Source organism: Eleutherodactylus coqui, chromosome 13, assembly GCF_035609145.1.
Source record: "Eleutherodactylus coqui strain aEleCoq1 chromosome 13, aEleCoq1.hap1, whole genome shotgun sequence".
Lineage (NCBI taxonomy): Eukaryota > Metazoa > Chordata > Amphibia > Anura > Eleutherodactylidae > Eleutherodactylus > Eleutherodactylus coqui.
Window position 1 is genome coordinate 32858329 of NC_089849.1, and position 72089 is coordinate 32930417.

At 45.5% G+C, this 72089-nt stretch overlaps 2 protein-coding genes across 3 annotated transcripts; both read left to right on the top strand.

Moving 5' to 3' along the window:
* Positions 1 to 1212: 1212 nt before the first annotated feature.
* On the top strand, positions 1213 to 35650 carry ZNF652 (zinc finger protein 652). Of its 2 annotated transcripts, XM_066587357.1 has the most exons (7): positions 1213 to 1472; positions 19010 to 20133; positions 23531 to 23557; positions 29795 to 29942; positions 31997 to 32112; positions 32269 to 32413; positions 33993 to 35650. In XM_066587357.1, the coding sequence occupies exons 2-7, from the start codon at positions 19156 to 19158 to the stop codon at positions 34505 to 34507; spliced, it is 1929 nt and encodes a 642-aa protein (XP_066443454.1). In that variant the 5' UTR covers positions 1213 to 1472; positions 19010 to 19155; the 3' UTR covers positions 34508 to 35650. The 2 variants fall into 2 exon arrangements, with proteins under 2 accessions (XP_066443454.1, XP_066443455.1); XM_066587358.1 differs by lacking the exon at positions 23531 to 23557 and having other exon boundaries at positions 1214 to 1472.
* A 16802-nt stretch (positions 35651 to 52452) lies between these two features.
* On the top strand, positions 52453 to 66547 carry PHOSPHO1 (phosphoethanolamine/phosphocholine phosphatase 1). The gene is made up of 2 exons (XM_066588057.1): positions 52453 to 52588; positions 61455 to 66547. Exon 2 carries the CDS (start codon positions 61464 to 61466, stop codon positions 62205 to 62207), a length of 744 nt encoding a protein of 247 aa, XP_066444154.1. The 5' UTR covers positions 52453 to 52588; positions 61455 to 61463; the 3' UTR covers positions 62208 to 66547.
* The last annotated feature ends 5542 nt before the right edge of the window (positions 66548 to 72089 follow it).

The following is a 72089-nucleotide window of genomic DNA, read 5'->3' on the forward strand; positions in this document are numbered from 1 at the left end:
TTTCCACTTTTACAGAGCAGAAACCCTTTTTTCTGAAAATTTTTTTTTTTTTTGCAATCTCTGCATTCAAAGCCCAATAACTGTTTAATTTTTTCCATGGGCGGAGCTCTGCGAGGGTTTGCTATTTTGCGCGACGAACTGTAGTTTTTATTGGTACCTTTATTCTTTTTTGTGTAGGCGAAATGAACAAAACAAGCATTTTGGCTCAGTTTTTTACGTTTTTTTTTACATTCTTTATGTCTCTGTAGGGGATTTGAACCAGTAAAATCGCTATGATAATACACTGCAATACTTCTGTTCTATAATGCATTATCGCTCACAGTAGTGCCAGGCCCAGACGTCATGTTATAAGGTACCATTAAAAGAAAATAAAAAACTAGCCCTTGAAGCGCGAGACTCAAAAAAAAATTAAAACAAAAAATGGCTGGTCCTTAAATGGGTTGTCCAGGGTTAGAAAAACATGGCTGCTTTGTTCCAAACACAGCACCACCCTTGACCATAGGTTGTGTCAGGTATTGCAGCTCAGATCCCATTCACTTCAATGGAGTTGCAATACTACATACAAAGCTATGGACAAGGGTGGTGTTGTGCTTGGAAGAAGGCAGACATGTTTTTTTTTTTAATCACAGGCAACCCCTTGAAGGGGTAGAATGGCAAAAAGTAGGGAGCCAGCACTAAAGTGTATAGAGTTCCCAGTACGCTTTGATTTCTACAGTCCTTGTTCCTGAGGCAGAGTTGTCCCACAAAGAGTTAACAGGACACAATCCTGCCTGTCAAGAACTGAAGCCACGCCTATTTTTAACGCATGCGTGCTTCGGGTCACAAGTGACAAAGGTGCCTATACGTCCCTGCATCCATTGTGTCTTGTTCACTTTTCTACGCATGCGCTAAAAAGGTTAAAAAAATACACTTGGTTGAGGCACGCACGTCTTCACTCCCTATAAGGTTTTAGGCCCTGCGGCCATTTTGTTGAAGACCATCAAATCCTAAAGTGAAACGCTTAGTCGTGCTACAACAAAATGGACCCACACAGTAGCGACAAGATTTTTAAACTGTCTTTTACCCGTCGGTTTCTAATCGCTAAAAAGCGATCCGCTCATTGCTGAGCACATGCGCTCCTCCACGCGCATGCGCGAACAGAAAGGGGGCACGTCACGACGCGCGTTCGCGAGCGGCGCATGCGTGCTAGCTAACGAACTCCGGCGCAAGTGTCTTTGGCTTCGTCCTACGCCGAGGGCATGCGCACTGGACGACACCCTCCTCCCGCCGCGCTTGCGTAGACGGTTTCCGTCTGGTTCCTAGCCAAGCCAGGCGCGCCCCCGACACGGAGCGGGCAGCGGCCACGTAGCTGCGCGACACCGGGAGCGCGCACAGAGGGGGGCGCTCGGTGTTGTGACGTGAACGGCGGAGGAGGAGGAGGACAGGAAGGAAGCTTCCCGGGAACCATGGACCGAGACACTCCGGGAGGGAGGGTGAGTGTGAGAGAGAGAGGGAAGGAGCCGGGCGGGAAATACAGGCCTAGTGCCTTCTGTGAGGTAACCGCTCAGGCCTCGGCCTACTGAGGGGCCCGGCCGCAGGAAGTGACTGAGGCCAGCCCCGACCGTTAGGGGCCCTCAGGCCTGTCATGTGAGGGGCCCTGGGAGGGGGGGTTAGTATCTGCCCCAGAGGGCAGCTCTCCATCATATCACCGTAGATGGAGCCTCCTCAGTATCCGCCGCCATCGTTATCGCTCCGCAGCGTCCAGCGCTTTTGTTTTCACCATCGATCGCGTGACGAGAGCGCCCGTACGAGTCCACCGCAGAAATGTGCGCCGCTTTTAGGCGTCGAGAATGACGCCGCAGCCGTCTTAATGGCGTCCGCGAAGACGCTACAATAAAAAGTTTACTTTTTCCGTAACCGCCGGGTCCGCGCTTACTGCAGGGATCGTCGTCATGGCGTTCGTGGCGTCACTTCTGGGATGCAGAACGCTTACGTCTCGCTCACACGGCCGTGTTTACAGTCCGCACGGAATACGGGCCGCGTAGAACACCGCCGTTTTGCATTGGTGTATTTTGAGCTTTTTTTTTTAATATGTAAAAAAAATGGCGCGTACCGTTTTATAGACCAATTCGCTCATTTATTGGAACGTTTAAAAAAAAAATGTACACGTTTTTACGCATTAAACCAGGAGGCGGGGTAAAAGGAGAAAAAAAACAAATTCTATTTTATTTTTATTTTTTTCGTGCGTGCAGTGAATACGGGCAAAAAATATATACGAAGTGCGCCTGATATACACAGCTTTTTCACGGACAAAAGCTGCATCCGCCCGTGTGAACGAGCCCCTGAGGCCTCCGTCCGCGCCGTCGTACGGTCATCCATAAAGCGCGCACGTTTATACTCCAATAGAATGGATGAAAACGTTGAGTTTAACGGACCCGTGGGCTATAAGGGGTTAAGTGTAGGCAAACGGCGCAGACGCTGGACTGTTAAGACGCCGCCGGGCGCTTTTTTTCCTTTCCTTTGGGATTGAAAAGTGTCGCCTGATACGCTTTTTCATCCCACCAAAAAAAGTATGGAAACGGCTTGTTTTATCATTGCAGTAATAGGAAAACGCACGGAGACGCAGGGCTGCGCCATTCCATGCGCTTAACCGCTACTTTTTTTTTTTGATCAAATACCTTAGCGGAAAAAAAAGTGTTGAACATTAAAAACTTTATTAAGAAAAAAAAAAAACAGTAAAAAAAAAAGTATATTGTCTGAATCAGCGCCAATTTCTTTGACGCTCGCTATACGGTTGCTTTTAAAAACGGATGTTATAATGTGTTCAATGTGTTTTTTAAAAAAATTTTTTTATACACGTTCGCTAGGAGATAGTGGGGAAAAGTGACGACAATTGGGTCATTTTGTGTGTTTTGTTTTTTTTTTTACTCAGTAAATGTGGATGCAACACGGACTTGAAAAAAAACGTTTGAAATGAAACTGATGCTTTTGTTTGCGCGGACCAAAATTGCTAACACCCGTGTGAATGGGCCTTCAGAGATCGCTGCCAGCGCCGCTGTGCTGCTTGTGCGTCATATGGAAGGGGATTCGTACATCTCTACTTGTATAGGAAGCGTCTACTTAGTTTTTTTTTGGGGGGGGGGGACTACAACCCCCAGCATGCTCTTGCAGCTCCCCACATTCAGCTGTTGGGGCATGCCGGATCCTGCAGTTCCCCCAACAGACCGCTAGTGTGGGGGAAATGATTATTAGAAGGCTTTACTTGTAGGCACTGCAGCTTCATCCTAATGAAGGATTGTCACCACTAAATGCTGCTAATCGAATGTTAATGTGCGGATTATCGGTCATTATCTCTTCTCTTCGCCGTATACGAGGCCTTTAATTATACTCTTAATAGTAATTGTCACCTCTTACTGCAGATGAGAAATGCCAATGTCGTTATACCTGTACAGCGCCGGCACGGATTACACCGTTCGTAAACTATAATGATTGTTTTACAGGTTATTCACTGGTCATGTGACCAAACAAGGGACAGGAGCGCAGTTAGGTTGGTTGTCAGGAGGTAAAGGGAGTTGGTTACTAGAGAGCTCCTTTTAAAATGTGCTCTGTGAAAGACGTACATCTTCGGCCGCAAAATGGTTTAGCTAACCAATATTTCTTACGCCTTCATTCATATATATATATATATATATATATATATATATATATATATATATCTATATCTCACACACATATACGGTGGTACCTTGGCTTACGAGTGCCTCAGCTTGCAAGATTTTTGACTTACGAGCAGGCTCTCTCCCGAATTTTTGCTCTCAAGTCAAGAAGCTCGTAAGCTTATGGTAGGGGCGGTCTAATTCTCGCCTACCACCGGCGTTCCGGCCGTCACGATGACCTGCGACGCTGCTGCGTTCTCCTTCACGCCGACAGAGCAGTTCTTCCTGGAAGCGGGGCTTGAATACACCGCGTCCAGCAAGCTAATGCTCTGATTGGTTAATCCAGCGCCGCATCGCCCAATGAAAGCTGGTGCTGGGTTAACCAATTGCAGCCATTCAATGATTTCATTCAATGGCTGTGATTGGTTAACCCAACGCCGGCTTTCATTGGCTGACACGGCGCTGGATTAACCAATCGGAGCATTAGCTTGCTGGAGGCCGCATATTCAAGCCCCGCTTCCAGGAAGAAATGCAATGTCGGCATGAAGGAGAACACAACAGGCTGCAGCAGCTACGGAGACCAGCGGGAGGACCGGAACGCTGGCGGAAGGTGAGTATTGATGTTTGTTTTTTGACGTGTAGTGTAGTTGGGGCGTAGGGAGGTCCGGAACGCACAAGATGGCACACAGCATGTCTTACTTTTGGCGGTTCAGCAAGTATTTCATGCTTTTGCACACAAGCGTTTGTAAAAACACTGAGGTTTTTATGCAGCATTTGACTGCGTGCAGAGCGGTTTATCTGTGCTTTTGCCTGCCTGTTTTTGCACAGTAACAACGCAGGCAGGCAAACTAATTATGTTGTCAGCGATATATTCACTATCTCACAATGTGACAATTTTTTTTTACCCTCCCTGGTGGCAAAGCAACATGCATGAGGAATACAGTAAAACACTGTGGTGTACCGCGTTTTTCTTTGCGCACCCCACTCATTTCAATGGGCGATGTAGTGCATGAAAAACGCGTTACAGCGTTCAAAAATAGAACATCCACCGTTGGATTTGGCGCACACTAAAACATTGTGCTAAAACACGTCTGAGAGAACCCATTGAAACGAATGGAAGCTTAGTGCTGTGCTTGAAATCTGCGTTGAAAACGCACGTAAATCGCGGCAAAAAAACCCACCTGAGTAAGAGTGGCCAATGTCTGCCATTTAAATGAATGGAGTGCGTTAAGAAAAGCGGTAAATACGCAATTATCTGTGTGATACTATGTTTTTGCTACGCCACCGGGAGCTGGGAGAAAGTTATGCAGTGAGAACACAGCACTTCTAGACGCTCCATGTGAGCCTGAGGCCGCTCTCACACATGATATTAAGTTAAACGCCACATTTTACCGAGATTTTGTCCAGCATTCTTGAATGAATGTCACAGCGCTTTTTAACGCCCCCCATTATGGTGATGGGGTACATTAAATGTGAAAACACTGAAAAATAAAACAGACAGCGTTCGAAAATTGCGGCGGTCGAGTGCAGGTCCAAGAAGCCCCATTAAAATCAATGGGAGCGTTGTACAGCGGTTAGGGCAGCGCCCGGGACACCACACTATTCGCTGTAAAAAGCGGTGTATGAGAGGCGTTACTGCGGCTGCAGGTGTGGGAAAATAACGTACAGAAGTACTTACGTATCCTCGGCGCTCCTGCGCTGCAGTTCCACGGTTGTCCCAATTGACTGCAGAAGTCAGGTGACTGTTGTCTGCAAATCGGAGGTTGCGGCGTGACTGTTCCGAAAGTCCTTCCATCGAGGTGCCCAGGATATGAGCTCTGATGCCAGAAGAATGGTGACACTGCGGGCTGTAATTGGAACCTGACTTCTAAAGTCAGCAGAGACCGGTACAACCGAGGGGCTGCAGCGCAGGATCGTCGGGGCCACAGGCGGTAAGTACTGCTTATTTGTTGGTTTCACCTGTACACCTGCAATTCATTTTTAAAAAGTAACCAGAAGCCCCTTGAAAGGCAGTTTCCCATTAATGATATTGATGTCCTATTCACAGAATAGGTGACGAATGTCCGATTGCTGGGGGTCCAACGGCTGGACCCCCGGTGATCTCATTGAGGATTTGAGGAGCATAGATCTTGGGAACGGAGCAGCGGTGTGTAGACACGACCACCAGGACTTGCACTGCTATGAAACTGATGGAGAAAGATTGCCAGGATCATCAATCTCCCTCCGTCCCATAGAAGTGAATGGAGTGGTGGTCACACAGGTTCACCGCTGCATTCTCATGGAGGATTTGGAGCATGCAGATCTCAGTATCGCCAGACCCCCTTCTGCTAGCTAACATTTATTCCCTATCTAGTGGTTAGGTAAAAAGTGTCTTTAGTGGGAAAAGCACTTTAATGCATGAGGCCGACTTCACACAGTGCAGATTTGGTGTATTCAGCGTCCCATTACTTTCAGTGGGATTCTGCATCATCATTCATGCAGGCCGGATCTGAAACCCTTGTCACCGGGAAAGAAAGAATTGTTGATACGGATTCCCCGTCGGGACGTCCACACGCAGATTAGCTTTATTGATCGTGGCATCTATTAATGCAGATCTGCGGCAGAAGTCCTAGGCTCGGCCTCACATTTCTGCCGCATGTTACTGTATGCCCATGTGAACGAGACCGATATATACGCAGCCTGATGTCACCCTTTTACCTCTAGCTATTACACATGAACCATTTATACAGGAGTATGAAATTCGTCTTCCCGACTCCAGCATCCGGGTACAAGGCGTATTCATACACAGCGAATTCTGGGCCTGTACAGTCACTGTCAGGGTGGTTAATCTGCCCGCACAATACAGGCTCAGGCGCTGGCATTTACATGTTTGCACTGCAGTCACTGCTGGAATAACAGGTGAGGCGCCGCATATTTATTCACACTTCTGTCCTCTACTTATTTATGATGCTGCTGAACAATCATCCGGATAAATCCGTCCTTCATACTCTGCTCTTTGTTTTCTGGCTACAGTGCCGCTACTAGATGCGAAGGAGAGATAACACCGGGGCTTGTACTGTCTGCAGGAGTGAAGGAGAGATAATACCCTACCCGGGCTCGTACTGTCTGCAGGAGTCACAGCAGAATAGGGGAAACCATTGGAAGCAACTACCCGACCTTCCCTGCTTTCCAGCAAGATGTTTATCTTACACATAGCCTTCAGCTCGCTCAATGCATTAAAGGGAACCTGTCGCTGAGGGCGGCATAAAGAGTGACACTTGCTGATTTCAGTCATCTGTCCTTTGTTAATGTGCAGCACTTTTGGAGAACCTACATCTTGTTCGCGTGCGATACTTTTCCCAGCCCCATTGAAAACAATAGGCGAGGCAATGCCCAAAGATAGGACATGCTGCTAAATATATATATACATTTTTTTTCTCTCCACAATGCAGGTGAAAAATCACTTATGTGCATGACCCCAATTAAAAGAATGTGTCCTAAGTGTGGCCATACACTTTACATAGCAGTTGGCCTTACACTCAAGGTCCAATGCTATTCCCCCTGACCTTCCAAATAGATGTGTCCTCGGCTCGGCCAGGTATTAATGTGTTCTTACTATGTGCTTATCATTCAGATTCTTGCTGAATCGCACAAATCTGAGCGATAATATTGCTGTATTAATGCTGCCAGCGAATGAATGCCGAATGATAATTTGCTCGATTGACATTCGTTCAGTATATGCAGACATAAAAAAAAATCAAACAGCGACCGGCCCGTGTATTTAAAAAAGGGGGAAAAAAAGCAGCCGATCATCTGTTAACGACTGCTTGTTTACTGTGAATGGAGGCGAGCGTCATTCACTCGCTGAGCGATGGTCACTCCTGTCTGAAAGAACAGGAACAATTGTTGCTGGAACAACTGTCAGGCATTCTAGCGCCCAACAGTCGTCCCGTGTAGAAGGACCCTAAGCTGATGCCATTCACCTTGGGTTGCAGCTTGTCTTTCTGGTAACAGAATGAGTAGACACATTAGGCCATGTGCATATAGCTTTCACCTGAGAAACTCTAGTGCAACTAACTTTGGGTAACACATGGAGACCCCGTCTGTGTGCCGTCCAATAGTCATGCTAGAAAAAAAGGTTTGATACAGTGTTAGCCAGTAGAGCAATATGTGATTGTTCCCAGAGAGAAAAACCACGTAATCTTGTGGATATGATACCTTTTAATGGCTTGCAAAAATACATGATGTTATAGCGAGCTTTCGGGGATATCTCACCCCCTTCGTCAGGCTAATGAATGAAACTAGTTTGGATGGCACATAATTATAACATCCAGATGCAGAGGGGAGGGGGACACATTCCTTTCGATCTAAATAAATGTTCACACAGAAATTTGGGACTGTTTTGCACTCAAAACTTAAACCAGACAAACTGAGCTAAGCCATAAATCCTAAATCGGTCCACTGAGCTCAGGATAGTTTTATGTCTTATCTCTCCTTCAACCTGCACATGGAAGGAGATGCAGCACCGCCTAGTGAATGGCAATATTATTACACGTCAAGTTCTGAATTTTTATGAAGTTTTAAAGAAGGGAGAAAAAAAAAATTGTTTGGGAAGACGACATCCCTCTTGACCTCCTTCAGACCTTTCATATTTTCCACTTATGCAAGAATCCTTGGCTGAGGTTCATTCCATTCTTGAGGGTATCAAACATTGCCATAAATTTGTACTCTCAAATTCTTCTGTGATGCTGCGACTTGAAATTGCCTAACTCTCATCTGCTCCATACTTTGTCCCTGACCACAAAAGTGTTTTCCACAGGTAGTTCAGTCTTTCCCTCTCCAATTGAGTGGCGATGGGATCTCATCCTGGCTCTCAATTAGAGAGGGACATTGAGACGAGTGCTATTCTTGTCTGTGACACGGAGGGTTTTTTTTTTCCCTGCTAGTTGGCCTGAATATACTGCCATAGGATTGGGCCCATGGTCTGTTGGTTCAGCTGACATTCAACTAATGTGTGTGTGTCCACCTTAAATGGGTTTTGTGGGCACAGATGGACATTCTGAAAATGCTGCAACTTACTAGCACCAACCTCCCTCTCACAGAGTGCCAGGGAGAGAGCCGGCTGGAGCCGACAGAGGACCATCCAGCACTCTGAGCTGCACATGAGCGATACAGCGCAGCTTCCTCTCCTGTCCTTTCCACTGTTTTTTTTTTTTTCTTCTATCTTCCATGTCTTCTCTGGTCGCACCACTTCATGCCCAGTTTATCGGTCCTTTCTTTCTTTAGGTCGCATCACTTTTTGGATCTCCTGGAGTCTGCTAACTGTGATTCCTAGCCTCCATGCATGCATAGGATCCAAAAGGGGCTGCGCAGGGCTGGAGAATTATTAGCATTATCTCTGCCCGTTCAGGATATTGGTAGTGATTAGCCATGCTGTGACTGGAAGAGAACAAGCCAATGATGGAACAGAGTCTTGATATCAGCAGGGGCGGGGGTCACGCGATGGGCACAGTTTGGGGCGTGAATGTATATAGCTAATCCTACAACAATGGCATGTCTTTTAAAACGGGCAAAAGTAGTTGGGTCAGGGAACCCCCTTTTTAACATGGGCTGTTAATACATTTTGTACTCGCATGTAAATTTAAAGGGGCATTCCCATCACAAAAGGGGGTCTCGGCAGCCGAAGCCCACTGATCCGCAAGTTATTCCTTAGGCTTCCTATACAAATCTCGCACTCTTTTCTCGGTCGTGTGAAAGCAGCCCTAATCTATTGATAAGGGATAACCTGGTGTGTTGGGAATACCCCTTTAAAGAGTACAATATCTATGAACAGCCCCCCTTAAAGGGGTTTTCCCAGAACCAACTACTTTTGCCCATTTTAAAATGTATGCCATTTGCTATATAAATTCATACCTCCAGGGCTGCAATATTGGGATGAGGCCCGGGGTGCCAGCGGTCGTACCTCAGCGATCAGTAAGTTATCTACTAGTATGTTAATAGGGAATAACTTGCTGTGGTGGTCACCCCCCACTAACCAAAGGCCCATTTAGACACAACGATTATCGCTCAAAAACCATGTTTTTAGCGATAATCGTTGTGAGTAACTGCACTGACATCGTGCAGTTTTCGCTCTCCCGTCGCTCATCGTCTTTGAGCGTGCTGAAAGACAACAATGAGCCTTATCAGGGATTCACAGCGGGATACAGCTGATACTATTGTTTCAGCTGCATCCCACTCCCTGATGACAGGCTGGGTATGAAGAACAGAGCGGTCCAGTTCTCCATACCCGGCACGAAGCGGTATAACTCTTGAACTCATCTTGAGCGATCATCTTGCATTGTAAATGACACAACGATGATCGCTCAAAAGTCTTTTGAGTGACATCTTTTGAGCAATTATCGTTGTCTAAATGGGCCTTAGGAGGTATGTGAGATAACATGATCATGATGGCAGGGATTTTTTTGGGTTCTCTGTTGTTTAGTTATCTCCCTGGCCTGAAATGGCTGATAACCGGAAACAATAGATTGTATTCCACCATGTAAAAGCCCGTTTACACCAGCAGATGATTACCTACTACCCCCCCTTATCGCCGCTATACCCCGGCTTTGTTCTGTATGCTGCCTGTTTGGGTAACTTTTGCTCAGAGCTGAAGTTTTGTGGTAGAACGACTGGTTTTGCGTTGGGAATAAATAGAATCGTCTACAAAAGCCGAGCGCGTTCTGCATTTACTATCGGTCTCTCCGCTGTGCGTCTGTGACGAGTTATCTTGTTTGTAACCCCAGAGATACGTCGCCGCCTCCCTCCCTTCCTTCCAGCAGGTAGTTTTACCTCGTCTTCTGGGTCTTATTACACACGATGCCAAGGAAAATATAAGACTAGACGTCTGCATGATCGGGCTTCACTTCACACTAATCACCAGATATGAAGCTTTGCACCTATGCAAATGTAGCATTGGAAATATGAAGGTGAGTTCACCTCCATCAGGGCTGCAGCTTCACGAGTTGTGAACCGTGCCAGCGGACGACAAGTCATCTGTATTATTGGGGCTCGTTTCTTGCATGAGGTCAGAAAAAAAGGTTCTGCTTTCTTGTTTTTTTTTCTTTCTTTCTACTCCTCCAGAAACAGCGCCACCCTTGTCCATGGGCAGTTCCTGGTATTGCAGCTCTGCCTCAGATGCTACAGATGTAAGGGAGTAGCCCTCTTTTCTGATCTCGTATACCCCCTTTAATAATAGACCTGGATGATACAAATCGGGTTTTTTTGGCATGGAGCTCAGTAAGGGACACAGATTGGTTGGGTCCGATGTAGAAATGTGATACGACTGATGTATATTCCAGGGCTTGTTACCAGATCGCTGAACAGATTGGCTTTTGGAGTGTTTTGTTCATCTGCGAACTAAAGGTAATTATCAAAATGCCGTTCAAGATCTGTTCATGTTTTCATTAACCCCTTAAGGACGCGGAACTTGTCTTATTTTCAGTTTTTGTTTTTTCCTTCCCACATTCCAAATATTATTACCTTTTTTTTCCCCCACCTGGATGTCAGAGGGCTTGTTTTTTGCAGGACGAGTTGTATTTTTCAATTGTGCTATTTAATCTACTGAAAAACTTAAAGGGGTGGTCTCGCGAAAGCAAGTGGGTCTATACACTTCTGTATGGCCATATTAATGCACTTTGTAATATACATCGTGCATTAAATATGAGCCATACAGAAGTTATTCACTTACCTGCTCCGTTGCTAGCGTCCCCGTCGCCATGGTTCCGTCTAATTTCGGTGTCTTCTTGCCTTTTTAGATGCGCTTGCGCAGATCCGTCTTCTCCCTTCGGCTCCGCTCGGCAGTATCGGCATTTTGGCTCCGCCCCCTTGTACGCATCATCGCGTAGCTCCGCCCCATGAAGTGTGCCGGTTCCAGCCTCCTGATTGGCTGGAATCGGCACATGACGGGGGCGGAGCTACGCGATGACGCGAAAAAGGGGCGGAGCCAAAACGCCGATGCTTCCAAGACCAGCCGAAGGGAGAAGATGCATCTGCGCAAGCGCGTCTAAAAAAGCAAGAAGACACCGAAGTTAGACGGAACCATGGCAACGGGGACGCTAGCAACGGAGCAGGTAAGTGAATAACTTCTGTATGGCTCATATTTAATGCACGATGTATATTACAAAGTGCATTAATATGGCCATACAGAAGTGTATAACCCCACTTGCTTTCGCGAGACCACCCCTTTAAACAGTGGAATGGATAAAAAAAAATGCAATTCCACCATCTTTGGGGAGTCTTGTTTTTACAGTGTACACACCATCAATAATGACATCAGTACGATTACGGCGATACTAAATGTAGTTTCTTTTACTTTACTAATTAAAAAAAAAGCCTTTAAAAAAACGCCGTGTTCTGATTGCCATAATTGTCTTTCTGTTGTGCGAGGGCTTGTTTGCGAGACAAGCCGTGATTTCTGTTGGTACCATTGTGGAGTACATGCGACTTTTACATCGCTTTTTATGTTTGTTTTTTTTTTTTCTTGGAGACTGGGTGAACCAAAAAAAAGTAATCCTGTTGTTGTGTTTTTTGTTTTAGTTTTTTTTTTCTGATGACGTTCACCATGCGGGATACATTATTTAGAAAAGTTGGATTTTTGCGGACATGGTGGTACCAAATATGTTCGTACTCTGGCTTATTATAAGAAGGGCTTTTTAACTTTTAGTATCCTTTTACTTTTTGCAATAATGCTTTTTTTTTCCACTTAATTTTGTTTTAGGAGGGGACCTGGACTTGCAATTGTTTGATTGCTTATACCATATACTTCAATGCATGCAGTATATGGTATTTCTGCCAGCATTCTGTTAGGACAGGCCAGTCCTCAGAAGCAGAAATGCATTGCAGCTTTGAGAGTCTTCAGAAGGTCCTGGACTTCTATTACAACTGAATGGTACCTTGCCCAGCGTGTATAGAGTAGGACTGGCTCCGCATCTGGCTCCATGTAAACCCCCGCCTTGAGGGCATACATGTACGTCCTTGAGGGTGAAGGGAGACCCATAAGGGTGGAGTAAAGTAAAAAAAAAAAAAAAAAACAGAATTCCTCCATCTTTTGGTGCGTCTCGTTTCTACGGCGCACAAACTGCAACAAAAATGACCTGATAACTTTATTCTCTGGGTTAGTACGATTACTACAATGCCAAACATATAGAGGTTTTTTTTTGTTGTTGTTGTACTACTTATTTTTTTTCAAAGAGGTTTAATTTTTTAAAATTATTTTCTGCCTCCATCTTCTGAGCGCCATAAATTGTTTTCATTTTTCCGTCGGCCTAGTTGTGCAGGGGCTCTTTTTTTTTTTGTGTGGGAGTCCTGAATTTTGTGTTGGTACCATTTTGGAATACATACGCTTATTGATCGCTTTTTATTGCATTTTTTTTCTTGGAGACAAGGTGACCAAGAAAGCAAAGCTATCAGGAACACGAACATACAGTGAAAAAGTCTTCTTCTTTATTATTCTTAGTGCTTTACATAATCAGGTGCACGGAGTATACATTTCAGCTCAACAGAGCCTTGCTCACCTTTGAGGTGAGCAAGGCTCTGTTGAGCTGACACGCGTACTCCGTCTCCAACGAAAGATTGTTCTGATTGGCTGAGCCCACTCGGCCAATCACAGCCAGCACTGGATGCGTTCAATCACAGCCATTCATTCTTTGGCTGTGATTGGACGCATCCAGCGCTGGCTCTGATTGGCTCAGCCAGCTGTTGCTCAGCTGCGCTTAGCCAATCAGCCGACTTCACCAACAAGGTGAGTATTGATTTCTTTCATCAGCAGCCTTTTGCTGCATTTTCAGCTGTGCTCAAAACGCAGGCATAACGCATGGCAGCGCTGCTGAAACTGGGCAGAATCTGCAGTAAACGCAGCGTTAAAAAAACGCTGCGTTTACTGCATTTTCAGTAGCGTTACCACGTGTTTTGACAGCAGTTTTCAGCACAGCTGAAACCATAGCCATGGAAGCTTGATTGCGGTTGATTTTTCAATCCAAGGAAGATGAAGTCTTGAACTGCTTCCATTTCTTCATTGTCGATTTTGATTTTTCCTGTACCGTTACCGGCTGTTGTCATGATCTTGATATTCGAATATAGGCCGATTCTTCACTTCCTTCTTTAACTTTAAGGGCTCCTTCGCACAAATGTATTGTTAACGTGTATTCTGCATGTGAGTTTTGCGTGCGGAATACATTGGCAGACTAGCACAATCGCACATATTGCACGAAATGCGCGCAAAATAAAGATCGCAACATGCTCTTATCTTGGCACGCATACACGCCAGGATAGTGCATGGTGATCAGCGGCCCACAGCAAGTGCGCAATGTCATTGGGCACACAGCAAATTACAGTAGTGTGCAGCCGCCCTTAGTATCGGTAGTTCAAGACCTTTCTGTCAGTAAGGTTGTATCCTCTACATATCTGAGATTGTTGATGTTTCTTCCACCGATCTTGACTCCGATGTTGGATTAGTCTAAATTGCCTTGCCTCAAGATCGCCTCTGCATACAGGTTTAACAACGCAGTGGATGAAATGCAGCTAATTCTGTACCTGTCTGTGTCGCCCCGTTAGAGGTCTTGCTCGCAGTCTCTTGGTTTGCATTTAACGACTGTATGAGTTGCCCCCGATGTCCCGGGACTCCCATTTATCTTAGGCCTCGCCACAGCTTGACGTGTGGAGTGCAATGGAAGGCTTTGCTGTGATCTGTAAAGCCTTCTGGTATTCCCGGGCCCTTTCTACAATCCACCTGAGATTTGCAATTTGGTCTCTTGTTCCTCTTTCTTTGCAAAAACCAGCATGTGTATCAGGGAGTTCCCGTTCCTCTATGGCCGTAATGCATTTTTGTATAATCTCTGTAGGGTTTTGTTTGCGTGCAATATTAGGGCTATCTTGTGGGTGGTTTGACCATTCTCTCGGGTCACCTTTTTTTGGAAAACGGCACGAAAACTGACCTTGCCCAATCATTTGGCCACGATTTGGTTTCCTAAATCCTGCGACAGAGTGCTTTTAGCGTCTGGACAGGCGGGGGCTTGAGCACCTCAGTGGGCATGCCATCCATTCCAGGTTCTTGTTTACATGGGGCAATAATCGGAAACTACCGTTCTTACAGTCGTGTTCTTTTAGGAGATGATTGGTCCTTGTAAAAGGCCTTTCAGTTGCAGCTTTTGGCGCTTTTAGTGTTGCGGCTATGTTGGCTTTGTATGAAACATCCCCTGCCAAAGTGCAGCCTGAAGTGGTCCTGTCACCCACTGACCATATCTTCACTAAGGCCTATCCACACTTCTGCACCATTCATTTTAACCTTTGAAGTCCAGAACTTTGACCCGGCCTTGCTGCGGGTTTCCGGATTCAAACCATCATATGTATGCATGATGCTCCGAGTTCAGGTCCAACGTCCCGCGGTCAGTCCGGCGCACGCTTCCGAACTCCATAAACGGATGGTGCAGAAGACCTAATGGAAGGGCCCTTACTGAACGGACGCGGGAGGATTCTTGTGCTGCTGCTCAGGAAACTGCTAATTATTTGTTATGGAGAATGTATTTAATTTTGTAGCCCCGATTCGCCTCGCTGCGGATCCTATAAGACTCCAGTGATTCGTGAGCGTCTGTAGATGTATTTGTAGATCTCCTCGGTCTTGGCAGAGGCAACAAAGGCATTTACTTGGATGTTCTTGTAAATGTTCCACCTGCGCTGCTTTCTGCCGTCACACAAAAGGCCCCATTGTCCGTGTGACACCCCTGCGAGTGCTTGGGGAGAATTGTACATCTCCGAGGCATATCTTCACTTTCTACATTAACGCGCAAAGTTTCAGGAAGCGTCTATTCCAGATCACGGAGTTCTGCGTTGGCGGGAATGTGCGAATAACCAGACTTTGGTTGGACGAGGGAACAGGTTTGTTACCGTGTGTGTATTAGATGCCGGATACCCGGGACGGTTGGTACGGAAGTGCTTTCTAAGCAGGGACATGTTTGCTACTGTATTCGTGGCCTAGTTAGGTAATCGCTCTAGGGGTGGGCGAGATCCTGGAGAGCATTACACTGGCTCTTACAGTCTGCAGTCGGCGGCTTTACACGTTTTATTACAGCAGAGTAAGAAAAAAAACTGTCAGAAAAAAGATCAAACTAAAAAGTTTTATGCGTTGGTGACCTGGCACGTTGCCCTGTTGTACCTCATTGTGCCTCTGATTTTGTACCGCTTTTTATTTTTAGTATGTTCTATTAAACACCATTATGTGCTTTATGACAAAGTATTCTCCCATGCTTTCAATGGAGAATTTTCCCATTATACGGCGCTGTATGAAGGCGACATATGGCAGCACATGGGCTGCGTACTATACTGTAATATGGAGTCACAGAGACTGTCTGCCCCCTTTAGTCCTGGTCACACAGAATTTCTTCTGCATTTGATTCCAACACAGATTTTGCGCCAAAAACGTGTCCTTTTACCATCCATGAGTTCAATAGAAATTTACACTATGGTTCGCAGGAGTGGATGTTGCTGCGCTCGGGATCAAAATGTGTGGTGCAGGCAAAATAGTTCACATCAATTGATGATTTTTCACTAGAAAACGCACACGCTGATTCGCCATTGATACAACATGGCACGGCATGCTGCACATTGGCCGGGCTCACATGACCGTATGGTGAAACACTGCGTATAAAGCATGTGGAGCTGATTGGGATCGCCTGTGCCTGCGCATGACCGTGTATCTCGCGCACGCTGTTGTGAATCGGCTTCCTGGTTTATTTTTATTTTTTTCAACTTTTATCTCCTGTTTCCTAGCAATGTTGGGTAAAAACGCCATACATACCCAATGTCATTACGTATGTGCACCCGTAGAGAACCATCGGCCTCTGTTGTACGCAATAGAACATACTACGTTCTTTTTTTTTTACATGCGTATTATGTGCAATATATGAATGCTGGAGTGAATGAATCAATGAAAGTCAATGTATTTACTCTATTCACAGCGTGTTACGTGTATGTAATACACAGTTAAATTGCACAAGTGTGAGCCCGGCCTTAAGGAAACAATGTAACTCACGGTTTCCCAGCTGCAGAGCATTGTTCCCATCCTGACTGGTTGTATGCGATGGGAAATACCCCTTAATACCTAGATCTCTTCTCTGGTGTCCCCTATAAGGGGTATTTGTGGCTGCATGCGGGTTAAAGGGCCACAGTTTCCCTAACATATTCACTTACTACCATTGTGCCAAGTGATCTGTCACTTCTTGCCACCAACCGCCTGTAGATCCAGGGCCATGCAGTTGCATAGCCACGACAGCAGGGATCTCGGCTGCGGGTTTATGACATGGTAGTTAGAGGTGGGATCCTTTGCATCGGACTCCGCTGTGTGAGAACGAAGCCTTCAGTGTCAGATCAGATGAGACGACGTATCCGGAATAAAGCACGTGTCTCTAGTTCTGCTAGTGATTTAGGCCAGAACGGCTCTCGTCCCTCCATGCGCCGTACAGAAGGCTTTTATACGCGGCTCCTATTATTAGCAGTGCAGGTGGGACAACAGAAGCCGGCCTTGTTCATACAGCTGCATTTATCGCCTGGCGGAGGGATGCGCGCCCTGCTAGCGATTGGCTCGTGCCTCCCGAATGTCTCGTCTCCGTGGACTGATATTGAGTTTCTGTGAAGAATGGCAGCTGCTTTTGTGATTATATCAGCTTTTCTGCAGACTGTAGACTCCCCGGACTACAACTGCACCGCAGCAGATATCAGGACATATATGCAGGGTGATCGATCATCACGATACGGGTACACCGAGGGGGTTTACAGGGTGCTGCCTGGCCATATGTAGATAGAATTGCACAAGGTTAGCAGATGGTTTTAAGCATTTTCAGCTTTACCTTTTAAAGAGAACATGTCACCAGGTTCATGCTGCCTGAACGAACGGGTAGTCGGAACCCGGGACATCTATTTACACCGCGCCATTGTATGTTTTATTCTGAAACCGTGTGGCGTTTTAAGAGTAAATGGGCTTTGACGTTTGACTTGGAACAGCGCTCAGAGTTACGTTAAAGGGATTGTTGGTAAGGTAAAAAAAATTTGAAATGTAACTTAAAATATATATTCACTGGTTCGATTCTTTGCCACTCCAGTCGGTGACCACTGCAGCCGTTCAGTGGCCTCAGCGGTGTGCTGCCGTACATTATTGGGTCTATGGGCTTGTCGGCCAATAAACAAGCAAAGGTGGAAGCACCAGAGCAGTGGTATTGGAGTGGCAAGGAGTCAAACAGGTGAGTGTAGTTTCTATTTTTTGGGTAATCTTCATGTATATAAAGATTTGTTTTTTTTGTTAACATTCAATGCATTTAGAAAAAAATACTTATTAGAAAGTTTCTTTAAAGGTGTTGTACCAAGATTACAAGTTATCCCCCATCCACAGCATAAGGGGATAACTTGCTGGAACGGTGGAGGGACCAATAGCTGAGGCTCTTGCCGATCTCGAACGGGGGTCCAGTGTCCCCCCGTAATCTTCACAGTGAGGAGGAGACTAAATGGAGCGCTGCTTGAGCAAGCGCATGAATGCTCTGTTTAGTTCTAGCTCTTTATTATTTCCATCAGACATATTGAAATGAATGGAGCGCCGACCACACGCTCGGCTAGTGCTCAACTCATTCAAACGTCATTGCGGGGGGAAAAGCCACCCTTACACTGGCGCGGGTAAAGGAAGACACAGGACCCCGGTTCAGGAAATCTGTGAGGGCTCTCACCCTTGAGACCCCTGCTGATCAGCAAGTTATCACCTATCTAAACAGGGTGCCCAAGCGCGGGGCCCGCTGGTGATGACATCACCAGCTTGTTCGCTCGGGCAAACGAGAATTGTGAGAGTCTTGCCCCGTGTAAATGGGGCATAACTGGCATATACTCTCCTCACTCTGTCCTACTCGGTCCTCTGCTGCAGTTGTTTGTATACAGGCACTGCAGTCAATGACTTAAGCCCCATATACACGCAATGATTATCGCTCAAAATACGGCCAAACGATGGCTTTTGGGCGATGGCTATTGCGTGTAAATGCGCGTCTATTGTGCACTTACCGTGCAGTGTTTGTTCATCGCTGACTTCAACTCAGCATAAAATCCTCATCCCTGATAAGAGGGACTGCATGCTGTGTTCTCCGCGGGCAGTGCTGATAGCATTGTATGCAGCCAGCAACCCATGGCAGAACAAAGCAGATGTATTTAGAGAGCAGACCACCCACTGTTCTCAAAATGCATTCAAATGAAGCTAATTAACTAATGCAAAATGATTGCTCAAAACTGTCAGTTTTTGACAAATTTTGAGCGATCATCTTTACGAATAAATGGGGCTTTAGCCCTCAACTATGTAAATATAATCTATTAAATCGCTTTTGTTTTCGCAGGTAAGCCTTTCAATGGATCTTAAGATGTAACGTGCTGCTGTATCCCTGGAATACTAAAAAAGAAAAAGAAAGAAAAAAAAAAAACTACTCCGTGTCTTATGAACATCTTTCCATAGACTTTACAGTAATTCTCTGAACATTGAGAAATGTTGCGTCCTTCAAACCTTCAGCCTGACCCAATGGGTCAAGCAGCCAACTCCTGCCAAAAATTGCTGGACGGTCGCCCTCCTGACGTTTCCGGGATGGGATTGGATGACCCCCTGCGAGTTAGCGTTCCTCCTCCTTTTTACCATACTACAAACCAAGAACTTGATCTTTCAAATAAGCAATTCAAAAGAGAGGCAACTGGACCTTATCCTGTTATGATGGACACTAAAGTAGGTAAACCACATCTTCTCGAACCCGAGCAGCAACCCTTTTTTATGGACAGTAAACCAGCCAACGAGATTCGACCTGTTAAGGGCGAAAGACAAAATTCTGGAGAATCGGAGGATGACGACGACGATGATGACGATGACGACGATGATGATGACGACGAAGAGGAGGAAGAAGATGAGGATGATGTGAATTACAAGAGAGAGCAGATCATCGTTGAGGTGAACCTTAATAACCAGACCTTAAATGTCTCCAAAGGAGATAAAGGTGTGGGCAAGGATCCTTCACACATGAAGACAAGCAGTGATGAGGACGGAGGTGACTCTGGAGACGACGACCAGGACAGCAACGAGGATGATGAAAATGAATCTCATCCTGCCGGTGATCAGACCAATATGGAACATGTAAACCAGGACCAAAAAATGGAGAACTCCAACATGGTGGCCGGTGACTGTGCCGCACTGGCCAACAATCCCAATAATGAACAGGTTACAAGTGGCGAAGCTCCCAAACGGAAGAAGAAATCGCCGAAAGAACCTAAGTCTCCCATTGACAAAGGAAAGGGTGAGGAGAAGGAGACCCTTACTTGTGACAAATGTCCACGTGTATTCAACACGCGATGGTATCTGGAAAAGCACATGAATGTTACGCATCGGAGGATGCAGATTTGTGATAAGTGTGGTAAAAAGTTTGTCTTAGAGAGCGAGTTGTCCCTCCATCTTCAAACTGACTGTGAGAAGAACATTCAGGTATGTCCCAACCGAACATAAGTAATTACGTGACTGACACTTGTGCCGTACTTTACTTTTTTAGGGTTTCTTCACACTTTTTTGAGTCTTTTCTTCTGAACTTTTAAAAGTCATCTAGTAATTATAGAGCAGGGGGAGCTATGGTGGTAAGTCAGAATCAACTGGAAGTTGTGATGAAACTCGTCCAAGTGGCTTCTTCTGTCCTGGTAGGAAATGTTCCCAGCTCTTCTCGGTATAAACGGCTCAAGAACTTGCCTATTGTTCTGTTGAAGCTACTTGGAAAAGTGGTAAAACTTCAAGTTACAAGTCCAGTTGATTTTTTTTTAAATTTCATTTTGCATCACTGATATGTCCAGAATGATAGAAAACCTTCATGGCCCCATTCATCATTGTATTTTAGGTCAACCTCTCATGTAGGCTGTGAAAGGAGTCGTTTTGTAGTCTGAGCCATTATTCCTGTTGGCACAGTTTGCAAAAAAGGCTCAGCCACTAGATCCTCTTTCTTCACTGCTCGTATTAGTTTTGCGGTATGACAACTGAGGTTTTCCTACTTACTCGTATTGAAGCCTGCTAACCACTGTGAGGACTTGTACACACTAGTATGATGAGTGTTGGTCTCCATCATTTCCAGTTTTAAAGGTGATCTCCAGGTTTAAAAAAAAAAAATGGCTGCTGTCTTCCAAAGAACAGCGCCACATCTGTCCATGTGTAGGGCATCAAGGCTCAGTCCAATTTATTTCCGTGGAGCTGAGATGCAATACCCAACTCAACCCATGGACAAGAGTGGTGCTGTTTCTGGGAGAAAGCGGCCATGTTTTGTGTTTTAATCCTTGGAAACCTCTTTAAAGGGAATGTTCATATTTGAAGTCGAAGAGGAAGAAGTACTGACCTAAATGTGTTATAGCAAAACTGCATTGAACAAGCACAATGCCAGTGTGTGTGTGTAGTCATACCCATCGGTGTTAAAGTATATGTCAGCCATTTTACAGCTCAAATATAAGAATAACCTGCAAAAGTTAAGTAACTTTGTAAGTACATTATACACTCCAGAGCTGCATTTACGATTCTGCAGTGCTTATTGCTCTGATTTCGCAGCCTTCCTTGCTGTTTTCAGTTATTTCCATTTGAGGAAGTATTCTCTTTACACTGGGTACTGCTCAATCTCATGGGCTATCAAATTATAGATCACAAGGGCCAGCTTGTTGGCTGTTTACAGTGGCAACCAGCAGTACTGTGAATGCACCTCTGGAGTATAACGCATACTGAAGAATTAAAAGAATCCTGTCACCCACCATAAACTAAATTATGGTGCTCAGAGCAGTTCCCAAGACACTGGGAGTGTACTATTACTACTTCCTAGCTTCCTGCTGTCACCTGTTGAAGCCAGTGCGTGGACAGTGCAGCAGACTTTCCTCTGTAGGCTGTGTGCGCACATATATAGTTTTCTATAGGACTGCACTCGCACAGCCTGCAGAGATTAGTCTGCTGCACTGTTTATGCTTTGACTTCAACAGGTGAGCACGCAGGAGTTGGTACGTATAAAAAGTACATCTTCAGAACCTGTTCTAGGAGTACCATAACTTTATGGTGCTCATAGGGGTGACAGGCTCCCTTTAAATAAGTTGTTTGAAGATGCAGTCGTAAGGCCCATTTACACGCAAAGATAATCTTTTGAAGGATTGAAAGTTTTAGCGATCATTTTGCATAAAGTGTTAATGGACACTAATGCCCATTGACACTTTATCATCTTCATTTGCATGTAAATGGGCCTCCAGGAGCTGTGTGTAGAGCCCAGCATGTGGGTTGGGCTCTGCACACAGCTGCATTGTTCTTCTTGGGGCTGCCCGCAGAATACAATGTACTCTCCCAGCACCCATGGAGAACACAGCATGTGGTCTATTGAGAGAGACTTTATCTCTCTGTGGCTGAACAATTGATTTTAAGCTCACCTTAAAATCATCATTCAGATGAAAAATGCACAATGGCCGCGTTTACACGGAGTGACTATCGCTCATTTGCAGTCGTTTGAACGAATTTTGAGCGATAATTGTTGTGTGTAAATGAGCCTTAATGCCCTGTGTACAGGACCCCACCCTCCTCCCCATCCCAATACGAGGAGCAGCCAATCATGAACACTGCCACTTCATCCATCTCTGTGACTTATGGAGGCAGCAAAGCTGTGTGTGATGCTTCTCTTCGGCAATTACATACAGATGCATAGAGTGGCAGCATGCATACTCTGCATTCATACAGGGGACTCGGGATCCCCATTTTCGTGATTGGTGGGGATCTTAGTAGTCAGACCTCCACCGATCTGATATTTAGCCCCTGCCCTCTATCCTGTTTATAACTCAGGACAAACCCTTTAAGTAACACAATGTATTTGCAAAGTTACTCCACTTTTATGCAGAGTAAACCTACATATAGGGTGCATCCACAGCAAATCGGTGACGGATGAACAAACCCATAAACTGTAAAATGGAATTCAAAGCTGTGACATACACTTGAAGCAGAAAATTGCTCGCTCTTGTTGCTGCACTATAGTTTAAACCTTAAAGGCGTTATATGGGATTAGAATAACATGGCGCAATCTCTGGAGGAAAGCGGCCACCACTCTCCAGATATCTGGTATTGTAGTTGAGCTGCATTGAGGTGAATGAGCTACAGTACCGCAGCAGCCTGTGGACATGTGTGGAGCTGTTTCTCCAAATCCTATACATCCCCTTTAAATAGATGCAGTGCCCCCAGACCATTGTATGGATGTGAATGTCTTTACTCAGGACTGAATTACTGCGCTAGGTTACTTTGTGTCTCTGCAATTTCGAATTCCTGGAGAAACCACTTTTAAAATGTACATTTTTGTGACTGCTCATTTTAGTCCTGTGGTCTCCAACCTGTGGCTTTTCAGGTATTGCAGAGGTCGGAGAACAGTGATCTAGATGAAGACAAGCTGATTCCTATTAAAGGTGGGTTATCCAGGAAGGGAAATACTTATCCATATTAGTCCGAGTCCAGTGAGGCCGGCACCTCCACTTCCAGCCTGGTTCCAACAATCGGTCCCTCAAGGTGATCAAAACGCACGGGTTTGGCTCCATTCAGTAACTAAGCCAGCACACTTCTTTCTCACAGTTAGTGCAGAGATCGGGCCTGGCTTAGTGATTGAAAGGAGTTGACTCTGTGCCTCATGACCCGGTGTTGGAAGTTGAGGTGTCAGCACCGATGGACATGGACTGTATTTTCCTCCCTTGAAAGCCCCTTTTAAGGAGTGTTGTAAGGAAGATGATTCTAGTAGCGTGGTCACAAATCACATATGTGATCATGTATATGTGGCACAGACGTTGTTTATGTTTTGGTCATTCCCACGGCCGCATATGTAAAACTTCTTTCCTTCAAACAGGGTTGCTGTAATATGGCCAAAAGGATGGTGAGTAATGGCGCCTGGAGACGGCTGTGGATGGCCTCTGGGCTATTCATTTGCAATTACTCTTGTTGAATGTTATTTCCCATGATCCTATGTAGCTTGTATGAGATGCACTTCTGTACGTGTCAACAGGAGGTTTTCTAGGCAATATGATGTCTCACTGTCTGAATTAATTCTTCCTACTTTTTGTGTAACTCCATTTTATCCCTCAATGATAGCACAGCTTTCTTTTTACCACTGACGGTATTAAGGGGCAGGTTTACTTTAAGAAGGACTTTCTGAAAGTAGCCAGAGAACTTTAAGACCCTCTAGTTTTGTGGCAAAATTCTGTTCTGGGATGGGGGATTACCTGCTGCTGATCTTCTCTGCTGTCCATCTTTTCTGCCAGTTACAGGCGCAGTTTGCGACCATTAGTGATGGCCGCAGCAATTTTCTAACTAGCTAATGCACTCTGTGCACTGCAGGTAATATACCAGGTTGTACCAGATTTTCAAGTTACCCCCTATCCACAGGATAGGGGAAATATTGCTAATTGGTGGGGGTCTCACTGTTGAGACCCCCACTGATCTCAAGAACAGGGGTTGGTGTTACTGCACTCCCCTCAGTGAGGAGGAAATATCAGTGGCACCTGCTCAGATATTTCCGTAAGCCCCATTGAAATGAATGGAACGTTGACCGCCCGTGTTCGGCGAACACTTTATTCAGAGAGATGTCGCTGCGGGGAAGAAGCGACTCCTGCAGTGACAGGATAGTGGGACATGAGTCTCATTCATGAGATCAGTGGATAGGGGATAACTTGAAACTCTGGTACACCTTCTAAGTTGCTTTAAAAACCACTAAGGCTGGGTTCACACAGGGCAGATTTGCCGCGGTTTTGCTGCGTTTTTTCCGTTGCGGTTTTGCCGCAGAAGAATTGCTTCTGCGTCAAAACCGCTTCGAAGGTTAATTTGGGCTTGCGGATTTTCGTGCACAAAAATCCGCAAGCGTTTTTTCCGCAGCGCTTCTTTACTTTTGTCGCGTATTTGGTGGGGTTTTGGCTGCATCCATAGAGGTCTATGGACAAAAAAGCGCTGCGGAAATGACCAAAGAATGAACATGCTGCATCTTTTAAAACCACGACGCAGTTGCATTTCCGCACTGCGGCTGTGCGAAAAAAAATCCGTCCTGTGAGAACAGCTTTTTGGCAAATCTCATGTTTGCTGCATTGCACTGCAAACGCCACTGTTTTGCCGCAGTGCGGATATGCAACGGCAATCCGCGGCAAAACCGCAGCAAATCTGCCCTGTGTGAACCCAGGCTAAGACTGCTTTAAAATAATAAAAGTAGGAATTCTCCTGCTTCTCTATTGCCTCCTGGGTTCCCTGTCCTGTACACTTTCTTGGTCCCTGCTGGCATGGATTTGTGACTGCTGCACTAGACTGGGACCAGCAAGTAGACTGTCAGGAACTCCAAGAAGAGTTGGGACGAGAGCGGCAGAGTGCGCTAACATGAGGATTACTGCATTTTATTATTTTAAAGCCATAAGTCATAAACATTGCGTAATGAAGTTCTTGTCCCCTTGAGGGACTAAAAGATAGCCTCAAAAAAAAGTTCCACAAAGCTTAATTTGAAAGGAAAAAAAAATTGAATTACAATAACATTTTCCGTCCCACCCCATCACCCCCCCCCCAAAACAAAAGTACTAAAAAGCAATCTAAAAGTCACATGTGCCCAATAAAAACTACAATTCTTTCTGCAAGAAATAAGACCTCATTTGCGATCCGTTTTACACCAAACAATTTATCATTTGAACAAGCGAGCGATGTCCGAGCTCACCTGCAGGCAGATGTCCGAGCTCACCTGCAGCAGATAAATCATTGGCTCGATTAATCGTTCTTTCGTTAGCTGCATTTACACTGAACGATTATTAGCCATTTTCGCTCGTTTCAACGATTTTTGAGTAATCGTTCTGTGTAAAAGGCCCATTAGTTGCGCTGCTGGAAAAATAAAATAGTTCGGGGTCTTACAATGCGGCGATGCCGATTCAGTTGTTTCTCATAAAAACGTGTTTTTAGTTTGCAAAAGTAGTAAAAGAAAAAAAAAAACTATATAAATCTTGGCATCGCAGTAATCGTGCTGATCCAGACAAGAAAATGATCGTGTTCTTCCTACAAAATGATGAACACCGTGAAAACAAAACTCAAAAACATTGGCAGAACTTCTGTGGAGTTTTTCGATCACTTTGCTGCCATAAACAAAATAACTCGGCCCACAAACAAACCCTCATACGGCCGTATCGGCGAGTTATGGCTCTTGCAATGTGATGATAAATATTGCTTGGACCTCCGAGGGGCTTTCTGGGCACAAAATGGAAATTCTGAAATAGAGGAGCGAAAGCCAAGCAGCGGCAGCCTGTACCTTTTTTTTTTTTCCCGCTCTGGTCTCTCTTCTTCATTCCATGCAGCCGCCGATCTTCCGCTGTGTTTACATGCATCACTTTCACAGCAACAGACTATTACTACAACTCCCAGCATGCATAGAGCTTGTATCCCAAACCAGCACCCAAAACTGTCAGGTACTACAACTTACTAGCACCAACCTCCCTGCCAGAGCAGACAGACAAGACGTTTCAGTACTCTGACCTGCGTGAGAGCAATGCACCGCAGTACTTCTGCCCCTCTTCTCCCATCATGCACTGCTCACAGGATGTTGGAGGCTACGGATGGGGACGAAGTGGTAAATGCAGACAAGATGCCAGAGGAAGAAGAGAGATTTTTTTGGGCAGAGGGTCACATGACATAGAAAATGAGGACAGTAGCCAGTGAACCTATTACAGAACGACTTATTGTGGGGATGTACATTAGATTTTATATTATTAGTCTGGGCCCAGAATACTCCCCTAAGGCACAAAATAGGCTGTTCACTAAGGGGTTAATTGTGGCTCCCAAGCAAGTAACTGTTTTCAAGGGACCGCTATGGCAGCAATTTATCTCCCTCAGAAGAGGCGTCTGAAATCCAATATGCCCAATTCTTTCATCCCTGGAAATCTGCCGTTAGGAGAGTTGGGACACCCCATACACACAAAATGTTGGTCTGGTGTGTACAGGGACCTCAGAGGTATTGGTGGTGTTTAAGAAGACGTACCAAGTACCGAATACATCTCGGAGATCATCAATAGAAAACCTTAAGCTAGTTTTAGTATCTGCTGAGAAGATATTTATGTAACTGCATAGTCCCTGAGAAAGTGCTTAGATACACGGCAGACGCGGACCATTAGCTTATTCCAGCGGGATCTTGGTAATTGGATGCTTGTTAGCGAGGTTGCTGTACTCTCTAAGAGCGCACGTATTACTGTGTAGATAAATCGTATACAGTATATAAGAAAGGGAGAGCAAAACGGATCCGCTGCTATCACAGCTCAACTAAATTAGTTCAATGGGGTTTTCTGGGACTGTAATACTGATGGTCTGTGCATAGAATAGGTGATCAATATCTGATCAATAGAGATCTGCTTTTGGGACCCCAGCGATCAGCTGTTTGAAGAAGCTATAGCACTCGGATGATTGCTGCGGCTTCTTCACTGCAAACCAAGTACAGTGCTGTACATTGTATAGCGGCTCTGCCTGATATAGCGGCTCAGTCCCATTCACTTGAGAGTGGCTCAGTCCTATTTAGGTCAGAAGACCCATGAACATGATGTCACTGACCTAAGAGGGCGCCGTGATCGTTTAAGTACTGTGGTGTCTTCAAACGGCTGATAGGTGGGAGTCCCGAGCTGCTCACCTCACCACTCGGACATTGATGGGCTATCATGAGGAAAGGTCATCCATATCAGAGACCTGGAAAATCCTTTCAAATGTAAAGCACTGCAAATTATGCCGTCACTGTGGTAATATAAAAAAAAAAATCACAGCGGCCATATATTTACCAGTGTACTGATACAGCAGGGCAGGTAGAAGCACCACATCCCTCAGCATGCAGACAGCTAAAATATTAGATGGAGGAGCAATACATTGGTGCAAGGTACTGAGGAACAACTGGCCGCATACCTTTCTTAGGGCTTATGTCCACGGGCTATGCCTAAAATGCCACGGGTCGCCCGTGGCGGTTTACACATCACAGCTCATATGCTTTGCCGGCAGAAACTGCTTATGTGCTGAGTATGCACTACGCATGCCTGGGAATCCGGCGTCTCGGACATGCGCAGTGTGATTTTTTTTTTTTTTTTTTTTTTTTTAATTTTTTTATTTTTTATTTTTTTTATATATAATTTTTTAAATCCACTTCCCCGCTCTGAATAGAGCCTGCGTAGGAACAGCATTTCATATAGAGCCCGTAGAATGGGGCTGCGTTTGATACACAGAGAAATAGAGCATGCAGCGTTTGATACACACGCTGATGAGCATGGAAGAATGAAAGTCCATTGGCTTTCATTGCCTCCATTCATCGAGTATCACGTGTGTACACCGCACGCGGAATACGCAGTGAGAAAATGCCCGTGGACATTAGCTCCTATACTGAGGGGGGCGGCTACTTAGTACTATACCTGTACACAGATACAGCTTACAAAGGGTGTCCGGCCAAATGGTACATGTAGTGCACCATGCAGGCTTACAGCTTATTATCTCCATATTTCAGTCCAGCTGGCATACTTAATAGGTTTTGAGGCTGCATGGTGCACTACATGTACTATGTGGCCGGGCACCTTTTGTATGCTGTATCTGTGTGCAGGTATTGTGCCAAAAAGCTGCCCCCCAAGGAAGGTGCGTTACCGGTTGTTCTTCAGTACTTTGCACCTGTGTAAAGGCCCATTTACACTGGACGATTATCGCTAAAACTTCGCGAATCGGCGATCGTTTTAGCGATAATCGGTGCGTGTAAATGGGCGCGGGGCACCCGCATTTCAGGCACTTTTAGGTGATCGTTAAAATCAAGCTCACCTAAAAATCATCGCTCACTTTTATCATTAGTTCTCCATGGTTAGTGCTGATAGCATTGTTTCCCGTGGACAACAAAGGATCTGCGTGCAGATAATAGCCTCGGGCGATCCTTAAGCGATTATCTGCTCGTGTAAATGGGCCTTAATACTCTTCAATTTGGCACTTTAGCTGTCTGCATGCTGAGGGATGTGGTGCCTCTACCTGCCCTCCTGTATCAGTACATTGGTAAGTATATGGCTGCTTTCTGTGATTTTTCTGTATGTTCCCTTTTTTCAGTGATTATTACACTGTTAATAAAGAGGATTCTGTTACTATGGGTTGCTGTACTAGATGTGCCGCCCGTAGACAGCAATGGTGCTAAAGAATTCAAATTTCCTTCTGAATCAGTCAGCAGAAAATCATTTCCGTATTCATTTATTCTTTTAATTGAGAATTATTGGAACATCAAAATTACAAAGATATTGAATTATTTAAATATGTTGAATTGTGTGTGGAATGCCTGCAGTACACCAAAATGTCCTGCAGATGGCGCCTCTGAGCTTTACAAGCCCTAGCTCTCCAGCTATTCTGACTACGTGTCCCAGCCTGTGAGGAAAGCTGCAAACTGACATGAAAGAGGGATCCGGGCATCAGTAGAAAGTCTATGAGCCAGTCTTTGGCTAGCGAGCAGTGACCTCAGATGAGGCCTTCTGATGCTTCATTCTAGCGATTGGTCGGGGTCTCAGCACATAGACCCCCACTGAACAAAACGCTTTACATGTCAAATCTATTTTAAAAGTATAGTTAAACTTTAAAAGTGTTCCCTGCCTGTACCTCTTACCAGCATGTCTAAGGCTGCCTGTCCATAATCCGGCCGCGGGTAACGCAGTGACCGCTTTCCATAGCGCAGCTGCGGCGTCCGCTAGCAGAGAATCATAGCAATTCTCCACTCTCTGGATTCAAATCGCGACATGCCCTGATTTGCTGTAATTCTCCGCAGTTAGCCTTTCTGTCAGATAGGCTCACCGCAGAGAACTGACAGCGCCCCCTCCCCGCGGCGGAATATCGCTGGGGCCTTAGTGTTAGACCAATGGGGGTTACAAATGGAGCGCTCTGTCAAATTCATAACCATAAAGCAATTTAAAGGGAAGCTTCACAATTAAGATCCTGAATTCTAGACGTCCCTTGCTTCTAGGAGGGTGAAGACTGTTAAATATAAATATCTAGATGTTGGTGAGGTTCTTGGATACAAAGGAGTAAGAAAAAAGGACTCTTTCCTTGCAACATGTTTATAAGCCGATCCTGCAGCTACAGTCATTCACTTCTCCCTGCTTCTCCATAGTGCATCACATGTAACAAGACATTTAAGAAGCTCTGGTCCCTCCACGAGCACATCAAGATCGTCCATGGCTATGCCGAAAAGAAATTCTCCTGTGAGATCTGCGAGAAGAAATTCTACACAATGGCACATGTCCGCAAGCATCTTGTCGGTAGGTTTGACAGAAATCACCACCTCCGTATATTAAAACAAGTAGAAAGTTTTTCTTTATTAGCCTGCAGTTTAGATTTGTATCACTAGGTGGCGATCACTACTACAGCAGATAAAGATGCAGTTGAGAGATGCCACATGCTTCAGAACTCAGAGCAGATGCCAACATGTGCCACGTTGCACAGCTTGTAGTCTGCCATTGGATATTAGGTGTGACTGTTATAGTCCGCAGAAGTTATTTTGATGGACCTAACACCAGTTTTAGCCTCGGAGCAAACGGAAAAAGAATGATCACTGCAACAGGATTACTGTACTTCTTAAAAGGCATCTTTCGCCACCTTTGAGCTCCATAAACTACATTATGGGTCTTAAAGGTAAGGGGATTGTGTGTCCGATGAACTGCATTTTATACAGGCGGCCTGTTCCAACGGCAACACAGCTCTAGAACAGGGCGCCCGGTAACTATACAAAACTGCTCCACAGACACCCAATTCCCAAAGTTTATGGGGCTCAACGGTGATGACTGATTCCCTTTAAATTTAAACATGTCTTCATCTAACAGTGCCATTATATACTAAGTGTAAATATACAGATGCAGCAAAGTTTAGCTTGACTCTAGTGCTAAATATGGCGGCATTAAACCTTAATTTGACATTTTTTCCCCTGACTTTTGTTGTTTGCTGCCGTTTCATATTTTACATGTTACGAGTCAAGTTAGATGTTAAATCTCTAATGTGAAAGAATACAAAATTCACTTGAAGTGGTATTTCCATCTTGGTTGTTTTATAGCATATCTACAAGGTTTGTCAGGGTTTCTCAATCCTAGTTGTTATGCTTTGCCAATTGGTCATGACTCTCCTAAATGGAGAAAACTTATGGCCATTTCTTAAGCACTGATAACCATTACATCACCTGTATAATACTTAGGAAATCCTGAAAACATTTTTTGAGGTGCTTGAAGACAGGAGTTGAGAAACACTGGAGTATGCCATAGATACCTGATAGGTGCTGGTCCCACCTCTGGAACCTGCAACGGTTTTGGGATCTGAGGTTCCGACTCCCCTCGCATCAGGTCTTCCTTTTGAATGCAGATGTGATCAGAATTACAGATTCAGGGGAGCGTTTGCTGTTCTATGCTCTCTCCAGAACTCCCATTAATCTCTATGCAAAGTATGGAATAGCATCGTAAGCTCAGCTGTTTACATAAACCCGGGAACCTGTGCATTCATACAAAGCCTGGATGCACAGGCCAGAGGCTAACTCACGGGAAAGGGGTGGTGTACATTCTCTGTCAAGATTGGTGCAGGTTCCAGAGGTGAGACCTGCTTATGTCAGACATTTATGACCTATCCTGTGATTGTGTCATAAATTTCTAAAAGGGAAATGCTGCTTTAAGAAAAGTCATCAAATGTTCTTTATTTTCATTATGTAAATCACAAATATGGAGTATTGTATATGTTCTCTCGTCATCTTCGGCAGGTTGGATCCTGCTATTGGGGTTAAATGGGTTTTACAGAGCATAAAAGTTAAATGGGCTTAAAATAAAGAAAAATTGAATACTTTCCTATCCCAGCAGTTTCCCATCCTACGGTGCAGCCCTAGTGCGTGCCGCACAGAACTTGGTAGAAGTGGCAAGCTGGATCATGCTATTGTGCACCTGGCCACTCAGCCAGTCTCGCAGGCTTCAGAAGTGATTCTTCCATGGCCGCTACTGACTGGTCGAGCAGTCACGTTCATAATGTACATCACGTGATCGCCCACCACTACTTCCGGGTTCCTTGCGGTGGCCATTGGGGCTGCAGTGCTGGATGGGGCGCCGGGAGGAGTGAGTGTTCAATTTTCCTTCATTCTAAGCCCATTTAACTTTTATGTCCTGGAAGACCCCTTTAAGACCTGAAGCTGTTCTCACTGCACCATCCACCATGCAGTTTGTGTGGTGAACCAGCAATTTGACTAGTAGATTTTCTCCAAATTCAGCTGTACTTCTACATTTTTTACACACTTGAATCTGTCAGGATTCGTCCTCTTTATCACGTTTTTCTTCTTTGCATACAGCTCACACGAAGGACATGCCATTCACCTGTGAAACGTGTGGAAAGTCGTTCAAGAGGAGTATGTCTTTGAAGGTTCACTCACTTCAACACTCTGGAGAGAAGCCGTTCCGATGTGAGGTGAGATAGACGTCACTTCTAACTGTACCATCCGTCAAAGCTTCTATCCACTAGAAGCATACTGTCGTTTGCAAACAAAACCCCCTCCTTGTATTAGAAGCTATTAGCACTTCCTTATGCTGAACCTCTGAACCAGCAGCTCTCTTCTTTTCCCAGAACTGTGATGAGCGGTTCCAGTACAAGTACCAGTTGCGTTCACACATGAGCATCCATATTGGACACAAGCAATTCATGTGCCAGTGGTGTGGTAAAGACTTCAACATGAAGCAGTATTTCGATGAGCACATGAAGACGCACACTGGTATGTAACCCCTTATGTATCCTCTGTTTGTGTTATGTATATGTAGTTATCTATATTGGTGTATTGGGGGTATATGAATCTATTGAGCTTATCGTCTCCCTGCTGTCAGTGCTGGTCGAGCGAAAGCTGCAGCTCCAACCCCTATGTAATAGCTGGCACAGGTCTAATTAAAATCAATGACAGCTGCACCTGCAGTAACAAGCATTGGCCACTACAGTGGTCGGCGCCATCTACTTCCTCTCTGTACCCTGTGTGTAGTGGTGCTGGTAGCGGGTTCCTGATCAGTGGATTGGCCAGGGTCCTCAGCGGTGGACCCCAGTCAATCAATCACCTATTGATGTCCTATCCTGAGGATAGGTCATGACCTTGATCGGTGTGTGCGAGCACATAATCACCGTTCTGTTAAATTGACTATCACAATGGCTGCCCAGCAGCCAAGTAGAAACGCTAGGCTTTCCCCATCAGTCCCACAGAGTTGAATGCTGCAGCAGCTTGCATGCTCAATTGCCACTTTATATAAGCTCTTCTTTACTGTGAGGGGTGTTGTAAGGAGGAAAGTGGGGCACTGGATCCCTGTCCTCGGGATTGGTCGGGTTCCCAGCTGTGAAACCCGTACGATCACAGTTTGATCATCCATTGTATGAATATAGGTAATAATTTAATTCTTGGAATAACCCTTTTAAAGGTGGTTGTTCTCTTTTTTAAATATTCCTCTGTTCCCGCGATGACCCGGGTGAAGTCTACACAAATCTGACTCTTCTCAGACTGCTGTGCATGTTCTCTTCCATAGACTTCAATGGGAGAGCACGCACATGGCATTTGAAAAGTCAGCTTTTTAGACTGTGTGGACGTCACCGGGGGATTTGTGGAAACGGGACAACTATGAGACTATGAAAAAATAAATTGCATCCCCGGCTCCCTGTCGCCTTTCTGAACAGCACCATTGCTTAGGTGACCGGTTACCTTTAAAGAATTGTTGCACTTTCAGCAAACTTTTGAGATGCCTCTATGCAAAGTGCAGCTACTCTTCAAGAAATAAGATTCTGGTAGTATGGAGCCACCACTAGGGGTGCTTAATGTGACTTGTATGGTTCTGTTATGTTGCTAGGATTAAAGGGCTCTCCCCACCACAAGAAGTTACTCCTTATCCACACGATGGGGGATAACTTACTGATTAGTGCGAGTCCAACTTCTGGGACCCTCACTGATTCAGATAATTCAGTCCCAGTATGTCCCATCGTGTGGACAGTGGAGGACGCTCATGCACACCTCTTCTCCTTTCACTTTAATGGGACCACCATAGATGGCAGTGTTCAAGCACCCCACAGTCTCCAGAGGTCCCAATCAAATGAATGGAACGAAGGTGCACATGCATATTTTCTGCTGCCCACAATAGGATGCACCAGGGCTGCATTCTCGGGGGTGGGGATTCCAGTGGTCAGGCCGCCAACAATCAGCAAGTTATCCGCTATCCTATGAGTAGGGGATAACTTGCTATGGTGGGAATAATACTTTACAAAAATACTAATTTAATAAAAAGGATGACTTTTCCAATAACTGGAGATTTATTTTCTTGCAGGAGAGAAACCCTTTATCTGTGAAATCTGTGGCAAGAGCTTCACCAGCCGCCCCAACATGAAGCGCCACCGTAGGACCCACACGGGAGAAAAGCCTTATCCATGTGACGTGTGCGGTATGCGCTTCCGGTTCTCCAACATGCTAAAGGCTCACAAAGAGAAGTGCTTCAGGGTCACCAGTCCAGTGGGTGTCCCACCAGCCTTGCAGATTGCTCTTAACAACCCTTCACAAATTGTCACCAACCTCCAAACAGCCCATGTGCCACCCAGCAGTCCAACGCCACCTCTTAACCTTAACGCCTTGAGCTCCCTGCCTCCTCGACCCATCCCACATCCATTTTCCCACCTTCATCTGCACCCGCACTCCCATCCACATCACTTGGCGGTACCGCCCGTTCCACACCTTCCTCCACCCCCGGCTCTCTTTAAAAGCGAGGCGTTGAACCACCGTGGACAGACCGAAGATAGTTTCCTACGGCACCTGGCAGAGAAGACCAGCGCTACCCAACATCATTAATGCCAGTGGCAAGACTCCAGGTAGCAGTGCCAGGCTAACCAGGGGTTGATACCCCATCATAGAGCCTATTGGACAGAACTTGGCTAGGCTTCGGCTACATGCGTGGTCCTTGTGTACTGCTGGGAGTGCTGTCACAAAAAACAAGAATGGAGCGCTGCCCTGTTTTTGGGAAAGGACTATAGCGTAGAGCAGTGTTGTCCCAGTGGGGGTGGCTGACTCGCTCATCACAGCTCAAGCATTATTTTTAACCTATGAATTGTCATGACCGCACCTACGTCTTGACCCCCACAGAGGTGACACCACAAGAGCATATGAGGGGCTTTCAGGCGCTTGACATGCCAAGGCTTAAACGAGTTACAAAATTTAACCATGGCCAAGATGAAATGGCCAAGATGGATGGAATCCAAACTTCTCTGGGAAGGAGAAGGACGAACTTTAGGGTATTTTCTTTCCCTATTGTATACTAATGTCTAAAACTGACAATTTCCTTAAAAGCATTAAAAAATAAATTTTTTTTTTTGCTCCCTTCACTCTTCATGTTACAAACCCCAAAAAGGTACGCCGTCTCGGCTGAAAAAGGTTAGCCGGCGTTCCCATATGTATTATTTTACTACCAAGATTATTTTAGAGGATTTTTTTTTTGTATAGGCTGAACCTAGTCTAATGTATTTCAACAAAAAATGTGTAATTTTTATTTTGTGTAGTTGCGCCCATCCCCCACCCCTCTTTTATTTTTATTTTATTTTTTTTCCTAATCTTAAAAAAATATAAGGAATTTCATACGCCTCCCCCATATTTTTTTTTCTGGCACTTGGTAATATCGTCCCGACTTGTAAAAGTGGTGTGCATATAGGAATTTTTTTTTTTTTTTAACCTTTAAAGGTGCGCTTCAGTTTGCTTGGTTCTTTATAGTAAGTTTTTTTATACCTATGAATTTCGACATTTTCCCAAGTTCTACCACTTTTTCTAAATTATTTTTTTTTTCATTTGTTTTCTTTGTTCTGGTTGGCCTTATGCCAGTAACGCATCACGCATTCATTAACTGTGCACCTACACGGGCAAAAGTGGATCCGCACCTTTAAAGTTTATCCCCTTTTAGTCAATGTTATAAATCAACCGTTTTCTAATAAAATCCTTCCTTTACACTTGTCTTCGATGACCACTGAGAACATATGTTTTAAGTAAATAAAACTCTAATGTACCGAGCACTTTAATGGGGAGAACACAGCATCTCCTGGCTGTTACATAAGTGGACGGGTCCCTAGATATGACGTTGTAGTTATACGACTTATCAGGACAGGTTGATGAGCTTCTGCCTTTCACGATATTGACTTAGTTTATTATAACTAACAGAAAAACTGGCCTTGCTTCTGATGGCAACCAATCACAGCGCAGCGTTCATCTTTATAGAATGGTCTAACCCCTTCATGATTGCAAAATGTAAATGAGGAGCCTTATGGAGCAGACTTGAGACTGAGCTTGTTCCACACACTCCTACAATGGCTGCAATTGGTGCTAGCTTTTTTTTGCGGCCGTTTAACCAAGGCAATTCTAACCATGGCATCCAAGCCATTAGCAAGAGGAAGAGGCCCTCCATTACTTAAGTCGCACCCTCTTAATCAATCGCGTCATATTGTGGAGGACCCCAGGGCTGCCGTGTATTAACCCTTTGCAATCCAATTTGGGATTCAGGATTTCCTAGGGGGCTTTCTCTTCCTGCCATTATACAATGGCACCATCTGCTGGCTAGAGCCAGCACTGCGGTATGGGACATCCTGTAGAGGCTGCTGACAGCAGAGCGCCTAGTAATCTACAGTAAGGATACCCTGCCGGACGTCTTCGGAGCTGTACAGCCTTCAATCAGAATGTCTTTAGACGTCAGACAGTGGATTGGAAAGGGTTAAAGAGCTTGTACAAAAATATAACGTTATCCCCTATCCACAAGATAGGGGATATCTTTACGCTCTATGGTGGTTATGATGGCTGGGAGCCATTCCAAAGAATCGGAGCCGCAACACTCCTTGTGTGAATGAAGCTGCAGTTGCACTTTTGCTCCGCCGCGCCTTTTTATTTAAATGGCTGCACCAAAAATAACTGAGTGCTTGTACTCCAGTTTCTGTTGCACTCACGTTGACATGGGTGGAGCCTCAGCATGCACGTGCGACTGATGCATCATTCATGTGAAGACCGTCGGGACCCCCGTTCTTGCAATAGATGAGTCCCAGCAGTTGAACCCTACCAATCATAAAGTTACCCCTTATCCTGTGGATAGGGTATAACTTGTGGTTTTGGTACAACCCCTTTAATGCTTAATAAGCAACATGCAAAAGTACAATATGCTGCAATAAAGTAGTACAAGCGATCGCATGTTCAAGGTCCCTGGTAGGACTAAAAAAAGTTTAACATTTTTCAAAATATTTTTTTTCAAAAACAGTTTATTGCTGTTTCTGAATGATTAAAATACCAAATATTCATCCCACCCGGTGAACATCATAAAAAAAAAAGCAATGCCAGAATTGTGAGTTTTCTCAGCACCCCAACTCCCCAAAAAGTGAATGCAAAGATGTATGCACCGCAAAATGGTACCAATGAAAACTACAAGTCGCCCCGTAAGAAACAAAAGCCAGAATGGCGTCAGCAACGCGCTCCACTCCCCGCAGCCTACCTGAGCCTGCTCAGATCACTAAGCAGTTACTCGAGAAGAGCGATGCTCGCTCGAGTAACTGCCTTACCGAGTAGGCTCGCTCATCTCTAATTATAAGACCTGTTAAATGGTGCTCTGGAATAATGCAGTTCATACCGCAAAAAAATGAAGTCCTTATATGGCGCTGTCTACGGATATACATATATAGTCATAGCGCATGAAAAGACTAAAACTGGCCGGTCTTGAAGGGGTTATGAGCTAAAAGCTGAGTTCTGATTGGTCTCTATGAGCAGCAAGCACAATAGTGATAAATGTGGCCAAAGTGGAAGTAGTGACCAAGAACGAAATGGAGAAGGAGGGGGAAAAAAAGCTATGACTTGGGGGATGTAGAAGACCCCCAGGGGGAGGGGGTTCGAGTGTCTGGGACGTGATATGAACTGGATTATGTGAATATCTCTTCTAAAATATTAGTTATCAGGTAATATTGCAGCGTTGATAATAAAGGGCTTAATAGTGGAAACCGAGCGTAATTTTTACTCGTTCACTTGTCAAAAATGTTTTTTTAAACCACATCCAGCTTCTAATGTTATCGCAAATCGCTATCCAGGAAGGACGTTGCCTCTTGTTTTCTTAGTCGAAAGTTTTTCAGGTCCATACAAGCCACTGTACAGGGCGATTCAGAAGTCAGGGCCATCCAGAATCTTATCAGTACAAAGATACAAATGGGTAACGTTGAAGAACGCTTTTTAGCACTATGGTGGTATCTGTCAGCCGCCCTGGTGGCAGCCATCTTGGATTCAACCCCAAAAATTTCAATGGAAAGATACGTGATTTAAGGGTAGAATTTCGTCAGAAATTGAGTTGGTCGTCTTTTTTTTTTTTTTCAATACCGGAAACCCTTTTTGAGTTCTGGACAGTCATGTTTACTATTAGCTTAATTCAACATAATGTTATATGGAAAACAATAATCGTTTGTCTCTTCAGGTACCAGAAGCTGCTGTTGGCAATCCAGGACAGAAGTAAGATCATCCTGATGGTCAATAACGGACGTTAACGAGAATTGGCCGAGACTTTCAATCAAAACCGCCCTGGAGGATACCTGGGGTTGGAAACGCTGCTCCCACGACTGGTTATCTGTTTGTCCTGGACACCATCAGTCTCCCTGAACTTCCTGATAGTTCATGCCTTCGCTGACCTGACTGAAAGCCTCGGCCACCTCACGAGAACTTCTGATACCAATCGCCAGGATGATCTCCATTCTGTCCTGGATTGCTAATGGCATCTTCTGGTACCTGGAAAAGATGCAAATAATGCTTTCCATACCACATAATTCAACATAATTCGAATTGTGGATGTCGTCATGTTGAGCATTATTAAAGTTGACTGCAGATATTGAAAAAATGACTGCGCCTATACATTTCCCACATAATGCTACCCTTAAACCGTGTATCACATGACCCCCTTTCTATTGAAGTTTCTTCGGCTCGATCCAAGATGCTTTCCACCACTATGGCTGACAGACCTACGATGGTGTCAAAAAGCGTCCTCTTCAGCGATCTATGGCTACCTACACAAAGACTGGCACGCTCCCCAGTGTGCGCCTTTACGTCATTGGGAGGTGATTTTCTGTCAAACTCCTCCCAACACTTCTGTGAAGTAGCGATCCTCCGGCTCGGCTGTCAGGCGCATTAGAGGATCGCCAAGTGTTTCCCATTGTTTTCAATGGGAAACCCCGCATCGCACTCACGGGTTTTAATGTCCCATTGGGCGATGCGTTCCAAGGAATGCAAAAAGATAGGACATCGCTCAGGCATATGACTCTACCCAGAAGAATGGGGTTCATATTGGCACAAGATTTGTGAGTCTTGCAACCACAAATCTTGAACGAGATTCTCAGCCATAAATTGCCAACTTTTCGGTCAGAAGATATTCCGTGTGGCCGTGACTTTTGAATCACCTTGTATATTAACTTGGTGTGAAAAGCGCCTCCTAGTGGAAGACCTATAGTAAATTTTCAGAAAATTGTGATTGGGGCTACACCATTATTGCTTTGTATAGAAGTGGATGCCAGTGTCTATGGGCTCGTTCTGCCCTCCTCTTGTCAAAATAAGAGCAGATCCCAACAGTTGAAAAGAGAGAAAAAGTCCTCCGTTCCTTGCTATGCTTTTGGCACGGCTTGCGTTAACAGTACAAGGACCTCTAGTACAGACTCCGGGGACGTATTACATGCTGTCTCGGCTCTCGGCTGTCCTTCAACTTAAATATTAAGCAAAATAATTTTGTGTAGCTGGTTGGACGGCTCGGCGACTGCTTTTAACGAAAAAGTTAAAGCAGAAAGACCTTCACAGAATACAATGGGTGTCCAAAGTAAACCGGTCCTTATAACAATGGTAGATCAGTGGAGATCCGCCATCCGGAACCTCAACCGATCAGCTGTTCACTGGCCCGGGGTGTTTGTGCACTGAGCTCATTTCTGTAGGAAGCAGAGAACATGGTTTTGAAGTGAATGGAAATTTTTAATGTAATACCAAGCCTGACCACTGTAGTGGGAATGGAGCTGTCTGATTCCTGCAGAAATCTGCTTAGCACATAAGTGCACAGTCTCAGAAAATAGAAGATCTACTATTGCTAACCAGTCCTAAGAATAGGCTATCATTATTTTACACCTGCACAACTCTGAAGCCAGTGCCCTCCAGAGTCCCCACACTGGGCAGTTCAATATTATTGCTACAAGTAAATACATTGGGACCGATCCATCTTTTGTACGCCAAATTTCTGACTTCTTGCAGGTTTACGTTGAGCCCCATCACTTTTCTAAAAGTGGGCGGGGCCTAGCATAATGTACTCGGTTGTATAGCTAATAAAATACGTGTCACTTGGACGCCGGAACATAGTTTACTTAGACCAGTATATATGAGTAAATGTGCCCCATTTTTTGGTTTGTTTAAAAAAAAAAAAAAAAAGCCACTGTGTGATGACTAATGTATTAAAGGGGCGTCCAGTTACCTTTAGAAAATTTAAGGGCGGGTGCATGTGTGTGAAAACAGCAAATACAGCAGTACTTACCCGGCCCTGGCGATCGAGCGTTGCAACTCTACGATTGTTCTGGTCCCTGACAATGGAGTCAGGTGACTGCTGCCTGCCAATCAGAGGCTGCACCATGAAAAATGTCAGGTGGATGGCCACAAATTGAGCAGGTCTCATTGTAGTCAATGGGGTCCTTTTTGATGCCTTTCGGTTGTGTCATACGACAGTTCTGTCTGCCCCATAGAAATGAATAGAGAGGTGGTACTACTCCAGTTATTTCTATGGGGCAGGCTGAGATGGCCGAGTGTAACGTTTGGCAATGTGTCTGCGCCATTGTGTGGAATGGAGCTGCTGCAGATGGAAAATCAGTAAAAATGACACCTTGAAGCGCCGATGTGAGCCCTAAAGCATTTGTGTGTACAGGATTGGGTGGGGAAGGGGTGGGCGCTATCTTTATTAGAGAACCCCTTCTAACTTCTACTCTTTCATTTCTGCTCTTGATTTACAAAGTGTTCACCTTGTGAAACCCGCCCGATCGGTTACAATTAGAGATGAGCGAACGTACTCGGTAAGGCCGATTTCGCAATCGAGCACCGCGATTTTCGAGTACTTCACTACTCAGGTGAAAAGATTCGGGGGGCGCCGTGGGTGAGCGGGGGGTTGCAGAGGGGAGTGGGGGAGAGAGCGAGAGCTCCCTCCTGTTCCGCGCTGCTACCCCCCGCTCCACCACGCCCCGCCCCCCGGCGACCCCCGAATCTTTTCACCCGAGTAGTGAAGTACTCAAAAGTCGCGGTGCTCGATTGCGAAATCGGCCTTACCGAGTACGTTCGCTCATCTCTAGTTACAATGTTTCTTTTCACAACTCATTTTTCACTGTTTGTTACATTTTTAAAGGGAACCAGTCATCATGTTTTTACAATGCAGTCCGCGATAAACAGCAGCGCTGCTAATGAGATATCCTTACTGCTATTTGGTTCTGTAATCCGTGCCCCGCCGGTACTTTTACAATCTGTTTTTGAAGTTTTCCTCCGCTGTATTCTAATGAGCTGAAAAGTTAGGTTTTGCACAAAAAAAAAAGTGAATTTTTCTTTTTCTTCTTCTCTCCCCCTCCCCTCAGCGCCACGCAAGGTACGCTCCTGTTCTTAATTAACGGGGTTTCTCTCTCTTGCTGTAATCCTGTGCAGGCGCACCTCCGATATCCTTTAGGCTTTATTCACACAAGCGTATATCAGCCGCGCTTTCACTCCTGGCTGATATATGCTGCCCATCTGATGCGTTGGTTTACAATGCATCAGCTCAGATTGGCGTATTCCCACCCCCTCCCATTGCAAAGGGCAGAGAAAAGGAGGGAATAGGGTGGGAGTTTAGCAGATGCGCTGCTAAACTCCCTCCCACCTCCCTTCTCCGGCAGCTGTCATAGGCTCCCATAAGGAGTCTATGGCAGCCGCCACCATATTCCGTTTAGGAATAGTTGCTGAACCATCAAAGCGCCCGGCCGAAATGCGCCATCTTGGCCAGCCGGGCACTTTTAGCGCGTCTGCTAAACGCCTGCTGCCTTACCTTCTTCCCGGGCCATCTGAACATGCGCACAAATGGCAGATTTGTGTGCCTGTTGATGCGATTTTTCAGTCGCGCTGTGGCTGTGACAAAGCCGACCGAAAATGGCTACGCTCGTGTGAAAGACTCCTTACTGTGACTTCAGCGGCATGCTGTGCATGCGCCTTGAGGGACCTTTAATCCTACTACGTCTGAGTTTAGATGACAGCGTACCTATCCTCAAGGCGCATGTGCAGTACTCCGCTGAGATCAGTGTGCATGCTAATAAAGAACAGGGACGTGCCTGGGGCGGCGCTGAGGGGAAAATCTGATTCCAACTCATTTCAATACAGCGCCAGAGAATTTCAAAGCAGAAAAATAATTTATTAGCCTATTTAAGGGTACAATTATACGATTATAATCGATCGCTCTTGTGGATTAACCCATTCAAGTGAACGGGTTAATCCCGCGGGGATGAAGGAATGCCCTGTCACAGCTGTGGCAGAGGTCCGCATTGCTATCCCATTGCTTTCAGTGGGGCCGGCGCTGCTGCAGCCACATTGAAAGCAATAGAACGAAGGCCACCTCCATGGTGATGATTTTCGGGGAAGGGCTTGAAATATAAGCCCTACCTTGACAATTAGCCCTAGATGTAAAAAAAAAAAAAAAAGTTAAAAATAAATTAACTCGCCTAGAAGAGCCGTCCAGCTCTTCTCTCCGGCCCGACCGTCGCTTCTGTGTTCTGGAGGCTGAGAATTGAAAAATCCTGCCCCCAGAAAGCGCTGCCTCTGATTGGCTGAGCGATGTGACCAATCAGAGCCAGCGCCCAGCCGTCATTGAATGACAGCTGAGCACTGCCTGTGATTGGCTGAGTGCTGTGACCAATCGCAGGCAGCGCTCAGCTGTCATTTGATGACGGCTTGGTGGTGCCTCTGATTGGTCACAGTGCTCAGCCAATCAGAGGCAGCGCCTTCTGGGGTGTGGAATTTTAAATCCCCGGCCTCTAGAAGACAACTTCCTGGGCCGGCAAGAAGAGTCGGCCGGCTCTTCTAGGTGAGTTAATTTTATTTTTTCTTTTAATTTTACAGCTAGGGACGATTTTCGTGGAAGGACTTATATTTCAAGCCCTTCCCTGAAAATCATCATCATGGTGGTGGCCTTTGTTGCATTGCTTGCAATGGGGCTGCAGCAGCGCCAGCCCCATTGAAAACAATGGGTGATATCGCAGATTTTCTTAGCCGTGCAAGGCTTAGTGAAAACATCGCATATGAGAATGAAACCATTGAATCATTGTTTTCATTATCATGCGTTTTCACTCACCCTCGCATCACAGAAAAATCTATCGCCGGTGGGTGTGAGCCCTGAGGCTATGATCAGAAGAGCATTTACGACTTTGGTCCGTGTAAAAGTCCGATTTCCATTTGTTTTGCACCAGTTTTTGGGCATGTTAAAATATCCATAAAGGTACAGGCTACTCACTTCATAGGTAGACAATGGGCCTAGGGAAGAAATTGTATCTCTGCAAAGACCCATGTGCTTTGTCCTCTCCCTGTGCAGCCTATTACACACACAGACTGCATCCAGAACACTAAGCTTAACCATAGCCAGCTAACGGTAAGATATTGCCACAACGTAACCGGAAAGAGAGTAGATGGGAGGAATAAGGGAAGGGAGACTAATGGATGTGCCCATCCTATGGCGGCCAGCACTATGGCAGGTGGCTGTTTTTAGGAGCAACGAGGAAGAAAAGGGCAGCAATATGACGCTTCACGGGGGTATAAGAGCAACTGTGGAATATGGATGGGAAAATCCTTATACTCTGGCCTACCAGAGGAGGCTGATGTAGAGGGCCACAGCAATACCGATCCAGGGGCAAAAGTGATCTTCCAGCATCCCTTGAGGCGCTGTTGGGTGGAGCTGCTTGGTCCGGCGCTAATATAACCAAAGGGAATCAATTCAAGATGAATTTGCTTAACAGGCAAATACCTTCTGGCTGTAAAGCGTAAAGACAAATACGGGACGTGAAGCGAAGTGAGCTTCATGATCTTGCAGAAAATGTTCAAAACCACCGCTGTCAGCAATTATACATAGATGTACGCGGCTGAGTGCGGTGTGATGGACGGCATGTAGCATCATTTTTATATAGCGCCAACATAGTCCGCAGCGCTTACAAGACCAGAGTTAACAAAACCCCCGGTTACATAGTAATCAATTGATGGATACAGTAGGGGTGAGGGTCCTGCTCCAACGAGCTTACATACTACAAGTAATGGGGTGATACAGAAGGTAAAGGGGCTGGAGATGTGCACGGTATGGCGAGGTGGAGAGTGAGGGGTGATATACACATAGACAATAGTCATATAGCCGTATAGTGGCTGAATTGGTATGACTGCAGGGGGAGGTTGATTACAGCTATCAGGGATTGCAGTCGGTAGGTCAGGGAGCGTGTTATCAGCTCCACACAAGTAGAAGAAGAGGTCACAGCACACAAGGAGCCTCCGAGAGCCTTTTATAGGCCAAGGGTGACAAGGCTGTTCATCTAATCACCACAACTCTCATCATTTGTATATGCACTGAGATACAACTGCATGCCGAGTTTTGCAACACAACAACTTCTCGGTCCGGATTGTTTTTGGCGCTGAGTGTATTTCATTGCATTAGTTTATTCATGACCTTTTTTTAAATGCCACCAATAAATAAATGCATTGTTTTGCTGATTCGTCTTAAACTGATTCCCTTCAGCTATTTCGGCACTAGAACAAGCAGTTCCATACACACAACCCTCCTGTGCTGCGGCAGGGACCTCCCTGGACCGGTTTTCCTGTATAGTCGGCTGGAATTGACTTGGCCACACGGTAAATATAAATTCCAGATTTTTCTTGGACACCATAAATGAAAACGAAGATGATTCAAGATTTGCTCAGGATAAATATGTATCAGGCGGCTCACCAACCCCACACCCTGCAAATTGCTGGTTTCAAAAAGTAGAAAATGGGCAGCGGAGCTCTCTGTTCAGTACTTTTCCAGCTGGTGTCACATTGAATGTCCTGTTGCTCCAGCAGGGCGCATCCAAACCAGGGTCAGATATATCATTTGCGCAATCTGGGGCTCAGCAAGTACGGTCCAACGTCATGTTACATTACTTCCACATTGACAGAGGCTTCAACCGCACCCCATTGACTGTTATTGAGTTCCGTAGTGTTGACAAGGGAAATATCTCCGCATGCAGCACTGTTACCCCATCCAAACTAATGAAACCTGACACACCCCATTGTACGCCAGTGGGGATTGTTGCGGGCCGCGCTGTAGTCTGTTGTACAATGCTGTCTGCAAAGCAGCAAATGGAGCCCATTGACTTCAATAGGTTCCTGTACATTTCAGTTGCCGATCGTCCAGTCATTCAGGGGACTGTAACTGTGAACGACTGGACGATCACGTTTTACACATAACAACTTGGAAACAAACCAACCATGATTGTTAGGCCTGCATAAAATGAACGACGAACAAAAAGTGGCAATGAGAGAGTGCTTGGTGGCTGATTGGTGTCCTACAGTATTAACACACCTAAATCCGGCACACGAATGATCATCTGCCTGTGTAAAAGTGCCGTAAAGGGGGTTTCTGTTTCTACACTATTGGTAACCCGCCCTCAGGATAGGTCACCAATATTTGATCAGTGTGTGGCTGCGCCAGATCCCTGCTGCTCAGCTGATTGTAGAGGTCTTGGTGCTCAGATGAGCGCTGTTGTCTTTTTTTCAGGCCGGTGATGTCCCGCTTATCGGTCACATGGCTTGTGAGCAACTCGATCTCATTCAACTGAAGACCGAGGTGCACTTCCAAGTACAGCCACTATATAATATACAGTGCTGTGTCCAAATGACAATGATGATCACCCAAGCAGGGATCTTGAATAGCAGACTCCCAGCTATCAACTATTGATGACCTATCCTGAGGACAGATCATCAATAGTGTAGTCCAAGAAAACCCCTTTAGCCCTTTCCAATCTAATTTCCCTGCCACCCGCACACTCCCCATTATTTTGAGAGGAAAAGCGCATTGTGGATTCCTTGAAAATACCCAACAGAAACACATAAAAATGATCCGTCATAATGATTTTATTAGCAATTTTTTGAAAATGAAACGTTTTGATTTATATTGTGAGTATTTCACATTGGGAAAGTCATTTGTAATAACCCTGTAAATATGGGTATATTGCTATAACATACATCATTATAAGCCTCTGTTTATTTCTAAAAGACAGGCAGACATAGATATCATTAGAGGAATTGGAATGTCTTATGTCAATGAGAAATGAACAGAGTATGCAGAACAGAGCTCCGATGTTGGAGCTCTGTTCTGCATAGTGTAATATACATATGCAAAACAGCCCCCAACATCAGAGCTCTGTTCCACCTTGGATTAGAAACGCGTCTAACTTTTGCCCGACATTTGAGTTATGCGGGTGAATCTGAATGTCGATTGAGGTCTGACTGATTGGAAAAGTCCACCTGTACCCCAGCCTGTAACTCTTCAGTTGCTACCTGCAAAACTACAACTCCCATCATAGGGTGAGGTTCAGTTTTACAGAGAGCCACAAGTTGGAGGCAACTGCACTTAAGTATCTTTACATGGTCCCTGGGATGGCGGTTGTACCATCACTGGTGTTCCTTCGCACTGGAGTGATACTCATTCAGTGAATCGAAGTGGAGATCTCTTCCGGCCACCCGCCTCTATCCCTGCAGCCGGGCCGTCGCTCAAGCATTCAGTGACTCCTGTTTACACGGAGCGAGAAGCCGCTCAGTAGTCGTTCCGTTACAGTGAGTTAAATCGGAACGACTAGTGACTGCTGAGCGACTTCTCCCCCAGAGCCCTGTGGGGCCGCGTGTAGATGGGCCAACAGTCACTCATAATTGTTCATTTGAATGTTTTTTGGGGCGACTGTTTTTCTAATACTATACGGCTAAGCTCCGCTCTGTCCCGCCCACTTCCATTGCTGGCTATGGACAAGGGGCGGGAGCCTAGCTTCGCCCCTCCCACTGCAAGCTGCTGGGAGGGGAGGAGAGAAGCAGAGAGCCGATGAGTGGGAGGGGCAGCATATATCGGCCGGGCGTGAAAAACCGCCTGATATACGCACGTCTGAATAAGCCCTCAGGCTGCAGCGTATTACACATGAAAAAAATGCGCGCACAATACGCAGTGCGTAGAACTCATTGATTTCAATGCGTTTGTTTAAATGCATGTAATTTGCGCGCACATTCGTTTGTACAAAAAAAAAATATGCGCCTTGCTCTATTTTCCTGCGCATTTGCAGAAAATCAACAGATCTTGAACTAATTAACTTAATGGCCTTTTCAGTGAATGGGGGGGGGGGGGGGGGCGTGCTTGCGTGTTTTTTGTGAGCGCAAATGCGCAGGATTTGGGTGCGCAAAAAGTACAGTAAAACAAGCAGTTGCTCAAATATGCAACACAAATGTGTGCGCAAGTATACCGGCTTCACCCGAGCGTAAGCGTATTTGTGTTCACATTTGCACGACTTTTTTGCGCTATTACCAAGGCTTTTTGCACGCCTGTTGGCATTTATCCCTATTCTTTATCTGCCGGCAGGGCATGTTTTCTGTGCGCGCAGGACACAAACAACACTGATTGCGACGGCTAATTAGTCCGAGTTCCAGGTGTGTTCTTTTCCCAGCGGAATTACGAAGCGTAATACACATCTCCTTGCATGCTGCGAGCACATTTGCGCACCCCCCATTGAGATCGGGCTTACAAGGCTGTAATTCACTGCATGCTGCCCGCAAGAGCCACGCACGGCATGCAGCAAGTACGCAATGACAGTGTGTACTTTCCGTGTGCCGCCAATCGCCATGCACTATCTTGGCATGTATGTGCGCAAAGAGCAAGCTGTGATTTTCTTACATGTTTTTTTGCACAGTTCATGTGAGCGGCACGGCGTGAGTGTACTGCGTATTATGTGCGCAAAATACGCGCGGGTAATGCGCTATCATCATACGGTCGTGTGAGCCTGCCCTGACTACTACGGGGACCTTTGGTGCGCAAATATGCAGAAAGATCAAGCATGTTCTATCTTTTTTTTAATGCGCGCGCCAAAATACGGAAATGTGAACAACACCCATTATCATCGGTGGATTCTATTCTCTGCGTATCGCACGAGTTAAACCGTCCGTGTGATTTTGGCCGTAGAGAGTCTCCACATTCTCTGCACAGGCTATGTGGAGCGCACTTAGGCTCACGAAGGAGCAACCTGCCCTCCGCGGCGGGCTTGGTTGTATTATAATTAGAGACGACATAATGACTACCAGCTCTGCGTCCGACCAGAGATGGAACTAAAATAACTCCTGCGGTCGTGGAGCTGCGGGCCGTTGGCCACCGCAGGGCGCTCTCTCATTAGCCAGCTAGTGGTTCTGGGTACAAACCTCTTCACAGCGCCCCTTGTGATCTCCGAGGACGAGCGGCTCCTTATGGTTTGGCATCGTATGCTCAATGCTATAATTTACCCGGCTGATTCCATACGAGCACAAATAGCTACAAAGCAGCAGGTTTAAAAAGTATTCACACCCTGCTTGAAGTCTTGCAAAGCTGGCAGCGCCCCCCAGGCAGAGTCTGAACAGGTTTGCAAAGATGAAAAGGCAAAAATTGCAGTGTGCAGCCCCTCCACGAAGGCTCGAGGCTGGAAGTGTCGCCAAAATGCCTTCGTTTCGAGGGGGTGAATACTTACGCATTCTATAAAGTTGGTGTTTAATGATCGGCATGAACGGAAAACATCTGGTTAACTTTATGCAGATCCGCAATAAGCAGAAGAAAGTCGGAATGACAGGGGTAAAACTTTTTGTTGCCACTTTTTAGCGCCTGTCACATTAAATACCGCTGTTTGGAAGCACTATGACGCCTCAGGTATGAAAATGCTTATAATCTGGTATCTGCTAATCCAGAATTTCCAGTCCAGTGATTGTTTCCAGCAGAGAACGGCCATATGATGCGAGATTTCACAAGAGCGGATAGAACTCATGAACATTCCTCTGCTTCATCGTAAACGCCGCGGGCTTCTCGCAAACAGTTTACAACAACATGAGGTTCTAAGAACCGCATCCCGACGCTGTGATATGATGCGACGCACCTACGACTCTATGCCTGTCCGATAATCCGGAAAATGATTATTATTAAAGCGCCATTTATTTAGCTCTCTCTCTCTCCTTCTCCCCCCCCCTCTCTCTCTCTCCCTCTCTCCCCCCCTCTCTCTCTCTCTCCCCCTCTCTCTCTCTCTCCCTCTCTCTCCCCCTCTCTCTCTCCCTCTCTCTCTCCCCCCTCTCTCTCTCTCTCTCCCCCCTCCCTCTCTCTCTCTCTCTCTCTCTCTCTCTCTCCCTCTCTCCCTCTTCTTCTCTTTCTCCCTCTCTCTCCCTCTCTCCCTCTTCTTCTCTTTCTCCCTCTCTCTCCCTCTCTCCCTCTTCTTCTCTTTCTCCCTCTCTCTCCCTCTCTCTCTCCCTCTCTCCCTCTCTCTCTCCCTCTCTCTCTCCCTTCCTTCCAGACCAAAAATTTTCGAATGGCGCGCACTGCGTTGCAGCAGGGAGGGGCCAAAAACTGGGGCGGGGTCGAACACGATTTGATGCTCGTTCGAGTAGCGAGCACCATCGAGTACGCTATTACTCGAATGAGCATCAAGCTCGCCAGAGTACGTTCGCTCAACTCTAATAATAACCCCTTCCTGACTGGCCATGGCTGATGTAGCTGGAGGAGGGCTTGTGTTTTTAGGGACCAGTTGTATGTTTTTATGGCTGCCCTTTGGGGTACTTCTGATGAGGTGCAAAACTTTTATCACTTTTTGTTTATCCCTCGTTTTTGTTTTTTGTTTGCACGGCGTTCACCATTCGGTAAAAATAACATGATAACTTGTAGCGACCCGGTACGAAATCCCCGGGAATGTTTCCTGATGGAAGAAGAAGGGGCCGGACTCTGTCCTACAGGTTATAGCGCCAAACACATTCGCCTCGGGGGAGTCGCACATCTGCTTCACGCAGACGGGTGGGTTTTCCCCCCCAGATTCTAAGATCGCAAACGTTTGCGCAGAAACGGCGGCGGAACATCCAATTCTCTGCTCGCTCTGATGGATCTCCAGTGACTTCCTGTGACACTTACACGGACGCGCTCCGCTGTTTCCGCGCTTACTGGTGCACGGATGATTTTCACTTACAGATGCAACCTTTTCCTTAAATTTGGAGTACCCCTCACGAGTTCTTCGCCCGCTGGGGGACTTTTCTAAACGTTGTCAGAAAATGACGGTGCGCACTAAGAGCGGGCCGGTAGATGTAAAATCAAGGACACAGACTGCTCTCCTGTCCTCGTTGGCAGCCATGTTGTCTCACGTCCCCCTAGCGGCGACTACGGCAAAATAAAACTTTTTGCGTTCCAGTTAGCAAAACCATCTACCATAAGACATCCTTGTTGCCTGTAGCAACCAATTATAGCGCAGCCTTCATTTTACCTCAGCAGCTTGAGAGATGAAAGCTGCTCTGTGATTGGTTGCTTTAGGCAACAGGGACGTCTTATCGTTACAGTTTTGCTAAATGAAACTTTTTGAGTTTCTGTATCGGAGTGTCAGCGGGAGTTATGGGGTCTGACATCGGGAAGATGACTTGTAATAACCTGTAGGTTATGGTTCGGCGGTGGACAAATGGTGACATTTTTGGACTCGATGGCCGACCACCTTCATGTTGGTATCCAACAGCGACGGTACGGCTACGGTTTTGTGCCTGTATTATGGCCACCTCTCCCCGTCTCCTTCCACTACGATTCTATTAACCCTTACCTTTCCCAGGGGTTGGTGAGTTACAATGACTCCATGGCCACATGAAACGCTGCCTGTACGGTGAGGAGAGGGGTGGGCTAGCATTCCCAGGTACGGCCACTTCCCAGCCTGCAGATCCCTGCCATCACCTTGGGTACGAATTCGATGGAAAGGCCAATTGGTGGCCATGACTAGAGCAGTGAGTGACATTGTACATGGCAGCCCTGGAGGGGACAACCTGATCAGACCTGACGGCCAATCAACTGGGGACTTGGAGGATGTGAACTGCATCGGGAACACGCTGGTGGATCACAGCCTCTGGGGCATGCTGAGACCTGTAGTCCACAACCCCTACGCCAATACTGTTATAACATGATGGGAGTTGTAGTTTGGCATCAGCTGGAGCGCCCCTGCTGGGAGACCGCCGCTCTACAGTATATTCCGATTCTGACACCTCATCGCGTCCAGAATGGTGGCGACATCCGTACAGCGCTGCGGAATACGTTGGTGCTATTTAAGCAATGGAAATAAATGAAGATCCCAGGATTCGCACCCTACAGCGTGATTTTTGCACCATTCTTGAGCTGTGCATCACATAGTACCCGTAGTCGTCTACATGCAATGTCTAAGACCTGTTTAGAAGGGCGAGAAAACAAGATCTGTACGATGGCGAGACGAACAGAACTTGCATGAGATTTGTGAGATATAAAACTCATAACTTTTGCGCGACTACGACCTCCAAATTTTACATGAGCAATGCGGGAAAAAACGGCGTCTTCCGGAACGCATTGCCCATTGTTTTCAATGGGACAGTAAAACACATCGCACGCCGTACAATGCGCACGCTGCGCGATGGGAGGTTTTCCGTTGAAAAAATGGGAAACACTTGCCAATCCTCTATTGCGCCTGAAAGCCGCGCCGGCAGATCGCAACTTTACAGAACTGATGGGAGACGTTTTTGCCAGAAAAACGCCAGTATTGGCGTGAAAACGCACTCAGGTCCTGTGCCTCGGCATAAGATCGCATTTGCCCGTCTGTAGGTAGCCTTGGGCTACGAGTATTTACGTGTGCAGTTGCTCTGCGCTTTTGTAGAATGGGTGTTGCCTATTTGGGCGCGCAATTGCATTTTTTTTACTGTACTGTTTACGCGTGCAAATCGATTTTTGCATGCGCCAAAAATCAGGCTCTGATGCTCCCAGGCATTGAAATGACTGTAAGTATAATGAGTTCAATACATGCGCTTTCAATTAAAAATTGCGCCGCCTTCGCATGAAACTCATTTACATACAAGTGCGATGCGATTTTTTTTTTTTTTTGCTGCTCCCATAGGGAATAATGCACGATACTTAAATTATAAATTGGCCGTGCCGCGATCTTTCCTTCGCACTATTGGAACGAGCGAAAAATCACTAAATTAACACATTGAAATCAATCGGTTATTTTCTTGGGCAAATTCGTCGCGATCTGAGGGACGTGGCGCGGGAAAATCGTTCACGTGAGTTTATTTCGGAGGGTGCGTTCACGTGGGCCGAGTTTTTCAGGCCGATATCGCACAGGATTTGATGTCAGTAAAACGCAGCGCCGCAAAGAAAAATCGCCCTTGTGGATTGCGCCATTTTTTTTCACGCGCAATTCCTGTGCATCTTGCATTGCACGGAAATCACCCGTGTAAATCCCCCCATTTGGGATCATGCTGAGCAAACTTCCTCCCAGTACAGAACATTCCCGCTGCAGGATATATAATCGCCCAAAACCCATTAAAGCAAGAAGAAAGGCGGAGCTTCTGCGTTACTTAACACTATGGGCGTGGCTACCAGCAGTAGGCGTTACGTGGCGCATCCTTCCCCGCCCACATAGCGGCTTGTGAATGGGAGTGGGCGTGGCTATCCGTTGCTGTCCCTCCCTGTTGCGGCTCCTCTGATCTCCGCTGATAGTCGCTATTGGCCGCTCGGCTGGTGACGTGATGCGATGCGATGTAGCCGGTTCTCGTCTAGATATAAAATATCGGAAGAGATAAGAGAGAGGACATCATCATCCAACCACCCGCAGAGGAGAGGAGCCGCCGGGAAACAGCGTAAGAGAATCCTGCATCCCCCCGTGCATGACATGGACTGTCTCGATCTCTCGTGTTATTCAATAAGACGGGGAGATACCACTGGGGGTACAGAGGGGGTTCCCTTGTAAAGGGCAAAGCAAGGAGTGGGAAGAACCACTAGAAATAGGGGAGGAGAATACTGTAAATATTTTCCAGGGGAGTTGTGAATGAGGGATATTAGGAGACATGCACTGACCACAGCAGCCGGTGTGTTGCTGCTACAGAGGTCTGATACTTGTGCCATTGCTGTGACCTTACTGTAGAAGAAGTGACTGCTGATACAATGTAGCCAAGTAACAGGAATATATTCGGTGACTTTATAGGTGGCAACATTGTTGTAAAGTTCCTAGTCAGATATTATTAGGGCTCTGGTCCTGCAACTATAGCATTCTCTTTTACTATCTCCCATAGGGACTTCACACACAAGCGCAATATTTCTGCAAGACGCACTTAAAAACGCAGAAATTTCTGCATCAAAATCCGCATGTACATTTGGGGAGATTAAGCTGCATCTTTAGGTGCGTCTTGCGGAAATATTCTGCACATGGGAAAGGACTCTTTACTCTCTGCTGTATTCGGGGGAACGGTTGGGCATAGATAAAAAGATTAATTGGTCTAAGATGATGACTTTTCACTATTGGGATAGTTTTTTTAAAATGTAGTTTTCATAGTGTTGGAGAAGTAGACAATCGCTCATTGTTCTGTATCATCACCTATACATATATGCCCCCCTTCTGTATCACCACCTATACATATATGCCCGCCTCTGTATCACCACTTATACACAGATGCCCCCTGTATAACCAACTATACATATATGATCCTCTCTTTATAACCATCTATATGCCCCCTTCTGTATAATCACCTGTACAAATATGCCCCCTGTATATTTACCTATATATTATATGCCCCCCCATATCACTACCTATACATATATGCTCCCCTCTGCATAACCACTTTTACATATATGCCCCCTGTACGTCCGCCTATATAATAATAATCTTTATTTGTATAGCGCCAACTTATTCTACAGCGTATATATATGCCCCTGTATATCAATCTATACATATATGCCCCCCATATACCCACCTATACATGTATGCCCCCCTCTGTATAACCACTTATACATATATGTCCCCTGTATAATCAACTATACATATATGCTCCCCTCTGTATAACCACCTATATGCCTCCCCTTTGAATAATCATCTATACTTATATGCCCCCCACTGTATAACCACCTATATATATATATACCGTATATGCACCTCATCTCCTACTAGAAGGGAACTGTCTTAAAACAGCAGCAAACAAGACCTGATGTACTTTTGTACCAGAGATAGAATTACAGAAACACTAGAATTGCAGGATGAACCCAGCCGGATCTGCTGACTCCATCCCTCTCTAGCCTGGAGCTCTATTACTCCTACTGCTGATTACGAAGTTGCACCAATAGGTTTTGGTCCCATATAACCCCCACTCTTACAGTCATTTATACCCAGCAGTATGATGATGATTATCCATTCAGTCGAGGACGATTTTCAGGTACTGTATGGATCATCGTTCTCCCTGCTTTCCTAACCTTGTCCAGCTGTGATCCATGGAGTATGTTGGCAGAAATAGGGAAGTAGTTTGCCATTGCTTTCTCCACCCCTCCACATTTATCCAGGCCGGGGACCGGCTAGCTACACAGCTGGGTTTCCCAACAGTTTTAATATATATATAATTGCTATGTTTTATTATTTCTCTTTTGTTAGACAATTTCACAGTTTTAATAATATGGTGGAGGATGCGGGCATTAGGCTTTATGCCCACTAGCAAAATTGAATTGCGGATTCCGCACTCAATTTTGCCCATAGGGAATCATTGGCCATTCGCAGTCAATTAAATTTAATTTTGCACCCGCGGGTGGCATTTTAATAGATTTGCGGTTTTCACGCAAGGGAGAAAAAAACGCGGCATGCTCCATCTTACCACGGATTCCGCGCGGATCGGCCACATTGCTAGCAATAGGTGCGGATATCCGCATGAAAAAAATGCGGATATATTAACCATTTAAAGCAAATCCGCGCGGAATCTGCTACGGAAATCCGCAGCAGATTCTGCGCAAATTGTATTTTTCTACTAGACATGAGACCTTAGTGTCAGTCGTATATTCTATTATTCTGTTGATGATAGAAGTGACAGGGAAAATTCAACCTGTCTTAATTTAACCTCCACCAGTGAGATGGCTATAGGGGCCAGTAATCCTTGTAGCCATAATAAGAATTCAAGAATATTTGAAAAAAAGTACAATGATCCTTAAAGGAGATGGATATGGCCACCTTCTTCCATAAACAGAGCCACACCTGTCCATGGGTTGTGTCTGGTTTTACATTTCTGCTTCTGATTATCATCACATACATTATTGCATTAAAAGGGCATATCTATATATACATAGCGCCATTCTTGTACATGGCTTGTGTTAGGTACTGCAACTCAGCTCCAGCCCAGCTGTAAACTATTGATGGCCTGTCTTCAAGATAGGCATTCCGTAGTAGATTGGCGGGGGTCTGCACTGAGCTGATTTCTGCAGTAAGCAGACAGCTCCTGTCCCACTGCAGTGGCCAGGTTTGGTATTGCAGGGTAAGTTCCTATTCTTTTCAGTAGGAATCTGGCTTGCAATACAGAGTTGTGGCACATAAATGTATTGCCAAAGAAGCAGTTTGGTAAGGGTACCTTTACACGGGACGACTGCTGGCCTCCATTCACAGTAAACAGGCAGTCATTCATAGATGAATGTCTGCCTGTTTATCCAGGACAATAGTCTTTTAATTTTAGGTGAGCTAAGAACCAGGCGACTCTGACAAGCAAGTGAGTCTCGCTCAGTTGTCCCGTTGGGTCCCCTGTCTATGACAGTTGCTCATAATCGCTTTTTGTGCGATTACTCAGGAACTGTCAGCCCATGTACAAGTACCGTAAGTTGTAATTGACATGAAGGATACATCAGCTTCGCCATCTGTTCTGCCCAGCAATCTGTATGCTGATTTTCCACTTGTTTTTACTACCAGATCTATAATTAATACATCCGTCCACGCATACGATTAACCTATATTTAGCGCCCTATGTCTCTGGAACGCTGTTAATTTAAATGTACAGTCCTCTATAGCTGGGGAGTACTAGACACAGGGCTTTAAAGTACCCTAAGGCCGATTGCACACAACGGGGTCAGATGCCACATGCAGGTGCCCGCAGCGGAGTCCGACCCTGTGCCCAGCCGGCATACCTGCTTTTCTTTTTGGTCGGCTGAACTGTGAGCCGTCGGACATCGACGGTACAGTTTTTAATTTTTTTTACCCTGCTTTTTTGCTTTGCCGCTTGGTGATGATGCGGAATTTGCAACCTTTCCGCAATGTCTTTGTGGAAAGGCTGCGGGTCGGACGACTACCATTGTCTTCAATGGAAGCTGTCCATGTGGAATCTGCACAGCATGCTGCGTTTTTTTTTTTTTCCTCCACGAGCGGAAAATTGGGATTGATTTCCGCTCATGTAAACACGTTTTTTCATCGCATGCTATGGGCAGTATTTGCTGCGGAATCCAGAGGCAGACGCCCGCTCTGGATTCCACAATGCAAATCCGCCTGTGTGCAGCGGGCCTAAATGTATATATAGCTGCATTCCTGTAATCAGTTACGCTGCGCTAATGCACAAATCTGACTTGAATATGAACCTCATCCCTCTGAATGGGGTCATACACCTGGGCGTTTTTTTCCCCCCGCATTGCAATGCGGGAAACAAATTGCGGCATGTCCTATCATTGTGCGTGCCCTCGCATCATATCGCCCATTGTTTTCTATTGTGACCGCGTGCACCTAGCGATGGGAGAAACTCTGCGATCATAATCTAATCATGGGTATCCTGACCTGAACTCCGATCATCATAGATAACGGCCGGCTTCACACGAGCACATTTGTACGCACCTGAGTGCTGCGTTGTTTCGTGGAATGAACGATGCTTTTTTTGCGTGCGCATCGGCGTATTATACTGCACTTTTTCTGCTCGCAGGACACAAACATGCTGATTGAGATGGCTAGTTCGCTCCAAATGTGTTCTTTCCCCAGCAGAATTACGCAGTGTTTCACGCATCTCCTTGCGAATTGCGCGCTCATGTGTGCACCCTCCATCGACTTCTATTGGGACCGTTGGTGTCCAAATACGCAAAAAAAATAGAACACGCTGTATTGTTTTTGGCACGACCGGAAAGCGCATGCAGAATACGGAAATGTGAACAAACACATCAAAATCAATGGGTTTTAGACTCTGCGTCCTGCATGCGCAAAGACACGCGTAAATATGCCTGTGCGAAGCAGGTCTAAGGGTAATTTTACCCGCAATTGTCGAGCGTATGAATGCCTGACAGTCATCCCCGCGATCATCGCTCCTGTGCTTTCGCTCAGTGAATGGAAGCGGAGTGCGCTGGACGTCTCTTCCGGACGCGGCCTCCATTCACAATAAGCAGGCGGTCATTCTTAAATTTGATGCATGCAGAAACTGAGTGACGAAGAAAAAGCTGACAAATGATCGCTCGTCACTCAGTTGCTGGTAGCACGTACGCTGAATGATTAGCGTGTGAATGCCGCCTTACTCAGAATTTGACACTACTTTTAAAGAAAATGTCAGATCTGAAGCAACAGAAATCTATGAAAAGTGCCAAAGGGGCTTCAAACTCTATAGAGCTGTTCACTCTAGGAGAGGTCAAAGATCCCAAACTTTCGACAATGCATCTATGATCCGTACTAGCAATCTGATTTTTTGTAGAGCTGCCTGTGATTGAACATACCTTGTTTCCCCGAAAATAAGACAGGGTCTTATATTAACTTTTGCTCCAAAAGCTTTTAGTTTTTTTTTTACATGTTTAGCTGCCTGGACACTATTTAAATTGACTTTTTTATTAACTGTAACTTGGGTGTAATTTTGGAATAGGGCTTATATTTCAAGCACCCTCAATAATCCAGAAAATTCTTGCTAGGGCTTATTTTTGGGGTAGGTCTTATTTCCAGGGAACACAGGGTAGTATGGGCTTAGATTCTCTAGTGACACGGGAAGACGCAGGCACTATATCCATCTGTTACACTTGTGCTTTCATGTGGCAATAATGTGTTGTCATGTCCTGCGACCCGCATCCGCATGAACTGCTGTGAAGCTCCAGCTATAGGCACAATAAGGCCGGGTTCACCGTAGTAGGAAAATGGACCCCCCCCCCCCCCCCGCAGATGTAAAAGTCATTGCAACTACACCGCACTTGTTATGAAACGCATTTATTAAATGCACAGCAGTTCTAAAGTAATTGAGTCTCCAATGAGCTTAAGGCCGTTTTCACACAGGACGAGATTCTCGCGCGATATTTGTGCATTGCGAGACGAACAAATCTCGCACAAATATGAACCCCATTCTTTTGAATGGGGTCGTACACATATCGCGGCATGTCTTATCTTTGGGCATACCCTCGCATCGCACATTGATTCCAACAAGTCTGCTGGCAGCATCGCACCATGTGCTAGGGGCACACGAGCGCGATCCAAGGTTGTCAGATGTGGCGGGGGATCCCTACTTCCCTGAAGTGATGCGAGGTGGCTTTTATACAAAAACGCCTCGCATCTGCGCAAAATTGCATGTTGGCGAGCGCGATATTGGGCCAAGTTTCATGGCCTGATATCTCACTCTCACCTGTGTGAAATTAGCCTGAAAAGGCAATATTGTGTCTTAAACCAAATCTCCAGTTTTTGAACAAACATGTGTCCCGTGTAACATTGTCGCGGGTGGCGGTGTTAAACGGAGGCAATACTTTTTTCTTTTAATGAAAATATAACTTTGCTTAACGGAACTTGTATTACACATCACTGCATGGGAGGGGACTGGTACTTAAAATGTGGCATCATTGACCCCTTGCAATCCAATTTTAGATTCAGGGTTTCCTAGGGGGTTTTCTCTCTCTGCCATTATACAATGGCGCCATCTGCTGGCTAGAGCCAGTACTGCGGTATGGGACATGCTGGAGAGGCCCCCGACAACAGAGCGGCCAGTATTATACAGTGAGAATACCCTGCTGGACGTCTTCCGACATCAGAGCTGTACAGCCTTCAATCAGAATGTCTTTAGACGTCAGACAGTGGATTGGAAAGGGTTAACCGAAAATCCCACTTGTAACATATATGCCAGTCTCCGTACTCCACCCAGGCGGGATCAATGCAGCGTAGGTGCAGGATCTGTCTGCTTCCACTTCCCTTCATGTCTCTCGTCACCATAAAGAGAGACGTCCGGTGGGACGAGGCACTTCGTAGTTGTACGTACGTCTATCATGACTAACCACTGTCCTCATGGTACTTCATGCTCTTCATTGTACTCCGTATTACCGGAGGTCCGCGGCATGTCACCCTTGCAGCCTAATGCACCGTAGGTGCCAGAGCACGTCACTAAATTTTAGATTTCCTTGTCACTGTGACCTCGCAGGTGTGATCGAACATCATAAGTACACTTTTGTCTCGTCTACATCTGCCGTCACCTCATACCGGCGTGTGGCGCTGCTATCCCCGGAGTGCCCATCCCTCCATCAGAATACACCTGCATCATAGATCCTTGCATTGTTCAATAGCTATACTGCACTCAGCATCACTCGCTATCTAACTGATTACCGGTAATCGTTAACACCCGGTTCCAACCCGCGTATCACAGTCTCTTAGGGAAGATGCTCCCTGAGGCTGAACTCATCCGTCATCGTCAGTGTCCCTAATAGTGTGCCCACACTGGAAAGGCTGGACCGGTCTTATATCTCTTGCAGTTGTCACTGTTTACAGGTCCACATCCTATGTCCCCTATAGGAAGGGAGTCTCCCTCTCCTTCCACACGGTCTTTCATATGTTCAGCCCCTGGATCATTGGGCCCTTTCGGTGCATGGTCACTTGTCCTTCTTCTGCGCAGTACCCCAGGATGGTTCTATGTACCCCAGGATGGTTCTACCCAGTACCCCTGCCATTCTATGTGCCAAGCAGCACACACTGCTGCTGGCACCTTTATCTAGCTGTGCCCACTCTTTACATGGCACAGCTACAATTCTATATATGTAGCCAAAATGGTCGCTGGCCATCCCCTCGGGGTGAGGCCTAGTCCTGTTTTATACAATGTCCCTACAGTGGGACAGTATTCTGGGTAGTGAGACACTAGCCACGTCACGGCCCTTGTCACACAGGGGGCAGAGCCTCCTTTTACAGCCTCTGTGAGGCTCCCCCAAAATCAGGCCTCCAATGCCCCTCAACATAGCGCCCAGCACCCTATTTTTCCTACTTCTCCCCTGCCATGGCTTTGTCAGCAACATAGTGCCCAGCACCCAATCTCTCCTACTTCTTCCTGGCCATGGCTCTGGTCAGCAGAGGAGAACTTCCAGCACAGTTTTCTATTTCCCCTGCTGTTGGTCTTTTGTGCTGATGCCTCTCTGGTCCGCCAGCTCCACATCCCAATTGCAGTTGTCCAAGATGACCGACTCAATCTTCAGACTACCTAATCTCCACTGTGTATTGGTAAGTCTACCAATGCATTATACCTGCCTTCTAATTGGCTAGCCAATCAAAGAGCAGTGCACAGTGTTGGACTGCTGAAAATAGGATATCGAACCAGCCGATTGCAGGAACATCGCCAGAGAAGAACGGCAGCACGTGATATACTCTCCCCTCTTTCGTCCTGAGACAGACTTTTGTGCTGGAACTGTAGGGTCCCTTCAAAGTGGTTTTCTGATGCGGGAAAAAAAAGTTACGAGCGGAGAATGGGCTAAAGTTAAAAAATATAAGGAGCGCTCACAAGTTATGTAGCCCCTCAGTCCAATGCAGCCAACACCATCCCTAGTGCTCTGGTCCTGGAATCCACTGCAGCCGTCAAATGCTGTACATAGCCATGAATAGCAGTGACTACTGAAGACAGTGATTGGCTGCAGCAGTATGTGGTCAATGAACAGCACATGACCACTGCAGGAGCTTCCGGGATCAGAACAGCAGCTGCATTGGACCAGGGGGCATTTAATGGGTGAGCAATACTTATTATTTATTTTTACCCATTTTTTGCCCCTTCAAAAATTTTCCTTTTTTTTTTGAAAACCTATTTAACATAACAACTGTCAACATGCGTGACCTTGTTCCCAACATATAAAAAGGACTGGCATTGACCGAGTCCTGGGGTAGCTTGGGTCCACTATAGATGATTCTTAGGGCCAGCCATGCATCTTTATAGAACATGAGCATGTTCACTTTTAGTTGCCTTGTGATCTTTGTTGTTATCGTTGTACGCACAGGACATCATCAGTAAGATCTAATTGGTTATTTGTGACTTATTCCTTAAGAAATAGATCCTAGTGGCTCCAAAGTCACATCCTAATGGGCGGGAGACATTGTTGGCTTATCCACCCCACCGAATACACAGAAACAGAGAGCCACTGCTTTTAAGCATAGTAGAAAATGAAAGTTTTCCAGCAACTTGGACAGCAAAAAAGACTTCTTTATTTCAGTAAGAACATGGGTAAAAGAACACAGCCTAGATGTTTAAACACCTACGCTGTTTTTTTAAGCTATGCTCAGACTTAAAATTCTGAAATAAAGAAGTATTTTATGTTTTCCGAGTTACTGTAAAACTTTTATTTGATTCACATCCAAATGGTCTTGTCTTCTACTGGATCCATGGTCCCATTAGTCAGTTGTAGCCTGAAGCCATCAGAGGATCTTCTGGTGCTCTGATGGGCCAGTCCAACATTAAGTGTTCCTTCAGAAGCCCAAGAAGAACGTTTTTGCATATATAATTAATTGACTCTGACATTGTTTTTTAGGTAACAAAGATGGCGTCCACCCACAAGTACCTCCTTATTTTTGACTTTGACGAAACAATAATCAATGAGAACAGCGATGATTCGGTGATTCAGGTCGCGCCTGAACAGGAACTTCCTGACTGGCTACGTGAAACCTTCCAAGATGGCTTTTATAATGAGTATATGCAGAGGGTACTTAAATATCTCGGAGATAAAGGCGTGAGGGTGAGCGACCTCAAAGCTGTGTATGAAAAAATCCCCCTATCACCCGGAATGCCTACTCTCTTCCGATTCTTGGCCAAAAACCAAGATCGATTTGAGATCATCCTTATTTCTGATGCTAACATGTTCGGAATCGAGAGCAATATAAAGAGATACGGTTATCATTCTCTCTTCCGCAGGGTTATCAGCAACCCTACCACGGTGGAAAAGAATGGATACTTGACTCTAGGGCCTTATCATTCTCATAGTTGTCCTCAATGCCCAGCAAACATGTGCAAGAGGAAGGTAGTAACCGAATACCTCACTGAACGATCCCAAGAAGGAGTAAGGTTCGAGAACCTTTTATATGTTGGTGATGGGGCCAATGATTTTTGCCCAACTGTTCCATTTAATTCCACCGATATTGCTTTTCCTCGAAAGAATTATCCCATGCACAAACTCATCAGGAAGATGGAAGACAAACAGAAAGGATCCTTCAAGGCTAAAGTGGTCCCGTGGGAATCGGCTGATGTGGTTGCACAGTATCTACAGGCGCTTCTGAACAAGTCTTAAGAAGACTGAGCACATTCTATGCTAGAACGAGGACTTTGAGCACTGTGATGTGTCTCCTCCATGTCTACGGTCTGTTTTACTATGCAGTTATGTCAACTTTCAACAACTCGTCCATAAGGTTGTTGAGTTGTCCCTCATGTACCAGTGTTCAAATATGCTAATGTCTTCTCAAGGGATTGTGGACCGTTCTTTCTTAGCTTATCAATAGAGAGACTTAAGTATTACTAGGTATCTGTCTTCACTGAAGAACAAAAACCAATAACTTTTTAACGTCTTAACATTTTCACGCATTGCTAAAGCATGAAGATGCATTTTCTATATACCTCTCAAGGGAAATATCAAAAAGTTCTGTTGTGTTCCTGGGATTGCTCAGTATGAGATATGAACTGGAGCTATTCTTTTACACGCACTACTCTTGGTATCATTTAGTGTGACGTTCTTCCATGGGTCCATGAGGCCATCATCTGTTACAGGACCATAGAAGGAGTTAGCACAGTGGAGACACATTTGGATTTAGTACCAAGTAGTAGGAATACATTACTCTCTCTTCTTTTTGTAAGGTACCATTGAAACTCAGCATTAAAGAGGTTATCCAGGTTTTTAAAATTGATGGCCTAACCTGAGGTTAGGCCATCAATATTAGATTGGTGGGGGGGGTCTAACTCTTGGCACCCCTGCTGATAAAGGGGCCGCGGCACTTGGGCAAGCATTATAGCCCCTTCATTGTTTACATTGCTTCACACTGTATAACACTGTTGTGTGCCGTTCACTTTACCCCTATAATTAGATATGTTCTTGATATCTTAGTGTGCCGTTCACTTTACCCCTATAATTAGATATGTTCTTGATATCTTAATGTGGGTCAACTGTTCAAAGCGGGTTTTTGGTTTCTTTGGCGTATTAGGGCATTTTCAGTTAAAAGAGGAGGGATCCTCCAATCATTACCCTCAACTAGAATCGAAAGCGCAAAGTGGCTACATAGAGCATCTCTTGCTCTGGATGACTAAGCATGTCCGTATTTACATCAATAGCCCACTGATTTCAGTGTGGACTGTGCAATCCTTCATTCCGCCTATAGGGGTGCTGCAGGGAAACTGAACACTCTGGGGTGATCAGACTAATATTTACACAGCGGGACATGGGAGCAGTAGAGTATTTTACTATTAAAATGTAGGGGTCATGATTAAAAATGTAGAGCTGTAGGGTTCTCCAAGAGAATATCACCTTCCATACACCTGCACATCAGGGAGATAGATAGATAGATAGATAGATAGAATATGAATATAGGGATAGAAAACCAAGTAGTTATCAACTCAAGGGGATAGATGACCCTGTAGCCCATCAGATAATGGGCAGAAGAACGCCATACTGGCTTATGGTCCTTTTACATGGGCCAAGAACTCTACCCAATGTAATGAGTGCCGATCAACACACAAATTTTATGAGATCTCATTTCATTTTCTTTTACACGTGTCGAGAATTAACATATGGGGACGAACGATTGCTACCATGGACGTAACTATAGAGGATGCAGTGGATGCGGTTGCACCCGGGCCCAGGAGCCTTAGGGGGCCCATAAGGTCCCTCTTCTCCTTATAGGGAGCCCAGTACTATGAATAAAGCATTATAGTTGGGGGCCCTGTTACACATTTTGCCATGGGGCCCAGAAGCTTCAAGTTACGCCTCTGATTGCTACTATGGTCTTTAGTTCCCATAGGCCGGCTGTACATTTCTCTGCTTGCACCGGGAGATGTACCGCTGATCATTCAGCACATGGATGTGTGTTCACTCATTTGTTGGCTGATTCTTGCTCCCCTTACATGGCCCAATTCTTGGGCTAATGAGCAATGGTAGGAATGTTTGGGCCGGCCTGTGTAAAAGGACCTTTGGTGGGAGGCAGCGACCTTATATCATCTTATGTAATCAAAGCTGACTTTAGGGTTTTGTGATCTGTCATTGCTGAAGGTGGCACCAATTGCTATGATGACCCAGGTATCCAAAGCTTTCACCGCACACATAGCGAGCGGGATGTTAGTAGATTGCACCACAAAGGAGCTAATAAAACCTAAGTCAGCCTTGTATTCAATTATGTTAGTTACTGCTATGCAACTGGAACACATCATACCCTGCACGGTCCTCCACTAATTGAGTCCCGGCGAGGAAGAAGTGGTGCAGATGAGATGCTACAGAGAGATAGTAGAAGGAGAAGTGAAGTGCACTCCAGCTGTAGAGAGCTGATGTGTAGTCACTCCTATATGAAAATAAACATTTTTTTTCATATTCGGTACACACACACACACACACACACATATATATATATATATATATATATATATATATATATATATATATATATAAAATCTGCCACGTGTGCATCAGCAAGCATAAGCATCTTCACCATCATCCAACATGAAAACAGTCCAGCGAGAATCATACAAAGAATGATTTCTTAAAGGAGTTGTCCCTGATTAGAATATCAAGGTTGCCTTCCAAAATAGTGCCACTGCTGTACACAGGTTGTGGGTGGTACTGCAGCTCAGCTTCATTCACTTCAAAGGAAATGAGGCGCAATACCAAACACAATCCACTGACAGGTGTGGGGCTTTTTTGGGCATGTTTTTCTAATCCTGTGCTTTGCAGAGATTGTCTTAGGAAAGTGAAGCCCTGTCCTTATGCTCTATTATTATGGGGGGAGGTCGCTGTATTTAACATTGCCATCTTAATTGAAACTACTCCACTGCCATTACGTATACAATAAGCACAATATGGAATACTTTATTGCTCTCATCATCTCTGGTCTATGGAACCCTCCAAGTCTTATAATAAGGGGTATTTATTTCTTAGATTAATTTATTAGCTTTGGGTGTTAGATGCATTTTCATTGAAATCCTACCTCCGCAATAAGAATGGAATAAATCCAAGGCAAAACTCCTTCTATACAGTAGAAAGTGATCGTCCAAGTACTGTATATACAGTAGGTGTATTGTGGAGTTATGAGACGGTGCCGGATCCTCAGGAAACTAATAACCAACAAGTGTATTTACTCCAAGCACTGTCATCACATGATCATCTTATTATCTATTACATTCCTATACTGATTATATTTGTTCTAAAGGTAATAACATTGTGCTACAGGAATCCTCAATACCACGCGTATCCATAAATCCTGGCCCTATATCTCACACTTCATATAACCTCCCCTATATCTCCTCCTCATACTTCATATAAGCTCCCCTATATCTCCTACTCTATATAACCCCCCCATAACTCCTCCTATTACTCCATAGAACCTCCTCTATATCTTCTGTTACTCCATATCACCTTGCCTTATAAATCCTCCTATTACTTCACATAAGCTCCTCTATATCCCTTCCTATTATTCCATATAATTTCCCCTATATCTCCTCCCATTACTCCATATAACACCTCCTAACAGGGGCATAACTATAGGGGATGCAGGGGATGCGGTTGCACCCGGGCCCAGAAGCCTTAGGGGGCCCATAAGGCCTCTCTTCTCCATATTGGGAACCCAGTACTATAAGTAAAGCATTATAGTTGGGGGCCCTGTTACAGGTTTTGCCTCGGGGCCCGGGAGCTTCAAGTTACGCCTCTGCCTTCTATATATCCTCCTACTCCATATAACCTCTCCTATATGTCTTCCTATTACTCCATATAACCTCCCCAATATCTCCTCCCATTACTACATAGAACCTCTCCTTATATCTCCTCCTATTACTGCAAATATCCTCCCCTATATCTCCTCCTATTACTCCATAGAACCTCCCCCTATACTCCTCCTATTACTGCAAATATCCTCCTCTATATCCTCTCCTATTACTCCATATACCTCCCCCATATCTCTTCCTATTACTCCATATACCTCCCCCATATCTCCTCCTATTCCTCAATATAACCTTCCCCTATATCTCCTATTACTCCACATAACTTCCCCCATATCACCTTCTATTACTCCATATAACCTCTCTCCATATCTCCATATATCCTCCCCCTACATCTCCTCCTATTATCCCATATAACACCCTCCACCCTGCCCCCCCATATCTCTTTTTTGTTTTATTTTTCCATATATCCCGTCCCCCATAACTTTTTGCTTTCTCGGATGTATTGGCTCCGTCGTCCGCAGTCTCTGTCCAGTTTTGGAGAACACCATGATTATCCCTTTCTTTCAATACTTTAAGCCATATGAACTCTTTTCTCTCAAGTCAAGCGACTATAAAAATAGCAGATATGTACAAGTATAGATATATAAACCTACATATATATCAGCATGTAACATGGATGACTATTATGAAATAAACATCTAGAGAGTGGTTTTCTTGCTCCCGACTCCTCATGTGCAGTAACTGGATATAATCTTTCTCTAAGCTCTTGGCGCTCCAGATTTGCCTTCAGTTTCTTGGACAGCAAGTCGTTATCTGAAACTAATTTTCTGTCTGCCATATTTCTCCTCATGGGACTAATTTTCTGAGATCCAGGACATTCTGTCTTTGTAAGGGCTTCTTGACAGTCAACCACAGTGAGAGAAAATGTCAATTGTGACAACCGTTCGATAACTAGATAAACAGCGATCCTGCAGAAGAAAGTCCAATCTTGCCCTTCTTACATGGTCTCCATCCATCTTGCCGATGGGATCTCCTCCTCTTTCTCTACTTTTTCTGTGTGCTCTTTATGTTTATGGATATGTATATGCTTTTTTTGTGCATTTGTGTATTTTGATAGAAAGTTGGGTCTTAAAACGTTTGAGAAGACTCAACCTTGTGCAAGAGCACACAAGTTTTGATGCTGATATTGGTGTTCTCCCAACTGGAGAGCCTCTATCCTTGTGGCTTAAAGTACCTTTACACGGGGCAATTATCGTCCAAATAATTGCTTGAAACAGTGATTTTTGCTATAGTCTTCCTGTGTACACACAACTACTGACGGGGCACGGAGTGAAAAATCGCTCAATAGTCACTAATCACTTTGTTTCAGCTCAAACAAAGCGATTAGCGAGTGACTTCTTGCTCAACGTATAAAGGAGTTGCTCAATCTTTGAATGGCTACCTTTTCATTGAGATTGGAGGCGCACCACACCTCTATACACTGAACGACTATCGGTCCTATGTAAAAGCACAGAAGCAATAGTCATTGGGTAGACCACTGGATGCTTATGCGCTCAACAGTTGTTCTGTGTAAAGGTAGCTTTATCTGTATATATATGAAGGTGAAAGCCCTCACTGACTGACTCACTAACTGGCTGACTGACTCGCCACTAATTCTGTAACTTCCCGGTGTCATACAAACAGGAAATTTGGTAGGAACATTCTTTAGGTCTTAAATAGGAAAAGTAAAGGGGTCACAACACGATTACTCAATGCTAAGTGAAAAAGTATTGGCACCCCTATGTAATGTACCTAATCTAGTTCTCTAACATCTCGCTATCGTACAAGTGTGACATTTGGCACAATCATTCTTTAGGTCCTAAACAGGATAAGTAAAGAGGTTATAACTAGAGATTAGTGAACGTACTCGGTAAGGCCGATTTCGCAATTGAGCACCGCGATTTTCGAGTACTTCACTACTCGGGTGAAAAGTACTCAGGGGCGCTGTGGGGCGGGGCGTGGCGTGGTGGAGCGGGGGGTAGCAGCGCGGAACAGGTGGGAGCTCTCTCTCTCTCCCTCTCCCCCCCACTCCCCTCTGCAACCCCCCACTCACCCACAGCGCCCCCAAGTACTTTTCACTCGACTAGTGAAGTACTCGAAAATCGTGGTGCTCGATTGCGAAATCGGCCTTACCGAGTACGTTTGCTCATCTCTAGTTATAACTCGATTATGCATTGCTTATTGCAAAAGTAAGTGCGCCCCTATGTAATGTAACTTCCCGGTGTCGTACAAGCGTGAACTTTTGCGTGAGCATTCTTTAGGTCCTAAGTGAGGAGAGTGGGAGGGGTGGCACATTCTGCAGAGGGACATCAGTACATGCAGTCTGAGGAGAATCTAATGCTCCTCTATGTGTATACAAATTGAATCCTTGGTTCTTCTAAAGTAACGACGACTTCATAGAATTTTCAGTGCGAATAACATGTAAACACCTGTTCCAAATTAATTTGGGCGAAGCCGGGTATATCAGCTAGTTATGTTATATGAATGTCACAAAGCAGGATCTATCTATCCGAACCATCCCATAAGAGTGGACAGCAGCTGCTGGTCAAAGAAGTGGTTCAGTATCTTCACCAGCAGTTGCACTCCCACCAATCTGATATTGATGATCTATCCTAAGAATAAGAAAGGAGATGACAAGTGCTCGGCCAATCAAAACCAGTGCTTGATGAACCAATCACAGCCATTCACAGGCAGGGCTTCCTGGAGGCGGTGCTCAACCAATTAAAACCAGTGCTTGATGAACCAATCACAGCCATTCACGGGCAGGGCTTCCTGGAGGCTGTGCTTAGCCAATCAGAGATAGTGCTTCCTGAAGGCGAGAATTTTCCAATCCCTGACCAGAAGAGATGCCAGAAGACAACTGCCGGGGACCACGGAGAAGACGCGGCGGAGCTGACAACACTTCTTAGGTGATGTATGTGTTTTTGTTTTTTTTCCTGCAGCTAGGGCTTATTTTAGGGATTTTAGAGTAGTATTTCCTACTGTAAAAGTTGCATCGCACCGCACGAAAACCGCGTTTTCGTGCGATGCAACAGAGAGGAAGGCTCCATAGGGAAACATGGACTACAAAGCATCACAAGTCGCGGGCATCTCTAGCAACCTGCAATTTGTTTTGTCTCACAATGTCACATGCTACAAAACATCACAAACGAGAAGGAACCCAGAGGAAAGCACGGGCATCACATACATGCGATTTGTAGCGTTGTCGCATCATGAGTAAATTGTGCAATTTTTTATTGTCCGTGTGAAACAGGCCTTAAAGTGATAGGTTGTCTGTGTAATGTAAGACAGGAAAGGTCCTCCAGAGAGACAGGCGCTCTTCATTCTGGCTAAAAGATGAGGATCCTGCACACACATCATAGAACCTCTGCACACAGTAAACAGGGTGTGGTACAGCTAATAGGATTAAGATACCTGGGATGTGTGACATTTCTAACTGCCAAAAAAGCACATTTTTGTGATCAACCCTTAGGCTTTATTCTCATATTCATTCAAATCAGTCTGATCTGCAATACCGTACATGGCCCCTAGAGTAAAAGCTGCTGCTGGTAAAAATATCGGAGCTTTTCCCACCTTTTAAAGGGAATGTATCACCTATATATTTCTCTTACTAGTTATAACCGGATAGTGAAACAGTTTCCATTTTTATATTCTGCTTTTATTTTTGGATAGTAGATTTTTATTTTATTGTCTGTACATGACTATGGGGGTGGCCATCTTGCCTGAGCTGCAGTTAGCAGCATTTAGAGATGCTTTTTAGCAGAACTCATAGGCCATTTACATAATGGACAATAGGGGACCCAATGACTTCTATGGGGGAGTGTTGTGGGCATGCTCTGTGACCTGTGCAGAGATAATTGTGCAGGGAGGGGAAGGAGGTGAGCTGTGACATCACCTATTGTGACTGGTATATCTTGTTTTATTTATATATCGGTGTCACCTTTCATTGTAATCCTATTTGCGATGACTTATTAGATAACTGCTGAGAAGTGATCTCTACAGAAAAGGAAGAGTTAGACTATTATTAGGATTAGGGATCAGTATGAAAACTGCAGGAATTTAGGATTTTTGTAAAATATAGAATGTAACAATGAAAATGAAAAAGAAATGTGTTTAACATAAAACTTAATTCATCCAATAAGTCATTTTTCTGATGACAAGGAACTTTGACGCTCTCATAACCAGCCACTGTCTTTGTAGCACACCATATGCATCGTTATACTCTGCACTACATTCTTGAAGGTCCGCAGCATGCCAACATGGTGGCCTCATGTACTGCAGGCGCCAGAATACATAATAAATTTTAGAGTCCCGAATCACTGCGGCCTCAAAGCACCATAGCGGACACAAACTGACATATGCAATACACTTCTGTCTCACATTATCTCTTATTGGCGCATAGTGCTGCTAAGTCCGAAGTGCCTTACCCCCCCCCCCCCCGCCCCCACACACACAGTCATATCTCTTCACATGGTGCACTTCGCACATAGTGCCTTGCATCACTTTGCATATTACCATATTAACAATAAACATCAAGCTCGTCACACTTCCTCATTAACTTCCCAGTTTACTATAATCCCTTCTGAGGAGAGACTCCCTCAATTTCAGCATAGACCAGTCCGTCATAAACCCTAAAGTGTGCGCAAAACAGTCGTTGGACTGGTCTTACATGTCCAACCGCTTTGTCGCATCCAGGTCCACGATGATGTCATCTTCTTCAATATCTGGACCCAAATTCTCAGGTCCCCCGGATCTCATGACTCTCTGGCAGCCCCCTCCCAGCATGGGGAAGCTACCCGCTGCATAGCCCCATTAACAGCCTTTTCCAATTCTGCTGTGGGGCTCTATTCTGGTCTACCCAAACAATATGGCTGTCTCTCTCCAGCTTGCTGTGTCTCTCTGCCTCCTCTCTTGTGCTCTTTGCTGCGTCCACTTACAGTGGCGTAGCTAAAATTCCGTATATATTGCACCCTCAGGCCCTGAGAACATTCCCCAAAGTTTGGGGGGTGCTTAGGTGAGGCCTAGCCCAGTCCTGTACACTGTCCCTGCCGAGGAGGCCGGATCTTCTGGCAGTGCCATGCTGGTCACATCACCGCTATGTCACCCTGGAGGAAGAACCTCCTTACACAGTGCTTCTGAGCGCCACAAACATTGTGCCTCCTATGTCTTGAGACCTACCCTGCTCTCTGCCGCTGCACTGGCAGGGGAGCGAGGCCTTTCTACCTCGGAGAGGGCTTCTTGCAGCAGTGGAGAATATGAGACATCTGGAGCAGAGATAACACACAGGCCTGGTGACCCCCTAACACCAATTTAGAGACCATAAAACTTTCACATCCCCTATCAGTGGACTAATAAAGTATTTACTCCTCAACACATCCTGTTCTTGTATTGTTTTAAGTACAAATTAATCACACCATGTCTGTGCCTTTTAATATGTATGTCTGTATATATAGATGCCTTTTCTCATTTATTCCATGCAAGCCTGAGGAAGAACCCTGCGTAGGTTTGAAAGCACGCCATAACATCATGTTTTTTTGTTATCCATTAAAAGGTATCATATTTACAAGATTACGGGGTTTCTCTTACTGAGAACAATCACATTTTGCTCTACTGGATAACACTGCACCAAACGTTTTTCGTTATCGCAAAATCTGTAACATGGCCCCTACCTACCATGTGCCATTTATAATACTAGTGTCTCTTATATAACAGAGGGGCTTAGGACCCGGGTGCAACTACTACCTTTGCACCCTCCACAGCTTTGATTCTAACCCATAACTCCAGGGTAGCAAAGACCGGTATTCTTGTATCTTGACGCCACCGGAAACTTGGGGTTTGACAGGAGGAACGCCCCTGTCACACCCCTAGCTCCCGATTGGCTCAAGCCTTCAAGGTCCTAGCAGCGTCTCCATTGCTTTTAGCCGACCCTGTTGCCTTAGGGTGAGGGTTCGTTTCCCATTGAGGCTTACATTATGAGCTTTATAGTGTATAATCTACGGCTAAGAAGAAAACTAACCCTCACCCTAAAGCAGCACGGCCGGCAAAAAGCAATGGAGACGCAGCAGCTGTGACTCTCACCACTGGCTCCGGTGCCACTTCTCTGGAATGGCTCTCGGCCGCCCAGAGGATGAGGTCTCAGTCACTGCCGACGGCTGTCTGTTGCATCCCGCCTGGCGCCAGCCTGCTCCCTGCAGGCCGGCACCTTTCTGCTCTGTGATGC

Excerpts from the sequence above, each read along its gene's own strand:
- ZNF652 (XM_066587357.1), top strand. The coding sequence starts at position 19,156 with ATGTTGCGTCCTTCAAACCTTCAGCCTGACCCAATGGGTCAAGCAGCC. Across the intron at positions 20,134-23,530 it reads ACTGTGAGAAGAACATTCAG|GGTTGCTGTAATATGGCCAA; the intron begins GTATGTCCCAAC and ends TCCTTCAAACAG. Across the intron at positions 23,558-29,794 it reads GTAATATGGCCAAAAGGATG|TGCATCACATGTAACAAGAC; the intron begins GTGAGTAATGGC and ends GCTTCTCCATAG.
- PHOSPHO1 (XM_066588057.1), top strand. The coding sequence starts at position 61,464 with ATGGCGTCCACCCACAAGTACCTCCTTATTTTTGACTTTGACGAAACA.